The 72,089-nt window shown below is 40.2% G+C and overlaps 2 protein-coding genes across 2 annotated transcripts in view; both read right to left on the bottom strand.

The window, feature by feature from the left end:
* LOC139720037 (cleavage and polyadenylation specificity factor subunit 5-like) overlaps window positions 1–22,694 on the bottom strand; it is a 23,108-nt gene extending 414 nt beyond the window's left edge. Inside the window, 8 exon segments of the mRNA XM_071631411.1 lie at window positions 1–1,125; window positions 1,897–2,011; window positions 2,850–2,925; window positions 5,042–5,065; window positions 5,067–5,132; window positions 5,766–5,829; window positions 6,462–6,662; window positions 22,576–22,694. The exon segment at window positions 1–1,125 is cut by the window's left edge and continues 414 nt beyond it. Of these exon segments, the coding sequence (XP_071487512.1) occupies window positions 1,104–1,125; window positions 1,897–2,011; window positions 2,850–2,925; window positions 5,042–5,065; window positions 5,067–5,132; window positions 5,766–5,829; window positions 6,462–6,662; window positions 22,576–22,694 (687 nt within the window). The 3' untranslated portion in view covers window positions 1–1,103.
* Window positions 22,695–28,467: 5,773 nt separating this feature from the next.
* Window positions 28,468–66,805, bottom strand: LOC139720071 (uncharacterized). The gene is made up of 10 exons (XM_071631442.1): window positions 66,712–66,805; window positions 45,055–45,838; window positions 43,891–44,150; window positions 42,911–42,941; window positions 38,659–38,853; window positions 33,777–33,974; window positions 33,098–33,161; window positions 31,460–31,535; window positions 29,597–30,386; window positions 28,468–28,738 (listed from the first exon to the last, which is right to left on the bottom strand). The coding sequence occupies exons 1-10, from the start codon at window positions 66,803–66,805 to the stop codon at window positions 28,468–28,470; spliced, it is 2,763 nt and encodes a 920-aa protein (XP_071487543.1).
* Window positions 66,806–72,089: the final 5,284 nt, after the last annotated feature.

The following is a 72,089-nucleotide window of genomic DNA, read 5'->3' as shown; positions in this document are numbered from 1 at the left end:
CAGACAACATATAGTTATTGGATGCAGACAAACGTTTATAATGATGTCTGTATTGGTGATGGTAAAATGCAAAAAGCAAACAAATATCACACCCTCGATGCAAATACAGTTGTATACATTTGTTAAAAGTATGCACATGAATGATAATTTGTGATTTCTTCTGCACTGCATCAAACTCATGGAAAATAATTCCAGGGGATCTTTTGTGTATGACATTTCAGCTCAAGTTGCTTGTGCCCATTCCCATTTTAAACATTTCTCTTTTCTTCTTCTTTTACTCTTCAAATAGGGAAAGCCTTTCAACATTCAAATAGTTTTGATGGCAAAATATTTGTTACAATCAAATTGTCACTATCATAGTGCCTAATATTGTTACCTTCACTCTTTTGAGGCCCAAGCTGTGTAGATCAAAAATCGTTCTTCCCTTTCATCATCCCAACCAATGCATCACATTTGAAATTCATATCCACTCAGTTGTAACATGGCTGACTATGACAGAAAGTAACATAATATAACTAATCACATCTTCAATGTGAATAACATTAGTGACTAGGGATTGGTGCGCAAAGACTTGTGAACAGCCTGCTGGCTATTCAGGAATCTACAAATTATGTACAATATTTACAAGAAACTAATCATCAAAATATTAACTACAGAGTGTATTTACAAGTGGAAAAAAAAAAGCTATCCGCCACACAAATTTCCCCCTTTTTTACGCGCGAAAAAAAGTGCATCATCACAATTAGCTGAAGCATAGATGCCACCCATGACAATAAATTGGGATCCACCTCCTATGCACAAAAATGGTCGCTATGCACGACCAAATGTTGACTCTTGCAGGCAGATGAGTGTCAGTACCCACAGGAAGTGATGTCATCGATCTGCAGGGGTCACTCACATCGCTGTCATCGAGTTACGACAATCCCCCGCCCTGGCCGCAAGGTAGACAACTCCACATTTCCCGCAAAACTCTCACCACACTGACATCCATTCCTCCACTGGCTACAAATGACACAAGAGCAGCAAAGCATGCTGGGCAATGTTCTAGCAGTCCAGGCATTTGCCTTGCTCACATTCTCTCAGGACTCAGAATACACATCCTGTTATTGATAGATGAAGTTGAACCTGCAATAGAAGGCAAGCAAACATTTGCGCATAGTTAGTGTTGTGCATATACATGACTGTACAATGTATTTTCATAAGTTGGAAAACAACTACAAAGGTTCAGTAAAGTTATGAAAAAAGGTGTTCTATTAACACATCAACAGCATAGTAGCACTGCCTACAAAACAGGAATTTCATTGAGAAAAAGAAAGACTTTATATTCCCTTGATTCACAAGCATCGCAACAGATTTAAGGAGAAAGAGCTGAAAGTGGGACTCATTTGAGGAGCTCATATTGGGAACTGTTTGAAGAACTGATCAACCAAGCAATCAAGTCATCTGGTTATGATAACTGTGTCCACTTCAACATCAGTTATCTCCTCTTACAGTGGCTGATAATGATGAAAGAAGTTACAGTTAAAAATCAGCAAGTCATTTTGATAGAAAATTCATTTCAAATGGGCAGAACAAATCTCACTTAGTTGTAGCTACGGCTTGCATTGGAGCTCTGCATCACACATATCACCTGTGATTCAATACTAGGATATAATCATACTGCGGACTGATATATTATATGACCAGGCTTGTAGAAAACGCTATCCCTCTATATGCTGCATAACTAAATAGCCTGCCATGGTTGTCTAGAGTTTTTGAATTGTGTCAATGTGTTGATTCCACTAACCTGCACAGTAATCAATAGGTTCAGTAAGTACCATATTTTTACATGTTGAATGACTAAAAGGAAATAAAAAAAGGCAATCAAGGCATACAACTATCCTTTTTTAACTGTACCTGCTGAGAAGCTGTGGCAAACTGGATATTACAGGACCGTAGCCTGGTGCATTGTCGTACAGCTCAAAGAGGGGTGCAGCTACCAGCTTGTAATTCCTTGGTACTGCAAACAAGGCTGATGTGCAAGAAGACAGAGGAACACAAATTGTATCAAGCATTACAAGTCTTCAGAAAATGTTTGTTCGTTACCCAAACCTTTGTATAACATCATTTACAAAAGAGCAAGTTTACACATGACATAACATTGATATTGCTAAGTATAATTGATTAAAATGTAACCACAGTAAAAAGGGAGGCAAAGAACACTTAATCTCTGATGATTTTCCTCATTTTGACTTTTTAATTCCTCTACTAAGTATCGTTCTTTGAACCACATGCAATTTATCGTAAGAGGCAGCCCACTTTGCATATATAACAGATCCCCATACCAGCTTATATAATACAGGATATTATCAATTGCAGAGTTTTAAAATCTAAACATAAACATATGCACAAACACAAAATGTATGTCTTTGCTTTGGCTCTACTTTAATCATGCTGATTCACGCATTCCTGTACAGCAGTAACATTTTTCTCCTTATTGTCTTTTATTTTAGCATGTCTCCACAGCAAGTATATATGACAACTGCCTTGTGTGTATATATATATATTTTTTTTTTCATCTCCATTTTGACCCCACTATTCATCTTCTGAATTTAGTCAATGCTTCCATATTTGGTTTATTTCATCCCCACTTAACCTTTGTCATTCATTCATTCATTCACTCATATGGTCACTACATTTATTTCTTTGCATGAAATTCACTTGGGCAACACACATCCATTAAACATGTCATATACAGTATTTCACTGGCTTAGTCTATTCTTAAATTTTAACAGACAAAACAAAAGGATATACTATCATAATAATCAAACAAATCTAAGAAAATAGATATACTTTGTCTTCATTCTCACCTTTTTCTGCGAGCTGCACGAAATACAGTCGTTTATGTTCCTTGGGTTTTGTTATGTGAGCTGGAATGTATGGATACTGTCATTGAACATTCCCAAACAAGAGAAAAAGAGAGGGGGAAAATAGGTTAAGCCAGATCTACAATGGAAATTCTATTTACACAGGAAAGTCACATTAAAATTTTACAAGCCATTACTTTCTCTTCTAGAGTGATAAAATAAGACGGTTGTACACTCTTATCTCTTACATTTGGTAGCTACACGTACATACCTGTCAATGTATGACTGTGAAAATTACAGTGCTAAGAGCAGGGCTGCACAATAACCCATTTTTTTCTACTGGTCCGACCTGTCTGTCAGACCTGTCTGTCAGACCAGTAGGTACCCAGTTTTTCCATGTTTTACTGGTCCATTCCTGAAAAAGTTATTGGTCCAACAAACTTTAACAGGTCCTGGACCATTGGACCAGTGGCAGTGTGCAGCATTGCTAAAAGATACATGCCCTCTGGCAGAGTAACTCGTTTGGAATCATACGGTGCAAACAAGAGTCAGTCTCTCTGTTTGAGGCCTTTTATCATCAACTCTTTCACACGATTCACAGTAGATTTCATCCTAATCATTAAGTGAGAGCAATACTTGGGCATCTTGTTTTTTCTCATCATGTGAAGAATGGCAAAGTCATACCGCTGCTGTATAAGAACTATCAGTAGCGAAGTAAAATAGCAACACTCTAGGTACATTGTACGGTCAACATCTCAAACTGGAGTCCCCCCCTCCCCCCAATAAAAAAAGGAGATGATTCTACCTGGTTGGGTTTATCCAAGTTAGAAATGCTAATGGCCATTAGATGGAGAGTACCTGCTATATCCAATATCTATTATATCTGACATTCATCATACAATCTTTATCATAATTATATTCCTATATGGCTTTGGAGCAAATATTGCATTGCAATAAGGTAAACCAGATATATCAATCTGAATCTCTGTCTCTTCTACTGAGCTGTCGAGAATATATATTATCCACATAACACCAAAAACTTACACCATCGAACATTTACACTAATATGACTAGAAATGTCGCTATGGCGACTGGTATGCCTCCGCCATAATGCATGGTTCTCCGAACAGGTCTATAGCACAATGTCTTGACAATGTGTGATGACAGTTTCATATAACTGGCAAATATTAAAATGACAGGTTTGTCACAAATGGATTGAGTGTTTGCTTTCCTTGAACTAGGTTTATTTGGATGAATGGCTATACTGTCTAAGAGTGCAGGTATTGGGGATTTGAGGATTTGTACCCAACTTTTGACCCTTTTATAAGTTTAAAAAAGAAGTGACATTTAGCACTTTCACTTGACCTTTGACCTTTTGGCAAGAAACTTCCAAGAGAATCTGTATTGGATAATACATGCATACACTAAGTTTCAAGGAAAAAATCATGCAGGCATTGCATAGATAAGAGAGAAATAATGACATTTTGATGAGTTGACCTTGACCTTTGACCCATGACCTTTGACCCATGACCCCTAAATTCCCTACATGATCACTGCCAGTCAGTACATGCATATATACTAAGTTCCATGAAGATACCTTGAAATGCTTGCGAGATATGGAGAAAAAAGTGAAATTTTAACATTTTCACTTGACCTTTGACCTTATGACCCAAAGCTCTCTCTTGGGAATCTTTATTTGGTAGCTCATGTATACACCAAGTTTCAAGAAAATACCTCCAGGCATTGCATAGATATAGGGGAAATAGTGAAATTTTGAGCATTTGACCTTGACCTTTTGACCTTTGACCTTGAGCATGTACCCTCAAAAGTTGATAGGCACAACTTAATCCACTCATACATATACATGCCAAGTTTCGTTAGGATACCTGTAACAGTTTTTTAGATACGCTGTCCACAAAATCGATTACGGACGGACGGACAACCCGAAACATAATGCCTCCGGTGACACTTCGTGGCAGAGGCATAAAAATGACTAGAAAAGACAGACAAGGCACAACAGATGCCGGACAGAGAGTTATCAAAATAATTCAACTGGGCCTTTGGTAGCCCAGGTAAGCTGACAAAGCCCTTTCAGCCTGAGCATGTGTGACCTTTTCGGGGGGGGGGGGGGGGGGGGGGGGGGGGGGGGGGGGCAGATGGTCCCTACATCTCCATCACTATCACTGCCATCTCACCTGAGGGGGCTCAAAGTTTGGCCGGGTACCAGTTGGCGATCACATCTTCCACCATCCAGTCCTGCTGGACCCCATCTTGTCTGCCGAGGATCTGTTGGGACATTCCACAAGGAGATCAACTAGTCAAAAGAGTTCTTTGGGATTGGCAATATTGGTGACAGTGATCAGAAAATTCTGTTGAAATACAGTAGATGACTTTGTCTTGAAAACAGTACATCTGATTTGGGCTCAGGGAACCAGTTGAAAAGGCTATTTAAAACCTCCCCATTTCTTCCACTATCACATCAACACGAAGGTACCACAAAACATCCACACCCAGTTTTAACACAAATATGCGGCTGTTGCCAAAACTTGGCAAGAAAATTGACAACCTGAAAATGCACTCGCACCTGCTGTACAAGAACTGTTCCACATACTCCTACCTTGTATCTGAGTTGGTACTCAAGATGTTAGGTCCTACTAAACAAGGTTCGAAGCCTTTTTCTTTATCATTATCATGTGTCTATGCAACTTCATACTTTACTTTATCCAAACAGAGATTATCTTTTTGAACGAATCAATTATTCTGTACCCATGCTATTGCTGATTTGAATTTTGCATGACCAAGAGGCATGTACAGAAGGTACCAGTATTACAAAGGAAAACAATTTTTAATGAAATAACGACTCATCTGCCTGCTACGGATCACTTGTTTCACAACAATAATTACAACGATAAATCTCACCTCTGTCATCAACCTTTTCAGTCCCTCTATCTCATCCTCACCAGCTCCTAGCTCTCCTCCAGGTCTGCAGTGAAAGTAATTTATATAATCAAAAGGCAATAAAGGTGGGTCTGTAAAATGGTTGGAGGAAAGATATTCAGAGACAAATCATGCTAAAATTTTATTGATTAAAGGAACACTTTCAATGTATAATTCCCTCATGTGCCTTTCACAATTTTTTTTTGAACAGTGTTTATCACATACAGTAAGCCAATTCATCACCATAAAAAACAATAATCATAATCTTTTCACCCAAGTGAAAAGACACAGCCTCAAGCTTGTGATGACTATAAAATTTGTGAGCATCATTCAATCCACAATCCATGTGGTTTTGCTCTAACATCACAAGCATGTACTGAATGCCAAATGTCATCTTTTAGACAAACTTAGTAGACACTGGATGGTGATGCAAGAAAGAGACAGTTACTATCTACAATGGCTTTCTGATGCTGACAACCATAATTTCATGGCTGCATACAACAGTGTGGGCAAGAGAAAAAAACAAACTTCATCGGTTTTTGCAAGAAAAAATAGCATATATGGTACAGTACAAATGGCCATAGATGGAAACATTAACTCTTTCACATATGTGCTAAAAAGTGAACCTGGGTATGTGCACTCCGGAAAATGTGGAGAAGGAACCAGAAAGTCACTCACAGTTTGAAGAATGTTGTGCCAAGCTGCAGGAGAAGTACATGGGGAAGATCATGCTCGTGGACAATGAGGACGCCCTCTACCGACCGCCGAGTTCCAATCTTGTGGAATTCATCCCGCATTCGCTGAAACCTTGCTGGCACACTGGAGTCCTTTTCATACAGGGGCTCCTTAGTCCCAAATGTGTAGTTGGTCAAAGGGTACCTGGAGAAGAGTTGAGTCATTACAAGCTTAGGTAGAAGTTAACTCTTTTATCTTTTTTTATTTTTTTAAGAACAGAATGACAATAACAACACTAATTGTAACAATGGTAACAATAAAATGATGGTAAATCTTCTCTTTATCAGCTAGATGAATTACCCTTTGGACAACTTATCTATCACCTGTGTCACATACAAGTTGTAAGTGCTACATGTATGATTTGATGTACTATTATGCAGGACAAAATTATTTCGATTGTACATAAATCAAAGATTGGGATATACTGTAAAAGTGGATATTTTCGCGCAACTAATTTTTCGCGCTGGCCAGGTCAGAAGAGTTTCGCGCATTTTTAATCCTGCGGAATCAAGACATCACGCACAGGAACATGGGCACGCAAAAATATTCGCGTGCTTTTATTTTCGCGCTAGTTTCTGGTTGCGCGAAATGCGCGAAAATTTCAACACCGCGAAAAAATTTCCACTTTTACAGTAGTGTACTACAGTTGAATCTCTCGTATCCGGACAAGTCGGGACCGGGGCTCATCCGGATAAGGGATTTGGCCGGATACGGGAGACTCAATGCTTTATACATGTACATATACATACACATGTACTGATGTAGCCCATTGTAGTACCACATGTAGTAATGTGTATACTGCAACCTTTTCATTGTTACACTCAGTAACAGACCCCAAAATAGAGGTTCGTGTTTGCAAGAATGAAATCATTTTCTTTTATAAATTCTTGATATGAATTACCTAAATAATTATTAAGAAATGTATCAAGTAGATCTTGAAAATAAACAGTACGAGTCGACGAAACTACGCTTCAAAATTTTGAGTGTTCAATATCATTCGTTGCTCAGCCAATGACTCGAAACAATGCATGTCTATCTAGTCATATCGACGGCTGTGTATGGACCTATATGTGGCAATGCGATATGAGAGGACTCGAGCGTATAATCTGTCCATGTTCTTGCGATGATTTGGGGATGTTTGGGGATGTTAAAATGTCTGAAGGTAAGCAATTTGGAAGGAAATTTGATGTAATGTATGTTAATCATGTTGGAAGTAATATGTAATTCATGTGTGTTTGTGTAGGAGTTCTCAAGGAGTTGGGAATCCCCCTTTCCTCCTGTAATTATTTTTTAAAAAAATCACGGAAAGATTGCGTCCGTATAATAGAGAGATCCGGATAAAGGGAGGCCGGATAAGAGATGTTCAACTGTACTTTAAAATTCACCTTTCGAACTCTGAACTCTTGCAGAATAAAGGCGATTGAAAAGATTTCTTAAGTCGGTGCAAGCGGATGTCACGGTGAAAAAAAAAAACACAGGAAAGTATAAGGCTGCCGTCGCAGATTGAGAATGATGTGAAAATCACGGAAAACACATTCTGGATTTTGGAAAAAATATGTGGACAGTTGCTATGCATGTGCACTGCCTCAAAGTTTAAACTGATGTCACATGTCCCAGTCCAGGATGTGGACATTGAAATCAAAATGTCCCCAGTAGAACTGTGAAGCTACACAATCAGACCAAGGATCCAAAGAGAACATCGATATAAATTCCAACCCATTTGCATGATCAAAAGTGCAACTGCACTGTAAATATGCCAAGAAAATTAACCAATGGTAAACAAACAAACAAATCTTTGTCAATTCATTGTCAGAGCTCTTGATTGCAAGTAACCCACTGCCCAATTTCAGTTTCACACAACTCTACATTGCTACCACTGCACCAGTGCGTACAATGACTGCATATCTTTCGCAAAAGAGTTTCAATATTAAAGCATTACTATTATAATATTGTTAAGACTGCATGTCCACACCATGCATGTACACAAAGGTACCTTACAAATAATTTAATACAGTTAATTTGTCAATCTTATAGATATAGCAAAATGATGTACAGTGTACATAGAGTTTGGCAACTACCATTGAATCAATATGCATAAAGTGTATCAAAACACTCCAGCAGGGAAAACAATCCCCACTGGACTTATGAAATGAAAGATAGACCATTGGAAGATGTCAGGATTGAAAGAGATCTCGGAGTCACTATTGATGGAAAAGTTCCCTTTCAGAGACATAATGCAAAGTTCTGCAATACATACTATACCGTAGTTATGGGTAAACTCGGCCTAGTGGGTAAAGTCGGCCCCCAGCGCGCGCAGTACAATTACTGCTGTGCGCGCTGGGGGCCGACTTTACCCACTAGGCCGAGTTTACCCATAACCACAGTACAGCTATTTTAACCAGAAATGTTGGGTCTCGTCTAACGAACCTTCATTGATATCAATTCTGAATAGATGTTACACTTTTATCATTTAATTAATACAGCATACAGAACACTGGCACTGGTATGGCCATATTAGTCTAGCAGCCAGAAAGGGTCCCCGTGCACCCCCCCTAAAACAAAATTCTACGATATGTTCGAAGATCGTCAGAACCTGTATTTTCCGAATCCGGTTGTCGCCAGCGGAAAAAAAGGTTGCGCGCGCGTCTTATTTGCATATTTCTAAGATGGCCGCCGCCCGTTGCTAGGAGACGGATTATTTTTGAATAACTTTAGTTAGGAATAACAAATTACCATAAAAATGGTATCATTTTGAAGAGAATTAAATTTCCTACAAGCTGATACCCCATTTGATGGGATAAATAGTTGTTGTCATGAAATATTAAGGAAGGAATTATGTTTTTTAGCATTTTTCTAAAAAGATAGGGAATTTGGTTATAATGTTCTTTTCCATACATCTAATATGCATTTACAAATAACATTTGAAATTTCCTAAAATTATCCCCCAGTCATAGCTATTATCATGTGAAAACGGCTTTCCAATACACCAATTCCTTTAAAAGTTACACGACATTAAAGGGGATAAGGTTCAATAGGTTTTACAGCAATATTATTTTAAGGGTTATAATGTCTCCGCGCGCAATTGCGTAGGTTCTGTATCTGGGGTTTGTTGTAGATCACTGCTATCTATTGATCAAATCTCATCGAAATCGGCGAAGAAAGAAAGAAAAATTACACTTTCTATTCCTTATATGAAATAAAAATGTTTTTTTTTTCTATTCTGTGTTACCAAACTCAATCCATTCAGCTTCCCATATGAACAGTTTCTTGTCTTTTTGGATTCCCTCCAAAATCACAACTTATCTGATATTAAAAAGTTAAAGAAAAAAATTTGACGTGACAGTTTCCTCTTATTGGAAGATTAAAGTGAAAAAAAAAGAAGAATCTTATGCTAAAAGCCCTAAGAAATAAAGAACTTGTTAAATGGCCTTTCAGAGTTTAAAATGAAACATGGCTATCTTACTTTTTCATAACAAAATGAAGGGAAGTATCTGTGTAGTTCATGTCGGCCCATACTGGGTTACTATTCTTCAGAAATGATCCCCGTGCACCCCCCCCCCCCCCAAAAAAAAATCTACAATGTGTTCGAAGATCGTCAGAACCTGTATTTTGCGAATCTGCTTGTCGCCAGCGGAAAAAGGGTTGCGCGTGCGTCTAATTTGCATACTTCTAAGATGGCCGCCGCCCGTTGCTAGGATACGGATTATTTTTGAATAACTTTAGTTAAGAATATCAAATTACCATAAAAATGGTATCATATTAAAGAGAATTAGATTTCCTACAAGTTGATACCCCGTTTTATGTAATAAATAGTTGTTGTTATGAAATACTAAGGAAGGATTTTTTTTTTACATTTTTCCCAAGAAATACAGATTTCAGTAATGTTTTTCCCATACATTTAATTTCTGTTTACAAATAACATCGGAATTTTCCTTAAGTTAAACCCCATAAATAAGTATTATTATGTGAAAGCGGCTATTCAATACACCAATTCCTTTAAAAGTTACACGACATTAAAGGGAAAAGGTTCAATACGGTTATACAGAAATTTAAGGGTAATGTCGACGGCCGCACTTGCGTAACGCGTGTAATACTATAATAATCATTGCAAGTATGAGACCCTATCACTTCTTACATCCAAATTATTGATTAAATATCATTACATCTTGTGGAATATGAAAGCAAATTAAATCTTTTATTCGCTATCACCTTTGATCTACTCAGCTTCACTTTTAGTTTACGTCTTTTTTCATCAAATAGAATAAAGGCCTTACGAGAGGTGTAATTTCATGACGGCCGAAACGGGCTTACCTGGATAGGGGTTTCCAACATATCGATATTAATCAAACTTCTCTTCATCAACTCTCATTCTTCTGATCATCTTCACACACATACTCACACCTCCAATATCACACACAGGCATTCATGCACGGGAAATGAGCTCAGTCGTGAATTTCGTGAATTTATTCAATACGCCATTAATGCATTCATGGAACATCAAACTCGAATGCTTTATTTAGATGTCGAAATAAGAGTTACATGTATACCGCACAAGCGAAATATTTCTCACCATGCTCTAGCAGGAAATCAATTTATTTTTTTAAGATAAGATCGCACATACGTGTTCTCATTCTTTGGTGGTTCGCCTGATGGTTTTTAAACATATTGCTCACACGTTTATTATTGCCAAGAAACTAATAGATAGATTACAAATACCAAGGAATGGCATTGATAAAAACGAATAGTTGCAAGTCAAATCCAGTCGCTTTCAAATTCTGTTTTTTTTTATAAAAAATGATTTCATGCACTTAACTTTATTACATGGGTTGATTTAAATGCAATACAACGTAAACTTGGTTGTTGAATCCGTTAGGAGTGACTAATAATCAATATTATACAAAAATGAGAGAGAGAGAAAAAAAAATGTTATGGTTAAGTAGACCATGGATCTATAAAACATGAGGGAAATGTCTGAGGGAACATTAACCATGCATGCGTGTATGTATGTATGTGTGCATGTATATACTATAACTATGTATATATAATATATCTATATCTATATATAAATATATAAATATATATATATATATATATATACATATATATATATATATATATATCACATTTATATTTATGCAGGTTTGTATACTTTTGTGTTGTGTGTGTTTGTGTTCAAGGATGTTTGTGTATGACTAATGTGTTAAACATTAGACATATTCAGAGTGTAAATGTTTAACCACAACGAATACAATATTTTCATGTTTTCCACAGAAATTAGACATCTATTATAATTAGATAAATTTACTAAAATGATTTGAAGTGTATCTGCTATAGGCGCATCTGACGTGCAATCCACTTTATAGAGCGCATGTAAGTTCCGCTGGAATAACAACTCATGCATGAGTTAAATACACCATCCAATGTTTTCAGATATCCATGCCCTACTCGTCCGCCGGTCCTTTTTAGATAGAGTAACTATAAATGTGCATGATCGATACCCAAAAGATTATTGACATTGCACGTTAAACACTTTCACTAGGTTGCCATTGTCGCGAGTCTCGATATGCTAATACATGTATACTATCTACCACAAATCGATTCTTAGTCTACGAGTGACCGTGGTGATCTTATCATGGCTTATCACATCTTGAGGTCTATGGTGGTAATCGTGTTGATCGTAGAAGAATTATTGGACTGTTTGAAAAATTACTACGATCAACACAATGTCTTTGACTGACATCAAGATTTGATTATCTGATGATCAGCACGATTAGTCCGCGAGTAAGACCACGATTTCGGGCGAATCGAGAAAGTGGACCCAGCTTAGTGAATGCCACGAGAGTGGAAACGTACCATAAGGATAATCAACACGACAGTTTCAATACCGTACATATCAATATTTACATATCTTCCAAGATTACTTCACCTATGTAATCTAGATTCTTTTGTATGCCTCCGCCAAGAAGTGGTGCCGGAGGCATTATGTTTTCGGGTTGTCCGTCCTTCCGTCCGTCCTTCTCTCCGTCCGTAATGAATTTTGTGGACAGCGTAACAAAAAAAAAAAAAAAAAAAAAAAAAAAAAAAAACCCCTGAAATTTGGCATGTATGTGTATTGGGGGTGAAATTCTGCCTATCAACTTTTGGGTGCACATGCTCAAGGTCAAAAGTCAAAAGGTCGAGGTCAAATGCTTAAAATTTCACTATTTCCCTCATATCTCTGCAATGCCTAAAGATATTTTCTTGAAACTTAGTGTATACAGGTATTACCCAATTAAAATTCACTGGTAAAAGTTTGGGGTCATAAGGTTAAGGTCAAATGTGAAAAGGTCAAGTGAAAATGTTAAAATTTTACTTTTTTTCTCTGTATCTTGGATATTGTTCAAGGTATCTTCATGTCAGGTCAGGATGATCTGCTACTGGTACCCTGTAGCCCAGTACAACCTGTTTCAGGGTCGGATTGTCGGCGACTAAACCGGCAAACCCACCAGTCTCCAACTGGAGAATGGTGAGGAGGGTGGCTGGACACCCTGGTGGAACTAAAAACAAGATCTATCTTAAGGGCATCGACTCTGGAGAGTCAACGATGGCCATCCAGCAATGCAGAAGGACCCGGCCACCCACTGCATTTTCTTGGCCACGATAGTTCTTATGAGAGTTCGTAAACATTGTGGAAAACCGGCATCTGATGGTGGGACCCGCAGGCCAGATGATGCGTCAATGGCTACTGGGGAAGAGGAGCGTGTTGCACCGACTAGGCACAGCTGTAAGGACGCAGAATATACTGCCGATAATCCTGTGCATGAAAGGAGCAGCACAAACCTGAGAAAACCTAGAATTATAGGGACATGGAATGTTCAAGGAATGAATGCTGACAAGATGGAGATCATCATAACCCGAATGGGAGAACAAAATATCAGTGTGCTTGGTATTTCAGAGACTTGGTGGCTCAACCAAGGTCGTTTCACTACCGAAGATGGCTACACAGTTGTGTATTCAGGCAAAGACGGCGGAAAGAGGGAACACGGAGTAGGCTTCATCCTGGACAAAAACTCGGCTAAGTCTTTCTTGGGTTTCAACCCAATAAGCAAAAGAATTATTACTCTCAGACTGGAAGGTCACCCATTTAACATCTCCGTCATCCAGGTCTATGCGCCAACATCTACTGCATCTGATGAAGCCATGGAAGACTTATGATCAGCTCCAAGATACTCTTGACAAGATTCCGAACAAAGATGTTCTTGTGATAATGGGAGACTGGAATGCAAAAATTGGCAAATCAGTGACCAAGTCTAAGATCGTCGGAAAATATGGATTGGGAGAAAGAAATGAACGTGGAGATAGTTTGGAAGATTTCTGCCAAGCTAATGACCTGATTGTTGGAAACACTTTCTTCCAGCAGCACCCCCGAAGACTATGGACATGGAAGAGCCCCGGGGACAATGTAAGAAACCGGATTGACTATATTCTCGTTAAAAGAAGATGGCGCTCTTCACTGCTCAGTGTTCGGACAAGACCAGGTGCAGACTGTGGGAGTGACCACCAGCTTCTGGTTGCACAGCTGAAACTAAAGCTCAAAGTAAAGAAGAAAGAGACACCACCATTAAGGTTTGATGTAGACAACATACCGGAACAGTACACTGTTAGTGTGAGCAATAGATTTCAGGCACTTCTTCAGATTGATGATGAAGAGCTGTCTCCCAATGAACTGTGGGAAGGAATGAAAGAAGCAGTGTTAAGCACAGTTAAGGAGGTCATCCCAAAGAAGAAGAAGAAGAAGCAACCATGGTTATCCAGAACAACATTAGAACTGACTTGCTGACAAGAGACAGGATGCGAGGAAGAGAGGGGATATGGCTGAGTGGCGAAGACAACACAAAGAAGTGTCAAAAGCAGTTAGAGCTGATCAACGTGCCTTCGTTGAGAGAAAATGTGAGGAGATAGAAAGAGCAGGGAGTGATTCTAAGAGGGTGTATGCTCTGGTCAAAGAAAATGACTCAAAAACCATCAGCAAGGTCAGATGTCATCAATGACAGAAATGGTACCACCTTAACAGAGAGCACAGACATAAAGAACAGATGGGCCTAGTACTGCAAGGAGCTCTACGAGCAGAAGACCCAGGCAGACTCTGCCAACAGCAACCTAGAGGAACAAGAGTTAGAACCACCCCCGTTATTGGAGGAAGTGCGCCAAGCAATGAGAGAAATTAGGAACGGGAAATCACCAGGCTGGGATGATATCCCAGGCGAGTTATGGAAAGCCTCTGGTGAGGAAGGCATAAACATCACGTGGAAACTATGTGACAGAATCTGGAGGAATGTAGAATGGCCCGAGGACTGGGGAAGAGCGGTCTTTATCCCGATACCTAAAAAAGGAAATGTAAAGGAGTGCTCAAACCATCGCACCATTAGTTTGATAAGCCATGCCAGCAAAATACTACTCAAGATCATCAACAACAGAATGAAACGGCAGATGGAAAATAAGATATCTGAAGAGCAGGCTGGTTTTAGAGCAGGAAGAGGCACGAGAGACCATATCATCAACATCAGAAACATCATTGAGAATTGCCGAGGACACTCTGTACCACTCTACCTGTGCTTTATAGATTACAGCAAAGCCTTTGATTGTGTCTGTCATGCAAAATTATGGAACACTATGAGAGAAATGGGTTTTCCTAGCCATATAGTGAAGCTCATTAGCAAGCTATATAAAGATCAAGAGTCTACAGTACGAACAAGCAGAGGTGACACAGAATGGTTCAAGATTGGTAGAGGTGTCAGACAGGGATGCATACTATCGCCCCAGCTTTTCAACATCTATGCTGAACGGATTATGAGAGATGCCCTGGGAGATTTCCTTGGTGGAGTGACAATAGGTGGCCAACGGGTAACAAATCTCAGGTATGCGGATGACACCACCCTGGTTTGTAACAACAGAAGAGAATTGATGGATCTACTCAGAGCAGTAAAAATAGCAAGTGAAGAGAGGGGGCTAATGCTGCATACTAGAAAGACTAAGATCATGGTTGTAGATGGAGAACGGAGTTTTGCAGATGGTGTCTTTTCTCTAGATGGTGATGCCATTGAAGAGGTGGAAAGCTTCGAGTTCCTGGGTTCCATCATAAACACCAAAGGGGACTGCTCACAGGAGATTAAACGAAGACTAGCAATGGCCCGGAATATGGTACAAAGTATGACAAAGCTCTGGAAAAGTAAACTCCCTTCCTCCCTCAAGGTCCGGCTACTAAGATCTACAGCCTTTGCCGTGGCATCATATGGCTCAGAATCCTGGACAATGAAGTCAGCAGACAAGAAGAGACTGGATTCGTTTGAGATGTGGTGCTATCGTAGGATACTGAGGATACCATGGAAAGAAAGAAGAACAAATACATGGGTGCTAGAGGAGCTTGGAGTGGAAAAGAAACTACGGGCTGATATTGTGGCCAGAAAATTGACATATTTTGGCCATGCTACCAGACATCACTGCCTGCAGAAAACAATCATCCAGGGAATGGTTGAGGGAAAACGTAAAAGAGGAAGACCCGCAGCAAGCTGGCTTGATGACATCAAACAGGTGACTGGAGCAAGCATTACAGAGGCTACCAGAGCTGCCGCTGACCGCAGACAATGGCGTTCTCTCATCCGAACCACACCTGCATATTTGTATGCTACGTGACTAGAGAGAGAGATCTTCATGGAACATAGTATATATTATGCATGTACTGACTGGAAGTGATTATCTAGGGAATTTGGGGTTCATGGGGTCAAAGGTCAAGGGCAACACTTCAAAATTTTACTATTTCCCTCATATTTATGCAATGCCAGCAGGACTTAAACTTGGTGTATGCATGTATAACCCAAAATAGAGATTCTCTGGCAATTTCTTTTTTTTTTTGCCAAAAAGGTCAAAGATCAAGGATCAAGAGAAAGTGCTGAACTTGCTTCTTCCTCCATGTCTCGGAAGTGGCTCATGGTATCTTGAAACTTAGTACATATTTATGCATGTTCTGCCTGACAGTGATTCTCTTATGAATTTTAGGGTCAAAGGCCAGATGAAAATGGTAACAATTTTCTACTCAATACAAAAATTGCACTTTTTCTCCATACCTTGAAAATTACTTAATGCATAAACTTATGAAAGGGCCAAAGTCAAGTTAAAGTCCTAAAATTCCCAAATACATGCTCTCCTATTCATCCAATTAGACCTAGGTCAAGGAAGGTGACCATTTTGAATTTTGAATGGAAACAATGTCATTATCGTTTTCAAATTCCCAGTAACAGGGCATTTAATCTTGTTGCTTTCGCGTGGCCTTTCTTTCTATGATATACAAGAAGTAAATTTGTTATTGCTTTCAGCAATAACAAATTGGGGCCCGTTTATCTATATCATGACGAACCTCCGGAATAACGAACCTTTGGGGGAAAAAATGAACCTTCGGAATAATAAACTATAACTACTATTGTTATATTGTACAAGCTTTAACGCCGACATCTATTAACCTACTATATTACTACTTTCACTCTTTGAAAGGAAACACGCCAACAACCAACGACACAACAGGAATGGAAACAATGGCATTATCGTTTTCAAATTCCCAGTAACAGGGCATTTAATCTTGTTGCTTTCGCGTGGCCTTTCTTTCTATAATATACAAGAAGTAAATGTGTTATTGCTTTCAGCAATAACTAATTTGGGCCCGTTTATCTATATCATGACGAATCTCCGGAATAATGAACCTTTGGGGGAAAAAATGAACCTTCGGAATAATAAACTGTGACCAATATTGTTATATTGTACAAGCTTTAACGCCGACATCTATTAACCTACTACTACTTTCACTCTTTGAAAGGAAACACGCCAACAACCAACGACACAACAGGAATGGAAACAATGTCATTATTGTTTTCAAATTCCCAGTAACAGAGCATTAATCTTGTTACTTTCGCGTGGCCATTCTTTCTATAATATACAATAAGTAAATTTGTTATTGCTTTCAGCCGGCAGCATAGCTTTCGATGGTTTGTGATATCATTAGAATTAAAACATTGAGCTCTCCATAGCTGACAATTGTAAAGTAGTAGCCCGCCAAAGTTGGATTACCTTTTTTTGATACGCACTGTATAACCTGAAAAAAAACCCAGATTGATTGGGTTTTTATCAATTGTACATTATAGCCACTCAAATAATGATGTATTGTTTGAGTTAGTCTTCGTACACCACTTAATTACCAACTGCTAATAGTAGTCGTAATCTTCGTTGTAATATTAAACTAGAAATGTCGCTATGACGACTGGTATGCCTCCGCCATAATGCATGATTCTCCTAATAGGTCTATAGTACATGTGGACAATGTGTGATTACATTTTCACAAAATTGGCAAAATATTATAATGGCATGTTTGTCACAAATGTGTTGAATGGTCACCTTCCTTGACCTAGGTTTAATTGGATGAATAGGAGAGCATGTATTTCACTTGATCTTTGACCTTTGACCTATCGTAGATTTTTTTTTGGGGGGGGGGATGCACGGGGACCATTTCTGAAGAATTTATGATGTAACCCAGTATGGGCCGACATGAACTACACAGATACTTCCCTTCATTTTGTTATAAAAAAATAAGATAGCCATGTTTCATTTTAAACTCTGAAAGGTCATTTAACAAGTTCTTTATTTCTTAGCGCTTTTAGCATAAGATTCTTCTTTTTTTTCACTTTAATCTTACAATAAGAGGAAACTGTCACGTAATTTTTTTTCTTTAACTTTTTAATATCAGATAAGTTGTGATTAATTTCACGTTCTTGGAGGGAATCCAAAAAGACAAGAAACTGTTCATATGGGAAGCTGAATGGATTGAGTTTGGTAACACAGAATAGAAAAAAAAAACATTTTTATTTCATATAAGGAATAGAAAGTGTAATTTTTCTTTCTTTCTTCGCCGATTTCGATGAGATTTGATCAATAGATAGCAGTGATCTACAACAAACCCCACATACAGAACCTACGCAATTGCGCGCGGAGACATTGTAACCCTTCAATATTGCTGTAAAACCTATTGAACCATATCCCCTTTAATGTCGTGTAACTTTTAAAGGAATTGATGTATTGGAAAGCCGTTTTCACATGATAATAGCTATGTTTTGGGGATAATTATAGGAAAATTCAAATGTTATTTGTAAATGCATATTAAATGTATGGAAAAGAACATTATAACCAAATTCCCCATCTTTTTAGAAAAATGCTAAAAAACATAATTCCTTCCTTAATATTTCATGACAACATCTATCTATCCCATCAAATGGGGTATCAGCTTGTAGGAAATTTAATTCTCTTCAAAATGATACCATTTTTATGGTAATTTGTTATTCCTAACTAAAGTTATTCAAAAATAATCCGTCTCCTAGCAACGGGCGGCGCCCATCTTAGAAATATGCAAATTAGACGCGCGCGCAACCTTTTTTTCCGCTGGCGACAACCGGATTCGGAAAATACAGGTTCTGACGATCTCCGAACATATCGTAGAATTTTGTTTTAAGGGGGGTGCACGGGGACCCTTTCTGGCTGCTAGACTATATGGGACTATGCCATTATTTTGTTGAGTAGGGCTCCTACTTCTATGCTCTACAGCAATGTGTTACTGTTATCTATAGATAGAGAGTCCCAGATTTGTAACTCAAGTGATCAATGACCCTAACTACATGTATTAACATTAGGGATGTTATGGATGGTATGAGTTCATTTTGTTGTTCAGACAGGTCAGCAAGTGAATTCTCTCTCAATTGTTATTTCAGTCTGAACTATCTTTGTGAGGGGGTGACATGATTCAACAAGTGTCTTATAAAATCTTGTTACATGGCATGGACAGAGTAGAAACCCTTGAGGGCTTGAGCATTCTTCCAAGAAAACAGACTATCTAGCAGCATACAGTACACATTGTCCTTCTAACGTTACACATGTATGATGAACAGTGGCGTATCTAGGGAAAACGGCGCCCGGGGCAAGCGCGAAAATTGCGCCCCTAATTTCTGAAAAAGTGTTCCACCCCAACCCCATCCCAGTAGGGACTTTAAACACAGTCCACATGATGTACTTTTTCAAGCACTTAAAAGGAGTCTTTTTGAAGGTGATTTAAATGTAATGAATTTTGATAAATTTTGGCGAGCGAGCGCAGCGAGCGAGCCGAAAATTTTTGTATTTCAGCTAACAAAACATGGAATTCTTGTCATTTTTTGCTTATTAAATCTTACAATTCTAATCAAGATATAGTGACGACGATAACAATTTATACCAACAAACTGAGGACTTTAAAAAATACTCTAGATTAGTAAGCGCGAGTGAGCCGAAATTTGTATATTTCCGCGGCATCATCACGATTTGTTCTTAACTCTTTTTTTACAAATTTTGGCGAGCGAGCGCAGCGAGCGAGCCGAAAAATGTGTATTTCAGCTAACAAAACATGGAATTCTTGTCATTTTTTGCTTATCAAATTTTACAATTCTAATAAAAATATAGTGACGGCCTTATAGATAACGATTAATACCAACAAACTGAGGACTTAGAAAAACTACTCTAAATTAGTACGCGCGAGTGAGCCGAAATGTGTATATTTCCGCGGCATCATCACGATTTGTTCTTATCTCTTTTTTAAATAAATTTTGGCGAGCGAGCGCAGCGAGCGAGCAGAAAATTTTTGTATTTCAGCTAACAAAACATGGAATTCTTGTCATTTTTTGCTTATTAAATCTTACAATTCTAATCAAGATATAGTGACGACGATAACGATTTATACCAACAAACTGAGGACTTTAAAAAATACTCTAAATTAGTAAGCGCGAGTGAGTCGAAATTTGTATGTTTCTGCGTCATCATGACGTTTTGTTCTTATCTCTTTTGGGGGGATAAATTTTGGCGAGCGAGCGCAGCGAGCGAGCCGAAAAAATTTGTATTTCAGCTTACAAAACATGAAATTCTTGTCATTTTTTGCTTATTAAATCTTGCAATTCTTACAAGATATAGTGACGACCTTATAGATAACTATTTATACCAACAAACTGAGGACTTTAAAAAATACTCTAAATTAGTACGAGCGAGTGAGCCGAAATTTGTATATATCCGCGTCATCATTACGTTTTGTTCTTATCTTGTTTGATTTGGGTTGGGTTTTTTTGCGCCCCCACCCCCCCCCTCGTATGTTCGAAACCGTTGGCGCCTTCTTTTGATCCAATTGGCGATTGCTTCAGAACGAAAGAAATGGCAGCCGCTGCTCCGTGAAACATTTTGCCTGCTAAATATAAAGTGACATGTGTGAACACAATAGACATTGTCATTTTGTCTATGTCATCATCACGTTTTGTTCTTACCTTCTTTTTTATATAAATTTTGGCGAGCGAGCGCATCGAGCGAGCCGAAAATTTTTGTACTCCAGCTTACTTACAGAACATGGAATTCTTGTGTGAACACAATAAACATTGTCATTTTGTCGGCGGCATCATGTTTTTATTTTTGTCTTGTTTGATTTGGTTTTCTGCCCCCCCCCCCTTTTCCGGGCGAGTTTTTTCTGCTTCTTCTTCTTCTTCTTCTCTTTTTTTTTTTCTACTTCTTCGTTTTTTTTCCTTGTTTTTTTTCTTCTTCTTCGTTTTTTTTCCCTTTTTTTTTCTTCTTCTTCGTTTTTTTTTCGTTTTTTTGCGCCCCCGGGGAGTGGCGCCCGGGGCACGTGCCCCCCTTGCCCCCCCCTAGATACGCCACTGATGATGAAGCTCTTCTTCACTCACCAGTGCACTCACTGCACGCTACACAGTACACTTTTGACTTTGTAAATGAAAATCTCTATTCTCAGACATTTAATAATCGGTAAATTTACCATACATGAGCATGGATTTTAATCTACCACTACCAGAGGCAGAGCTTTGAGTTTTAATAGTCACGCACTGCTTCCACTTTGGTCTGGACAATCTACTAGTACTCTCCTTGCTTGGCCTTGGCCATCTTGCGCCATCTGTGGGATCATTTCGAAACCGTCTAACGGTTGATCACAGTGGCTAGTTATTTTCGTCAAATTTTCTATGTGCTTGTAAATATCTGTAAATAAATTGTATTATAATGTAAATAGCACCAGTCTGCAAGAATCTTCAGTCTATTGAAGGAGGCAGACTTACTCAGAAGAAGAAGAAGAAGAACAGAAGTGGGAATACTGATTACTGGGATGTCCATTGTGACATTGCAATGGGCACACAAAGTGACAAACATGAAATTTTTTAATGTTAGCATTAATCATTTCACTAGACATGTCTAAGTTTATATGAATATGATGAACGAAGAAAATGTTTTGGAATGCGTTCCAAAACGTTCGAACATCAGAATCGAACAAAAAACGTTAACTTGTCGTTAGACCTACCAATATCACGAATATGTGTAACATTAATGTAGATTTTCTGCACATTTATTGCGACCACGGCACTGACACTGAAAAGCCCATATGAATGCTAGACCAAATAACATGGATGGCGTTATGCGTTATCGGATGGGGCTCTTTAACTTTATTATACGAGACCATGGTAAGCGCGACCGAATTTCCCTTTCGCCAAATGTTCCATTCATAATAGGCACACACGTACGCTCCCGGGAAGCGTGTTTTTTTTAGACGGCACAGTTTGGGGAAACTAAAAATCTATCGGGGACCCTATCCCTAAACCTAACCCTAATCCTAATCCTAACCCTAACCATCAAACCCTAACCCTAACCCTAACCCTAACCCTAACCCCAACCCTAACCCTAACCCTAACCATAACCATAACCAAAAACCCTAACCCAACGTTTTTCCCATAGGTTTAACACGCGCCATGCCCCAATCTGTGCCGTCTTAAAAAAAAACGCTCCCGGGAAACGGCAGCACGTACATGTGAAATCCCTGTGCGAGAGGAGCGGGCTCTCTCTCTCTCTCTGTACGACTGCACTCCCCATCCCGGGCTCGAGCTCCGAGATTTGAACAGTAAGAACGCTACTATTATACAGGTTTTTAAGGATGATCTATTTTGCTCTCAGTAATCATAAGTAGGGCACTTACAAAATCGCAGTACGATCACGAGGAACAGCACCAGCATTCAGCTTTTGGTTGCTGGAATCTGAGACCGATCTGCCTCTGGGCCAGCCAGCAGAATTTCGCTCACGCGTAGAGGTAGCCATTTTCTTTTGTTGATATTGCTACAACTACCTAAAGAGGGCGCTGATGTAGATGTTGCAAAGAGATTTTCCCCAGGGAGAAAAATCTCTTTGAGATGTTGTAATTGCTCACTTTATCATGGTGCGACTGTAATGAAAACAATATCGAAAAATAGGATGAATAGATTAATAAATAACTGAATAAAATGTGATAACAGAAAAGGGTTTTTGTGTACACATCTATTCAGATGCAGACTAACTCGAGAGAGAGAAGCTCAGTACACGTCTTGCTCCGTTCAGGTCTGAGAGGCAATCTCTACTGCAGCCAGTATGGCTGATTAAATAACATCAGGGGGGTGTTTCATAAAGCTGTTCGTAAAGTTACGAACAACTTACGAGCGACTGGTGATCAGTTCTGATGTGCTATACTTATAAGAATTTCCATAATTCAGCACAAGAACTGATCACCAGTCGCTCGTAAGTCGTTCGTAACTTTACGAACAGCTTTATGAAACACCCCCCTGGAGTATAGTGCAGTATTGTATTTACAGTCATAGGATGAAGAGGGCGGTGACAGAGGAAATGAGACGAACAGGTGGTGGTGTTTATGTGTGAGTTAATGAGGTATGATGGTGGCTGGAGAAAGGAGTGTCAGGTTGACCGTGAGAAAGACAGGATAGAGTGATCAAAGCAGTGATGGTGAGATGAGAACATGTGATGGTACAATTGTTGCATATACATCAAGTTATCTATACAGACACAATATCCCTCCCCTTTGAAAGAAAAAGAAAAGTCAGGAAGGAAAGTCTCGCGGGAGTGAGAGCGTGAAGGCAGGAAAGTCAAAAGATCATGACTTGAAATCTGGGAGGCTCTTTACACAACAATATTAAGGCAGAACATGATAAAGACAATATGCAGATAACGGTGACAGAGTTCAATGTTCACTTGACAATGTCCAACTAAGTTTTTTTTTTTTTTTTTCAAAGTTCAAGTCCATCTTGGTCAGTCCTTTGTTTTCTCCTATGATCTGAATTTATGTTATACACAATGAACTTACAGTTTTCACATTCTCAATCATAGTCGGGGGCAGTCCATGTCCATTCACTAAAGTTCTGATTCTTCCTAATTGTCATTTACTTGGTCGTCGTGGTCGCGATTTGGGAACCCGAGATGAGAACATGTGATGGCGGTACAATATTGTTGCATACACATTTATCTACAGACATAATAAGGGCCTTGATGCTTGTATTGCGTCATCTTAAGTTGTATGCATGCTAAAACGACAACATCTCCCTTCAGTAAAACATACCGATAAACAAACAAACAAACAATCCTGAATTTATAAGACCTGACTCATCTGGGTCTTTAATGAGGCCAGCGGAGTTCTTTGGCCATTTTGCTCGATTTCAACACTCAAAGAATGAAAGAGGAAAATATCGACATGATTACAGGCTAGGGTGGATTTGTAACATTCAAGTTTCAATACATAGACTTTCAATGAAGAAAAAAAAAAGAATGTACCTTCCTCATAATTACGCAACGGAAGCTTTTCGTTTATCCCTATAGCCACTTCCAGTGAGATTTCTAAATTTTAACACAGAAAAAATTGGAATAATTACCTCAAAACTGATGCTAATAAACATGAGATTTATGATCTGCTTATTCTGTCATATGATTTGAGTATGACAATTGAAATTGAAGGGAAACTAGAACAAGTCATCAAAAATAGGTGGTAATTAGTCATTAATGTGAGTGTAATATATAACAGACATGATATGATTTGTGGAAGATGGTATTCAAATATATTAGGTATTTATAATAATTTTTGTTTGGTCAAGAGAAGTAACCCTTTTCTAAATTGTAACGGCAGGATTGAACCGTCTGCACTGTAAAGACACAATAATCCTGCCCTTGTTACTGTCCTACAATACAATACATGTTGCAGGAAAAAAAAAACACATTTAGCTATATTGCAAAATCTTTAGAGGAGTTGAACGAAAGAAAAAAATACTTCTTTTCAAACAGATCGTATAAGAAACATTCAGCAAAATCATAATCGTATTAAGAGAATGAAGGACACGCAAAGGCACACGCTCATACGCATACACACACACACACACACACACACACACACACACTCCTTTCCACAATTCATCCAGGTTAAAATCATTTGCGGATAGGACATGTTTGATTCCAGAGATGTTTGGCAAATGTTTAACGAATAGAGAACATGAAATTAAAGTGCTTGTATCAGTCATCTCATGTTCATTTTTTGTTGTCGTTGTCGAAGGGTTGTTGTACCTTTTCTTCTCTCAAAGATATAATGGGACATAACTTTATTGAATAATTGAATCTATATATATATATATATACATATATATATATATATATATATATATATGAAGAGTTTGTTCGCAAAAACCGATAAGTCCACATTTGCCAAATGCAGATATTTGCGATTAAAGGTCAAGAAAAATAGAGAATAATAAGAAAATGTATGCTTCATTTGACCATAACTTCAAAAACGTATCTTTATATGCAGTGACCAATATATCATTTAAAAGGTATTATTTTGTACTTTATGACAGAGACCATACTTAAAAATCTTCAAAAGTGGACTTATCGGTTTTTGCGAACAAACTCTTCATATATATATATATATATATATATATATATATATATACATATATACTGTATATATAAAGAGAGAGATATAGATATTATAGATATTTATAAATATTTATAAATATTCAAATTCTATGTAATTTTTCTCAAGTCTGTTTTGCTGTGGCTCTACTACTGAGTACATTAGAGTCATGGTTTTCATTTTGTGTTTCGTTTGTTCCATTTTGTCTTTGTCTTTGTTTCGTCCGATGTCAATCTTTCGACATCAAAAACATACCCACGTCGAAGACTATATAAATAAATAAATTAAAAAAAAAACTATATATATATATATATATATATATATATATATATAATATATATATATACATATAAATATATATATATATGTTATATATATATATATATATATATATATATATATATATATAAAATATGTATACACACACACACATATATATATATATAGTTGAGACAACGTAGATAACAGAAGATGTCGCATGAAACCGGCAGAGTTGTGAAGCTTTCGACCGTGGTCTTCCTCAGCTTTAATATCTGCTGAGCACACGTTTGAGTTGCCTGGATGTCTTGTGGCTGTCTTGTGGCGGGATGTCTTGTGGCGGGACATCCCGCCACAAGACAGCCACAAGACATCCAGGCAACTCAAACGTCTGCTCAGCAGATATTAAAGCTGAGGAAGACCACGGTCGAAAGCTTCACAACTCTGCCGGTTTCATGCGACATCTTCTGTTATCTACGTTGTCTCAACTATAATTTCACTTAAGATGACAGAGGCGTGCGGTAGGAATATCAGCATCATTACACTATATATATATATATATATATATATATATATATATATATATATATATCTATATATATATATATATATATATATATATATATAGCGAGAGATAGTTCCCTTCCCAAACTCTAACTTTAGACTCACAGTAGAACACCCGTAGCAGAACACTCAGCCATGACCAGACAGGACGTAATATAGCCCAACACAGAAGATGAGCACACGGTGCTGTGATGCAGGACATCACGTCAAATGATACACGTCTCACGCAGATCCTGAGGAAGGCCTGATGACTGCCCGAAAGCTTGACTCAAGATCGAGAGCAACTTCCGCCTCAGTCTAATTTCTTTCAGTATATATATATATATATATATATATATATATATATATATATATATATATATATATATATATATACATGTATATATATATATATACATGAGATATGAGAAAGGGAGGAGAAATCGGTGCGTAGCTTTGACATCGTTATTCCTCTTACTGTTCCTCCTTTTTGGAAAAGCACAAGAGTTGAAAAATTGGTCTCCGCCGGGAATCGAACCCGGGTCTTTGGCATGGAATGCCAACACCTTAACCGCTCGGCCACGGAGACGTCATAGCGATTCAGGCAGACCCAAGCTCGAATACCCGACGGACCAACCCTTCAACTCTTTAGCATACGTTCCTTTTTGGGGCAGAGAGTTATGAATAACGACCAGCCGCGTGTCTCAGCTGGATCTGCAATGAGATTCACGTAGCGGTGAATTGGGGTAATGTTTTTGCGAAAGAGATCACCGCTACAACAGCTGTTGTAGCGGTGATCTCTTTCACAAATATATATATATGTATATATATAACGAAGAATCAAGAAATAAACTAGTAATGCATTTTTTTTTTTTGCCAATAAAGAATGAGTTTATTGGACTTGAATATTCGGTGGCCTCCACCTTCTTCAGGAGTCTTGACACGCATAGATGTACGAGACACTAACTCCATGTAAACATGACCATGACTCCAGGTATACATAAAATATACAGTTGCATTTTCGATTTTTGATTAATCGATCATGAGACATAAATAGTATCTACAGAAATATTTACAAAAGAAGCTCGCTATTATTTATATGTTGCAAGAATAGGCTCTCACAACGGAAAGTAATTCACATGTAGGAACGTCAATGGATATTCATGGAAATGGTTTTTAAAGTTTTGACAAATTGACAAGATTTGAAACAATATTTGACAGAGCGATAAGGCGACAATTCATATAAAATAGTTTTGTTTTGCTTGGATGTTCTTATTGCCGAACTCACTAAAAGTATGTATTATCTGTGCTTTACAATACAAAAATTGTGTACTTGCATTCCTTCTGGTCCATTGAAGAGCATTGATTACCCTTTTTTTGTTAAGTGTTTTGAATTGCATGCCCTTAAATGGATGAAAAGCTGCATGAAGATTTTAGCATTTCTCAAATGAGATCTCAGTACTTTTCTATGAACTCATAATTATTACCTGAATTGTTATGCCCACTCCTTCATGTACGCACATATGCAAAGACTTGACTTTTTCTTTGTTTTTTTCTTTTGTCAAGGAAGTTTCCTCCGTATCTATATCCCCCATATTCCTTAATATCGAGAACTATTTAGACTCAGAGTGAATTCATGATGATTACCTATGCAAATCACGTGTATTTTATGTGTTTGTAGGTGCAGCTGCACATGTACTATACGTTTGTATCATTGTTTGAATTTGTATCAGTGGTATACGACACTTCACCCACTTGTACAAATTGATTATCCTACTTTGCAATTGTTTTATATTATTTGGATATGGAAACAATAAATGAAATGCAATAAAATGAAGTTATTTGACAGCCTTAAAAGTCCATATCAACCTGAAGTCATTGTTTTGCATAGACATTCAGCGAGATTCGCCTCAGATTTTCCCTGATGCGGTAACCCAAAAATCAATGCTTTCAAAAGAAACATGTGAGCAACTTTAATTTCTTAAAGAAATCTAAAATTATCATTTAGCAAACCTTACATGATGGTTCAAAATGCACTTTGAAAAAGATAACCACAGGCTGGTATAACCTTGCTCAACTTTGTATATAAAGTACACAATTACCTGCTGAAAATTTGTCCAAGGAGATCGTACTATAAACAAAAATGTGTTTTGACAGTTATGTTATGCTCCAACCAAGCTCTGAAATCATGCTAATGTACAATGACTGGATCTTTGTTTATAATTTGAGATGTGGTAGTCAGATAGTTTTTGTTTGTGCGTGTGGGTGTGTGTGTGTGTGTGTGTTTGATTGATTGAGAGAATTTTGAAACAGCAAAGAAATATTGTATTATTGATCAGTTGGCACACATTAGGTTGCCCAGAAGCATGCCGACTCTACATGCTTGTACAGATAACTTTTCAGCACGAAAGCCTTGTTGCATTTCTGGCAGACGTACGGCTTGACAGTCGAGTGTGTTTGAATGTGTGCTCGCAGGTTGGACCTGTCGGCGAAGGCCTTGTCGCACTTGGGACAGGCGAAAGGACGCTCGCCCGAGTGCGTCCGGATGTGGCCCTGAAGCAACCATGGACGGCTGAAAGACTTCCCGCATATGTGACACTCGCAGCCAAGCTTGTGGGTCCTGAAAAAAAAAATGAAAAGAAGATAAAATAAAAACATTAAAGATTAATTTTGTTACTAAGCATATCAGCAAAGCATTTTGTTGATTTTGCATTCCACAGACTCTGTAGTATGTTCTGAAGTATGAAATTGAAACTGTAAAATCGAGTGACCTTTTTTTAATCTACATTTTCTATGATGTTTCTGTTCCATGGATATTCGTCATCCTGCCGGTTCTCTAGGAGCTTCATTTGCAATTTACTCAAGTTTGCGCTTGCAAGACGTATGATCTAGGGCGTTAATGAAAACGAATTTATTTCCTGAAAATGATACATCATTATACAAAATACTGCGTTATACAAACTAAACCACACCTGACGTTCGTTCACAAATCACCGGATATTTATGGCGAAACAGTTTCATATCTACGAATAGACTTTGGTTTCACTTATCTTCAGCAGAGTCCCCATCTCCCCTCGTCCATAAAAACCCACCGTACTCCATAAACTCTGAATTAGATGTAGCTTTGAATTTCTTTGTAATATATTTGAGATTGAAACTGTCTTCCAGTTAGTCCATGAAAAGTACAGTAACAAAATTAAGAACCGTCCTGTTGCTTGTCTGCCACAAATTGCTACCTTTTTGAGATTGTAAAGCTAAAATTCTGGAGTGTATTTTACGTTTACGAATAAGTCATATTTTCTTCAGTTTCAGTGACTAATATGTCTAGAAAATAACCCAAAATTCACTACGATGAGAAATTGGCCCTAAACTTCCCCATGACGCTTGGACAATATAAAGATTTACTTGATAGCTATTCCAAGGTAATGTTGTTGTTGTTGTGCTTTGATCTTTTACCACTCTTACAAGAGACAAGTACCTGATGTGCATGCTCAGGGCAGGCATCGAGACGTAGACTTTGTCACAGTGGGGGCACTTCCGGGCCTTTTGGTCGGTCACACTCCGGTGGGTCTGCCTATGCCTCGCCAGGTTGCTCGAGGAGCTGTAGCTCTTGCCACACTCTGGGCAGGAGTGGCCTGGCATCATGGTGGCCCCCATCACCGCTGATGTCGCCTTGGCTTTGGACTCTGCCGACATCGGACTCACAGGCTGGCTGTCGATCTGAGTGGCAACGACCACACTCGAGGGAGATGTGGCATTGATGGGGCTGGATGGTGTGGTGGCGCGGTCATCTCTGGATGGGACCGAGCCTTCGGCAGGCTGTACGTTGCTGCCCTGGGCAGTCAGCGACACCGCACCGAAGTTCAGCATGACATTTGGCTGTTGCACGGACGATTGGCTGGTTAGTCCACTGATGTCGCTGGGACAGAAGAGTCCATGTGCTTGGTCAAGGTATTGGCTCTCAGAGTTGTTCATTTTCTCTGCGAGACTGGAGAGGAGAAAGAGTCCGCTTTTCGCCGAGTCCACTGTCTTGAGCAGACCCTCTGGTGATGGGATGTTGAGGGTCGTTATCGCAGTGGAGTGGGCCCTCTTTTTGCCGAAAGCAGAGGCATCATTCCTAGGGCGCCCTCTACGTTGTCTTGGTTTGGTTGTCTGAGTAGGGACTGCGGCAGTGGCATGGAAGAGGAAAGGTCGGCTCCGCGGCGATGGCACGGACATGATGGGAGTGGCAGACGGTATTTGAATGACATTGGAGTAACCACAGTAACCTGGAAATAGAAAAGAATCGAAATGGGAGATGGTTTATAGTCAGAAACATTGATTGCTCTCCATTGCAATAACAGGTTAAACCTGCAACACATGCCGATATGCTGGTGACTTGTTTACATAAAGTTGGACTCCCGGGGTCTGCTTAAAATACCTTCAAAATATATCTGCCGCCGACACTCACAACTTCAGCTGTTATGATAAGCCGAGGCGTATGTGTCCATGTCAGGAAAATCTGGTCCTAGAACAACGCCTTTGAACCGAAAACTGAGGCACAAGACTATTAGCCAGTTTTAAACATAGGTTGTGATATAGTGACATTGTCACCCATATGTAACCAGGTTGAGTAACGCTGCGTGCCTATGATAAACCTGTACGATTTTAAGATTTGACATAATGCTGAGTGGAAATACAAAGAAAAGCATGATCGGGTGAACCTAAAGGGATGTTTTGGGCAAAGTGAAGAGTAACCTAAGTAGTAGCTTTACTGTTTTATTTTTTTAAATTGCCCTTTGATAAACTCGTAGTTAGCTTGTTGCTGTAATTTGACAATTGAGATTATAAACCTGTGTAGGTAAATGACGGCGTCAGAATAGGATATACCAATAATGGTTTCGTACCAGAGCAGAGCGGGCTCTGAAAAATTCGAACGAGCCGTTAGTTTGACTCGACGCAGTACCGCGACAATCAAAATACACGTATTGTACGAAACCATTATTGCATGATTACTAAGACATGAGAGCACTTAGGGGCAAGTAAGTCTCACAGTGTTAGTTATATGGAAGGTACTTTAACCTGAAACACAAACTAAGACAAGGAAACTCAGGGAAACTTTTGAGGTACCAAAACTTTATATAATCTTTAACCTTTATCATGAATTCATTCTCTAATATGGTCACTACATTTGTTTCTTTCCATGAAATTCACTTGGACAACGTACATCCGTTAAACATGTCATAGTATATATTCACCGACTTGGCCTATTCTGAAGATTGTAATAGACAAACAAAAGGATATACTGTCATAATAATCAAACAAGTTTACGAAAGTAGATATATTTTGTCTACTTTCTCACCTTTTTCTGCTAGCTGCACGAAATACAGCCGTTTATGTTCCTTGGGTTTTGTTATGTGAGCTGGAATGTATGGATACTGTCATTGAAGATTCCAAAACATGAGAAAAAGAGGGGGAAAAAAAAGGTTAAGCCAGATCCACAATGGTAATTCTATTCACACAGGAAAGTCACATTAAGATTTCATAAGCCATTACTTTCTTCCCTAGAGTGATAAAATAAGACTGTTGTACACTTTTCTCTCTGAAAATTGGGAATTACATGCTTGTCAATGTATGATTGAAAATTACAGTGCTGAAAGCAGGGCTGCACACTAACCCATTTTTTCTACTGGTCCGACCTGTCTGCCAGACCAGCAGGTACCCAGTTTTTCCATGTTTTACTGGTCCATTCCTGAAAAAGTTACTGGTCCAACAGTGACTTTTACTGGTCCTGAGCCGTCGGACCAGTACCAGTGTGCAGCACAGCTAAAAGATACACGCCATCTGGCAGCCTAACTTGTTTGGAATCATACAGTGCAAACACGAGTCAGTTTCTCTGCTTGAGGCCTTTTATCAGCAACTCTTTCACAGAATGCATAGTAAATTTCACCTGAATAATTGAGTGAGAGAAATAATTGGGCATCTTGTTTTTTTCTCATCACATGAACAATGGCAAAGTCATACTGCTGCTGTACAAGAACTATCAGTAGCGTAGCAAAATACATAGCAACACTGTAGATACATTGTACGGTCAAAATCTCAAACTGGAGCCCCCCCCCCCCCCCTAAAAAGGAGATGATTCTACCTGGTTGGGTTTTTCCAAGTGAAAAACGGTAACATAATGTCAACAACCACAACTGCTATCAAAATCACAAAATCACTACACCAGACAGACAAGGCACAACAGATGCTGGACAGAGCCCTTTTACCCTGGGCATGTGTGGCCTCTTTTTTTTTTCTTTTTTTTTTTTGGCGGGGGGGGGGGGGGCAGAAGGTTCCCATGTCTCCATCACTATCAATGCCATCTCACCTGAGGGAGGCTCAAAGTTTTTAAATTAGTCAAAATAGGTCTTTGGGATTGGCAATATTGGTGACAGTGATACACTGTGAAAATTCAGTTGAAATAAGGTAGATGACTTTGTCTTGAAAACAGTCAATTTGATTTTGGCTCCGGAACCAGCTGAAATTCCACACAAACTATTCAAAACCTTCCATTTTCTTCCACTATCACATCAACATGAAGGTACTGCACAGCACCCACACCCAGTTTCAATACAAATATGTGCCTGTTTCCACAAATTGATAAGAAAACTGACAACTTGAAAATGCACTCGCACCTGCTGTACAAGAACTGTTCCACACACTCCTACTTTGTATCTGAGTTGGTACTCAAGATGTTAGGTCCTTCTAAACATGGTTCGAAGCCTTTTTCTTTATCATAGATGCAACTTCATACTATTTTATCCAAACAGAGATCATCTTTTTGAACAAATCAATTATTCTGTTCCCATGCTATTGCTGATTTGAATTTTGCATGACAGGAGACATGTACAGAAGGTACCAGTATTACATAGGAAAACAATTTTAAATGAAATAACGACTCATCTGCCTGACTACGAATCACTTGTTTCACAACAATAATTACAACGATAAATCTCACCTCTGCCATCAACCTTTTCAGTCCCTCTACCTCACCCTCACCAGCTCCTAGCTCTCCTCCAGGTCTGCAGTGAAAGTAATTTATATAATCGAAAGGTAATAAAGGTGGGTCCGTAAAATGGTTGGAGGAAAGATATTCAGCAACAAATCACGCTAAAATGTGACTGATCAAAGGAACACTTTCAATGTAGAATTACCTCATGTGTCTTTCACAACTTTTTTTTTTTAACAGAAAGTTAATCACATACGTCAATTCATCACCATAAAAAACAACAATCATAATCTTTTCGTCCAAAAGTAAAAAGACAAAGAATCAAACTTGTGATGACCATAAAATTTAGGAACATCATTCCATCCACAATCCATGTGGTTTTGCTCTAACATCACAAGCACGTACTGAATTCCAAATGTCATCTTTAGAATAACTTAGCAGACATTGGATGGTGATGCGAGAGACAGTTACTATCTACAATGGCTTTCTGATGCTGACAACCATAATTTCATGGCTACGTACAACAGCGCAGGCAAGAGAAAAATATAAACAAACTTCATCAGTTTTAGCAAGAAAAAATAGCATGTACAGTACAAATGGTCATGGATGGAAACATCTATGTGCTAAAATATGAACCTGGGTATGTGCACTTCAGAAAATGTGAAGAGGGAACCAGAAAGTCACTCACAGTTTGAAGAATGTTGTGCCAAGCTGCAGAAGTACATGGGGAAGATCATGCTCGTGGACAATGAGGACGCCCTCTACCGACCGCCGAGTGCCAATCTTTTGGAATTCATCCCGCATTCGCTGAAACCCTGCTGGCACACTGGAGTCCTTTTCATACAGGGGCCCCTTAGTCCCAAATGTGTAGTTGGGTAAAGGGTACCTGGAAAATAGTTGGGTCATTACAAGCATAGGAAGAAGTTAACATTTTTTTAAAGAGCAGAATGACAATAACAATAATAATCATAACAATGGTAACAATAAAATAATGGTAAAACTTCTCTAATTATCAGCTAGATAAATTACCCTTTGAACAACTTATCTATCACCTGTGTCACATACAAGTTGTAAGTGCTACATGTATGATTTGATGTATTATTCTGCAGAACATTAATTATTTCAATTGTACATAAATTAAAAATTGGGATATAACGTACTTCTTTAAAATTCAACTTTCAAATGCTGAACTCTTGCAGAATAAGGGTGATTGAAATGATTTCTTAAGTCGGTGAAAGCAGATGTCATGGTGAAACTAGAAATGTCGCTAAGGCGACTGGTGTGCCTCCGCCATAATGCATGATTCTCCTAATAGGGCAGTACAGGTACCCCCAGTGCATCCATCACCCAAGTTTGATTGCCATTGTAGCAACATGTGTCAAGTTACGTGTGATAAGAGTCTTGCAAGTAAACTTTAACGTATGACCTCAAATGCCCTTTGACCTTATCCTGTGACGTCCAACGGCACCATAACATGATGGTACCCCCAGTGCATCTATGACCCAAGTTAGGTTGTAATCCAAGCAACTTATGTGAAGTTATTTGTCAAAAGAAAGTCTTGCAGGTAAACTTTAACATAGAAAAGAGAGTCTTGCACACATACTCTTTAACGTATGACCTCAAATGACCTTTGACATCATCACATGACCTCCGACAACACCATATGAAGATACCCCTAGTGCTTGTAACACCTAATTGTGGCTGCCATTGCTGTAACAGTTGCCAAGTTATGCATCATAAGAGAGTCTTGCAGGTAAACTTTAACATTTGCGACGGACGACGGACAACAGACGGACGCCATTTGGACCCCTTAGTCTCGCCTTCACCTTCGGTGGGCGAGACAAAAAAGTACATAATTGCTAGATTAAATATACATGATACGTTATGTGATATATGTGTCTACAGGAAGTGACAGTGCATGTTGTTTACTTTGTATCTTTTTCGATGAATTTGACAGCATGCACAATGTGATGTGACCTGAAAGAGTACCAGTATTTATAGCTACTGCTTTAGTGATGTATGTTGACTTTCCATCCAGTGCATGCTCATCAAAGAATTACTTTTTTAACAGTGTTGCACACAGAGATGTGATTTCCTAGATCTTTGTTGAAAGTACAGATTTTCGCTTTCCAAAACCATGCAGTTGATGTAATGAATGTGGGTGAAGTTTCTGTTTTGTTTGTTTTTTGTTTTTGTTTTTAATTCAGCGACCAAAGCAATGAAAGGTGATGGTGTTCAGTATGTAGAGGTGCTAGTAAAATTGTGGGGTACCCAGTGTTGAACAAAAGTTGCTTCTAGCAAGCTACTACCACACAAACAATCACAGAATCAATGGGTTCCATTGACATATTCATGATATTTGCAGCATAGTCAACTGTTCAGAAGTTGTTGAGATGTACATGTATGTACAATGTATATACATTGCAGCAACAAACAAATAATTTGGACTAGGTATACTCGTAACTTGGTATTGTATGCCAGATGAAATTATATTGCACTTATCTATTAATAAACGAATTAATCGAAATGACAGCTACCAGTATTTTCTGCTTTGCTGTAAATTTTCTGCAGTCTCAATTTGATAGTGATACTGGTACCTTCTACTTCTACTTCTACGAAGATACTCAGCAGGATTCATAAGTCAAGATGTAGTGCTAAGGAATTGAACTTAGGTGCTCATTTGCAGTGTATGCTTATTGGTGCATTAAAAATATATGGTGCGAGTAAAAAAGTCCAGTTCCTCGGTCTAGATGCCGAGTGGAAGAGCTCCCTTGAAGGCCTCCAGTGAAGTGGCTTCAAGGGCGTTTTTAGGAAGCCCATTCCAAGTAGTTATTGTGCACGGAAAAAAATGAGTTCCGATAGAGTTGGGTCCAGGTAGGAATCGCCAGCAACTTGTTTGGATGGTACTGTCGTGTGTTGCTAACAATCATGGGTGATGTGTAGTGCTGTGCATTGATGGCTGCCATGTTGCGCTGAATTTTGTACCTACATGTAATCACTTACGATGACAATGATAACAGCATGGCAATAATGACGTTACGATTTCAAAGTAGATTTAAATGTATATAATGTACTGTGTTTTCATGTGTCACTGGTCAAAGAAATGATAGAAGCAGTAAGAATACAAAACACACCCCCCCCCCCCCCCCATGATTCATTGTACCGGTACGGTATATAATGACATTAATGTATCAAGGGCTAGCATAAGAATACATTTACATTACACTTGCATACAGAGTTGTGCAGTCTTGTATAGTAACACGTGCAATCCAGTCTTTTTTAATTGGTGGAAGTTTAATTGATTGTAAGCTTGTGACAGCAGTAGCACAATACTGGCTGTATACAGGAAGCAAGTAGTCAAAGAAGCAAGTAGTTAACGACATAACAGATTCTGTTTCATCCCCAATACGACTGTTTGCCGATGATTGTTTAATGTATCGGGTAATAAACAATGATGAGGACTGCAGAGCTCTCCAGAAAGATCTTGATATGCTGGACTCTTGGTCAGCTAAATGGCAGATGAAATTTAATACAGATAAGTGCCATGTAATGCAGATCTCTCACCGACGCAACAATGTTGGCTTTGACTACCATCTTGGTGTGGATCAACTCTCATCTGTGACCGAATATCCGTACTTGGGTCTAACCTTCATCTCAAAGCTCACATGGAAAACTCATATAAATAACATCACTTTGAAAGTAAATCGGATGCTAGGTCTCATCAAAAGAAATCTCAAACGATGTCACCCACACTTAAAGGTGCATGGTCCCGGTGTTTTAGTCAAATGCGTACACGGGCGCACGGCGCAAGTTTCCTATACAGACCTATGCTATCGACTCCTCTTTAGCGCTTACGCTTTGGCCCACTTCCCCGAGTCCGAAGAAGTCCGATCCACTGTAGTCAGTGGTCCGATCACAGTTCGGCTCATGATTCGGCTGAGGGGGATGACAGCTTTAGCAAACCTCTTTTGTGATGTCATAATAACAAGCACATATGCACGCACCCTGGCATTACTACAGACTGCGCGATGCGCAGAGAAGACAACGAAGGCAACGTTACTTAGCAACACCTACGCACTTTACTCTTGACGACAGCTCAACTTCGGTAATCTTCGTATCAATGCAAACGGTGATCGGCAGTATCATCAACAGCGCCCTCTACACTGCCGGGACTATGCCCCTTTAAAAGAACAGGCTTACGTCACTCTAGTACAACCACAGCTGGAGTACTGCTAAACTGTATGGAACCATACCATCAGACCTCCATCAACCAGATCGAAGCCATAGAGAGAAGAGCTGCCAGATTTGTGAAGAACATATACCAACGTACTGAGAGTGTAACTGCAATACTTGACTCACTACAATGGGCTCTGCTCCAATCCAGAAGAGAAAACGCCATCAAAATCATGCTCTATGTATAAGATATCACACAACCTCATTGCAATCAATAAAGACTAGATCTACTAGTACTGTTACTATCTCTCACTAATGTCCAACACAAGATTGAGAAGTTATCGTCCAGCTGGATGTCAGCTTCTAACAACATACTCCACCAAAAAACACAAAGATGTGTTTAAATACTCTTTCATGCCTACAGCTGTGAGGCTGTGGAATGATTTGCCGGTAGACGTCATCACAGCTCTATCCGTGGACGTCTAGTCTTCAGCACAGGGCACACATCTCATCCAACTACAAGTAGCTCCAAGGGATGGTTTTTTACTTGCACTTGTAGTTGTAGGGTTGGGGGTACCACCTATCGTCACCCTATGAAGGATCTGTAGCTTGTTTATTCTAAAAATATAACACAAATCCGCCTAATTCTTACCTCAAATATGCCATAAATACTGCAGTTTTGAATGTCGTGACCGTCTCGTTGATTATGAATCTCCGTTTTAAAATAGCGCAATTTTAGTGTGTGCATTCCGTTTTCTTCGCGCAGCTAAAGAAAAAGGGTACCTTGCGATCGGCACCCCCTCCCCTCCATCATAGGTAATACACGTGAATTTCACAGCATAAATACATGTGAATTTCACAGCCATGCATCGTTACTGAGTGGATGTGTAATTTTTAGCTTGGTCTGTTTGAGTTTGATTTTCGTTTCTTTGTTTTTATTGTCTTTATAGCTAATGACACTTAATCCCGCGCATACCTTTTCGTTCTATATGCAAACAGCCATGATACGCAGGGTGCCGATGGGAAGGTGCCCTGCCGATAGGTGGTGCCCCAAGGCCAACCATACATATTATGCACCACCGGCTTCACACGCACTCAAGTTACACCTTGGCGTAATATATACAGTCTTGGACGTTGCTGAGTATCCACGTAGAAGTAGAAGTAGAAGTGGGATGAATATTGGCACACTCCTTTGATCCTCCTCCCTCTAGTCTGCCCGCCCGCGCCCCGGGCCGCCCCCGCCCCGTCGCGCTCCGCAGCCCCGCTCCCGCACAACGACTGCACTCCCCATCCGCATCCCGGGCTCGAGTCCGAGATTTGAAGTGTGAACGCTACCATAATACAGTTTTTTTAAGGATATCTGTTTTGCTCTCAGTATTCATAACTAGGGCACTTACAAGATCGCAGTACGATCACGAGGAACAGCACCAGCATTCAGCTTTTGGTTACCGGAATCTGAGATCGACCTGCCGCTGGACCAACCAGCAGAACTTCGCTCACGCGGAGTAGTAGCCATTTTTCTTTTGTTGATATCGCTACAACTACCTAAAGAGGGCGCTGATGCAGATGCTGTGACGCTCACTTTGACGCGACTGTAATGACAACAATAATTTTATGTATAGGATGAACAGATGAATAAATGACTGAATAAAATATAATAAGAGAAAAGAGCCTTGATGCTTGCATTGAATTATCTCTAGTTGTATTCATGCTAAAACGACAACATTTCCCAGCGGTAAAACATACCGATAAACAAACAAACAAACAAACAATCCTGAATCTAAAGACCACTGAATCTGGTCTTTAATGAGGCCAGCGGAGTTCTTTAGCCCTTTTGCTCGATTTCAACACTCAAAGAATGAAAGAGGAAAATATCGACATGATTACAGGCTAGGGTGGATTTGTAAGGTTCAAGTTTCAATACATAGACTTTCAATGAAGAAAAAAAATGTACCTTCCTTATAATCACGCAACGGAAGCTTTTCGTTTATCCCTATGGGCATTTCCATTGAGATCTCTAAATCTAAACACAAAATACAAACAAATAAACAAACAAACATTGTTGGAAAGATACCTCGAGACTGATGCCAATAAACATGATATTCATTATCTGTTTATTCTTTCATATGATTTGAGTATGACAATTGAAAACTGAAAGAATGATAGAACAAGTCATAAAAAATAGGTGGTAATTAGTCATTGAGGTAATTGTAATACTTTGTATATAACAGATATAATATGATTTGTGGAAAAAAGTATTCAAATACATAAGGTACTCTAAGACAATTTTTGTTTGGTCACTAGAAGTAACCCTTTTCTAAATTGTAAAGGCAGGATTGAACTGCCTACACTGTAAACACACAATAATCCTGCCCTTGTTACTATCCTATCACAATACAATACATGTTGCAGACAAAAGAAAGATTACTAGTAAAACAAACAAACAAACAAACAAACAAACAAACAAACAAACAAACATTTAGCTATACACCTGTATTGCTAAAATTTTGAGTTGAGTCGAACGAAAGAAAAAAATACTACTTTCAAACGGATCGCATAAGAAACATTCAGTAATATCATAGTCGTATTTAGGCGCACGCACACACACACACACACACACACACACACACACACACACACACACACACACACACACACACACACACACACACACACGGCACACACACACACACACGACACACACACACTCACACACACACACACACACACACACACACACACACACACACACACACACACACACATCCACAATATCAAGGTGAAAATCATTTGCGGATAGGACATGTATGATTCCAGAGATGTTTAGCAAATGTTTCACGAATAGAGAATAAGAACTAAAATATTTTAGTGCATGTATCAGTCATCATATCGTCGCTTGCCCGGAAGAAGGGAACGAGCGCGCGAATACGCGTAAAAATAGATTTCGAGAAAAGACCTGCATGAGGTAAGATCATAAGCAATATCATAAGATTTGTAGATTATTCATTATAGCCACTTTAGCTAGTACCAAATTGGAATATTATCTGTTCACTTGTGAATTTTCAGCAGTATTGATATTCAAATATCAAAGATATAGTCAATTGAAACTTTAAATTGCGATTTTCTCGAAATCTATTTTTTACGCGTATTCGCGCGCTCGTTCCCTTCTTCCGGGCAAGCGACGATATGCTCATTTTTGTTGTTGTTGTCGAAGATTTGTAGTGCCTTTTTTTCTCTCAAAGATACCCATGCAGACATAACTTTATTGAATATATTCAAATTCTCTGTAATTTCTCACAAATCTGTTTTTCTGTGACTCGACTACTGAGTAGAGTTATGGTTCTCATTTTGTGTTTTTTTGTCTTTTTCTTTGTTTTTCTCTCTTTACCTCTTGACAAGTCTTGACATCAGACACATCCCCATGTCGAACACTTTATTTTTTTTTCTCTCTCTCTCTTTGGCGAAAAATTCACCTTCATTACCGTCATTTCTGCAATCTGTTTGGTTCTCTGCTGTTTTTTTTACCCTCGCCAGCCCACTGACCTTTTTTTTTTTAAAAACTTAAGACGCTTGTATCAATATTTATTCCATTTGCTATATGATATTGCATGCTATGGAATGTTATACAATATTCATTTGTGTTACAGGCACACTCGTCCCAAGTTTTTCTTACTTACAGAGATATGCCCCAAGCATTCTTTTTTTTTTCAAATTGATCTCATGTTATTTGTACTTATTTATGTTTATATTTGCTGTAGCAAAAAATACTGCTGAAAACGGCTTATCCAATAGCGGCGAGCCAATGGAGTAGAATGGAGTCAAAAGGGGCCTGAGCTTTCGATCTTAGCAGAATATTCGTCAGAGGAAAAAATTACCTACTAGTATTTTTGCCTCTGACGAAGATTCTGCTATAATAGGATCGAAAGCTCAGGCCTCTTTTGACTCCATTTATAGTTGCTGAAAATAAATGTCATTGAACCTGAACCTGAACCTGAATACTAAGTATTGAAATCAAACCTTGCTGGCTGGAGAAGAACAAAACTGATAAAACAATATCAAAATTAAAACATCAGCAACAACAATAATTCATGTGCCATGTCAATCTACAGTGTATCTCAAAGTAACGTCGTTCATCCATAATCTCTCCTCTGATATATTCGAGGTATTTATCAAAGTTCTAACTCCACTATCTGTCTGTAGGCCATTTAATTGTCCTCATCTCTCCTCCCTCACTCTTTCCCTCCCTCTCTCTCTCCCTCCCTCTTTCCCTCCCACTCTCTCCCTCTCCCCCTCTCTCTCTTTCTCTCTCTCTGTCTTTCTCCTACACCAACACATAGTCAAATACCATGCATGGGATCGAAGTTTACTGGTAGACATTTCTTTTATTCCACACAATGTAGAAAAAGGCACTGAACGTAATCATATTAAAGCTGATTGTTCAAGAAATACAATGATATAAATACACATACGTACTCATCAATCCAATAAAATCTAGAAAGGCACTTGACGTACAAAGAAGGCAAGTACAAGACAACTTTTGAGGCTGCAGTAGCTGTAGTACTATAGAACATGGTACGACCATAATATTGATCTTATTTTTTTTTTCATCGAAAGACGGAAATAGTATCCGTTGTCCTTTGTGAGGGTTTGCATGATTTACTACTTGCTTTACATTCCTGCATTGTGAAATTAAAGAAGAGTGGTATAAGTACAATGTAAGTGACTTTGATAATTTATTCGAAAGAACACGCGCACATGCACACACACACACAGCAGCAGCACACACCGTCACGCACAAACCGCGATGATGTAAAAATGACTATGATAAGTAACGTTTGAATACATTCAATTGTCCGTGGTCATCGGTACAATCTACCTAAGACCATCAACATTTTCCCCTGTTTCAAAACACCATTATTTTCTATGTCTACCTTGCTCGTTGCATAGTACGTGTTGAATTACATTACCATACTGCGACAAATTCACTCGCAATCTATTCTACATTTTCTTACTGTAACTATAGTTCTGTACATATAAGGCACTCTTGCCGGCAAGATGTTGTGGCAATTGCTATTTTCCAGATCATTTATCTCAAAAAAGAAGACATAATATTCAAGTTTTAAAAACAAAAGATCTAGAATCACAATCCACACAAACAACAATCGCGTTCACGACACGCATAGATGTATATGAGACACTAACTCCATGTAAACATGACTATGACTCCAGGTATACATAAAATATACAGTTGCATTTTCGATTTTTGATTAATCGATCATGACACATAAATAGTATCTACAGAAATATTTACAAAAGAAGCTCGCTATTATTTATATGTTGCAAGAATAGGCTCTCGCAACGGAAAGTAATTCATATGTAGGAACGTCAATGGATATTCATGGAAATGGTTTTTAAAGTTTTGACAAATTGACAAGATTTGAAACAATATTTGACAGAGCGATACAGCAACAGTTTATGTAAAAGAGTTTTGCTTTGCTTGGATGTTCTTATTGTCATAATTAGCGAATAAACAAGCACCTCAAAACTGTATTCAAATTTAGATGTTATCAAGATCCCCAAACTACCAATCTTAAACGATATTTTCCTCAGCTCAAACTATATATATACGTATATAAAGTAGCAACTCACTTGAAAAGTTTAGCTCTTAAAGCTATGATCACTGGTGTGAGAGATACAATTGATTATAACTATGTTTGAAAAAAAAAGAGGAATAGTTTAAGTATGATTTAAATCTATGAATGCAACGACGACGAAATCAATTAAAATAATTTATGCCTTTCAACAGGCGTGTGTTTGCATTTCTTCTGGTCCAAAATATGTCCACTGAAGAGCATAGATTAAGAAGTTTTGTTGTTGTTGTTGTTGTTGTCTTTCAAATCGCATGCCCTTAAACAGGTGAGTGTATATTCGCTATAGTGTGCATGTTTACCGTGGTGAAAGCTCATATTGATTTTACTCTGATCTACATAATACTGAAGAAGCATGCCTGTAGAAAATGCTGCATGAAGCTTGCATAATTTCTCAGACGAAACATCAGTATTTCCATATGAATTCAGCGTATTGATGGCCTTAAATGAACATAATAACTTATCAACCTGAAGTCACTGTTTTGCATAGACCGTTTAGACTTCCATCGGGATTTGCCACGGATTTATCCTGATGCCATAACTGAACAACGGTAATTTCGCCAAGGAATCTAAAATTTCCAGGTAACAAACTTTACCGGATGGTTCAAAAGGCACTTTGAAATAGATAAAACTGGTATAACCTTGCTCAACTTTGTGCATAAAGTACACAATTCCCTGCCAAAGATTGTCCGAGGAGATCGTATTATAGACACACATGTGTTTTGACAGTTATGTTGTGCTCGAACGAAGCTCTGAAAATCATGCTAATTTACAATGACTGGATCTTTGTTTATAATTTGAGATGTGATGGTCAGATAGATGTGTGTGTGTGTGCGTGTGTGTGTGTGTGTGTGTGTGTGTGTGTGTGTGTGTGTGTGTCTGTGTGTGTGTCTGTGTGTGGGTTTGATTGAGAGAATTTTGAAACAGCAAAGAAACATTGTATCATTTATTATGCATCAGTTGGCACACATTAAGTTGTGCGGTAGCATGCCGACTCTACATGCTTGTACAGGTAACTTTTCAGCGCGAAAGCCTTGTTGCACTTCTGGCAGACGTACGGCTTGACAGTCGAGTGTGTTTGAATGTGCGCTCGCAGGTTGGACTTGTCGGCGAAGGCCTTGCCGCACTTGGGACACGCGAAAGGACGCTCGCCCGTGTGCGTCCGGATGTGGCCCTGCAGCAACCACGGACGGCTGAAACACTTCCCGCATATGTGACACTTGCAGCCAAGCTTGTGGGTCCTGAAAAAAAGGGAAAAGGAGATAAAAACATTAAAGATTAACTTTGTTGCTTAGCATATTATCAGCAAAGCGGTGTGTTGATTTTGTGTTCCACAGACTCTGTAGTATGTCCTGAAGTATGAAATCGAAACCGTAAAATCGAGTGAATGTTTTGTCAACATTTTCTTTGACGCCTCTGTTCCATGGATATTCGTCACCCTGTCGGTTCTCCAGGAGCTTCATTTGCAATTTACTCAAGTTTGCGCTTGCAAGACGTATGATTTAGGGCGTTAATGAGAATGAATTAATTTCCTGAAAATAATGCATCATTATACGAAATATTGGGTTATACAAACTAAACCACACCTGACGTTCGTTCACAAATCACAGGGTATTTATGGCGAGACAGTTTCGTATATATGAATAAACTAGTTTCACTTATCTTCGCAGTTTCCATCTTCCCTCGCCCATAAAAACCCGCCGTACTCCATTAACTCTGTATTAGAAGTAGCTTTAAATTTGTTTGTAATATATTTGAGATTGAAACTGTCTTCCAGTCAGCCAATGAAATGTCCAACAACAAAATTGAGGACTGTCCTGTTGATTGTCTGCCACGAATTACTACCTTTTTTAATTGAAAAGCTAAAATTCTGGAGTGAATTTTATGCTTACAAATATTATGTCATATCTTCTTCACTTTCATTGACTAATATGTCTACAACATAACCGAAGATCCAGTACGATGAGGAAATGCCGGTTCGAGACCCTCCTGTTGGCCCTAGACTTCCCCATGACGCTTGCACAATTTAAAGATTTTCCTGATAGCTATCCCCGTAGGTGCAATGTGATTTTATTCCAAGGTAATGTTGTTGTTGTTGTTGTTCTTGTACTTTGATCTTTTACCACTCTGACAAGAGACAAGTACCTGATGTGCATGCTCAGGGCAGGCATCGACACGTAGACTTTGTCACAGTGGGGGCACTTCCGGGCCTTTTGGTCGGTCACGCTCCGGTGGGTCTGCCTATGCCTCGCCAGGTTGCTGGAGGTGCTGTAGCTCTTGCCACACTCTGGGCAGGAGTGGCCTGGCATCATGGTGGCCCCCATCACCGGCGATGTCGCCTTCGCTTTGGACTCTGCCGACATCGGACTCACAGGCTGGCTGTCGATCTGAGTGGCAACGATCATACTCGAGGGAGATGTGGCCTTGATGGGGCTGGATGGGGTGGTAGCGCGGTCGTCTCTCGATGGGACCGAGCCTTCGGCAGGCTGAATGTTGCTGCCCTGGGCAGTCAGCGACACCGCGCCGAAGTTCAGCGTGACATTTGGCTGTCGCACGGACGATTGGCTGGTTAGTCCGCTGATGTCGCTGGGATAGAAGAGTCCATGTGCTTGGTCAAGGTATCGGCTCTCAGAGTTGTTCATTTTCTCTGCGAGACTGGAGAGAATAAAGAGTCCGCTTTGTGCCGAGTCCACTGTCTTGAGCAGACCCTCTGGTGATGGGATGTTGAGGGTCGTTATCGCAGTGGAGTGGGCCCGCTTTTTGCCGACAGCATCATTCCTAGGGCGCCCTCTACGTTGCCTCGGTTTGGTTGTCTGAGTTGGGACTGCGGCGGTGGCGTGGAAGAGGAAAGGTCGGCTCCGCGGCGACGGTACGGACATGATGGGAGTGGCAGACGGTATTTGAATGACATTGGAGTAACCATAGTAACCTAGAAATAGAAAAGAATCGAAATGGGAGACGGTTAATAGTCAGAAACATTGATTGCTCTCGATTGCAATAACAGGTTAAACCTGCAACACATGCCGATATGCTAGTGACTTTCCCTTGTTTATATAAAGTTGGACTCCCAGGGTCTGCTTCAAATACGAAGTCGTAACCTTCAAAATATATCTGCCGCCGACACTCATAACTTCAGCTGTTATGATTAGCCGAGGCGTATGTGTCCATGCCAGGAAAATCTCATCCTAGAACAATGCCTTTGAACCGAAAACTGAGGCACAAGACTATTAACCAGTTTTAAAAACAGGTTGTGATATAGTGACATCGTCACCCATATGTAACCAGGTTGAGTAACGCTGCCTGCTTGTGATAAACCTGTGCGATTTTAAGACAACACACAATGCTGAGTGGAAATACAAAGAAAAGCATGATCAGATGAACCTAAAGGGGTGTTTTGGGCAAAGTGAATAGTAACTTCCTAGTAGCTTTACTGTTTTTTTAATTGCCCTTTGATATACTCGAAGTTAGCTTTTTGCTGTAATTTGACAATTGAGATTATAAACCTGTGTAGGTAAATGACGGCGTCAGAGTAGGATAAATTCCATTGAATGAAGCTTGTAACTTATGTTAATCATGGTCAATCTGGATATTGATAACACTTTTCTGGCTAACATATCCGCAAAACCGGCGTGTAAGTGAATCGAGTTGTACTGTTTATAAGCCAATAGTTTTTCGTCTTGCATTGAGATAAATAGAGAGAGAGAAACGGGAATGTGCATTCTATCATGCTCAAATGTCACGACGAGGTTTCTGATCAGACGAGCGAAAACAAGCCATGACAACCACGAAAGTTTCTGTTTTGCCCGTATAATTCTCGCTGCTCCGTGGGCGGTTCTTCGATTGATGACGGGAGAGAGTCGGCGGAGTTGTAGCAGCGGGACCGCGCGGGTGTTAATCAAGCTCGCGTGCCAGCTGTCAGGAGCGTGGCGCTGCGCATCAATCAAATACACCGCACCCAGAAAACAAACTCCCCGGCTCGCGAACTAGGGGTCAAAGTGGGAGCCCTGGCAACGACGGATCGAAAAAAAAAAAGACAGAGAAAAAAAAAATGGATGGAGAAGAATAAGAATAAACCGAAATACTCGACATTCCATCGTTAGCAATAAACAAGGCGTATGATCCCTGCGCAGTGATTGGTTGAGGGGAGATAACGGTGATATGGGGGCACGCGAGTGGAACACGTCAGTCCAGAGTTAAGGGACGTCCCCTGCCGTATCTTACGGGGTCGCCCTGGGCAAAAGGGCCGTAAACTCTTCCCACTGTCCAGGTGACAAGGCGGCTTTCTCCTTTCTGTGTGACAGCATCAATGAACGAGTGTCGATAACATATCAACTCATCCGTCCAATGAAGGCAAAGGGGGAAGAGGGAGAGACTTATTGAAAGAGAGGGAGAGAGAGAAATGGGGGGGGGGTGGGACAGAAGAGTAATAAAATAGTGAAGCGGCGAGTTCATGCGACTTTTTTTTTTCCAATATACATGCTGCATATTAAAAACTTTACCAGAACTTTAACATCCAGCGACAATGGACGAAACGTTTCAGGAAGGTTGTTTATTTCTACGTCAAACTGATGAAGGTGATCATACAGCCAGAGCGCTATGAGGACTCAAAATTTTGTCCGTTCTGTTTACAGAGATGAGAAGAACAAAATTTAATTTGGGCTTACTGAATTAAATATTGGAGTACACCTGTATCTATCTCGAATCCGTCAGGGTAAAGAACAAAAATCCATTATTTCTGAAATGCTTTGAATAAGCGTCAGAGAAAGTAGAGCTGGAGCAAATGTTGGCGACGTTATTTTGCTTTGTAGAATGGTTCAGAATGCCTCCGACGAATACTGTCATTCCATTGCATTCATGTTTTGTTTGCCCCTTCCCTTTATAGTTAAACGCCAGAAATGGTCTGTTAGAGTTCAATGCTCTTGTAAGGTACGTATGTTTCTGTGATTTCATACTCAAAAATGCTCAGCACGCTGTATACATTTTCTTGATATGTTCTTCCTCATTGAGTTAATCGTTTACTCCTGTCATTTATGTATACATTGTGTATCCATCTTTGTTCATCTATCACACACACAAAGTTATATCATGGAGCTAATCTCTTCTAGCTCCGTGGCTATATTCTACACGTGATTATGGATCGTTATGTCCCAAGGAGATTGTAAAACAATGACGGACCACAGCCGATCGATTACTACGACTATAATTGCGATTGCATTAAGACATGTGACGTTGCAGTGGTGTACCTACGTCACAATGCCGCCGGCAACCCTGTGTCTGATGTCGACGTCGATTATTCCCCCCCCCCCCCACATCCTCAAGCAAATCTGGTAAGTAAAAGCGACTATGACGTAAGCATCGACAGAGGGAGCTGTGTCGAAGGAGTGAGAGTCGGACACACGTTCAATCATTAGCTACCCACTACCCATTGCCATCTCGTTAAGACGACGAGTTCTCTGTCGCTCGTTAGGAGTTTGCCCTTCTCTCCTTTCTGCTCGGTCCTCCCGTTATTGTTGTTGTTGTTCTTTTTAGTGCTCTATAGCTCTCTTTCTATCATTGAACTGCATGCTGATACTCGACGATGCCTGGTTTACGTCACCGAAGGAATCAACTGCGCAAGCTCCCGTGACTTTCGAGTGGGAAGATTCAATACGAGTCGCACAGCTGTTGGAAAGGTTGATTGCCGAACCGAGGGGACCCAGCAAGGGGAGGCCGAAATAGAAAGACAGGAGATAAACATCCATCATCATCTCAGAAAAGATACATGGCTTCAGATGGTCTACTTAGTCTTAGAGTCCACATCGGCGACCATCTCGCCATCTTTAGTAACGACCGGTTTTTGAACAACTGTTTCTCATTAACACGCAACCCACTTGTCTCAGTTTTAACGAGTCAAGGAAGAAAAAAACATATCTCCTATTTAATATCATGATAAGGTTCTCAAATCATAACAATCATGCGTTTGGCCGTAAGCGACGGCACGCGACTAAAAAGCCGAGACTATTGTTCTCTGTATCTATCCCAGTTGGCCCCAGCGCCCACCATCGCTATCATCGCGGTCCACCGTGGCAGACACCAGGCTGATGGACCTCGTGCCGTGGCATTCCAACCAACTGATGCTGCAAGCTCGTTGGTTGTCGCCACTTGTTAGGTCTTGCTTGTAGAATAATATCAAATCGTTTATTGCAGTGCCTGCTCCTTGTATATTACATATAGGAATATGTACATGACACGATAGCGTGAAGATAAAACAAACTAGACCCGTCTTGGGATGTAACACTATGTTTTAACAACAAGGTATTGGAAAAGACCATCCGGTAAGTTGGACGCCAGAAATGCAGACGTGATCTAGCCGATTCTTTCTCTCTCAAGTAAAACGCTTCCGTTTTTGGCCTGTTTTCTCTTCATGCGCGATTCTGCTGAAAAATGATATTACAGATGACTGGCAGTCGCAGATGGAACATTAGACCTTCCGCGATGCGTTGCTTTGGTATTTCCTGTGTTGCTCTTACATCCTAGAATCATTCACATTAACTGCTATCAAATCTCATAATCCATAACTTTATGAATGCTCGATTTCCATTAGAATTTGAGAATATTGCAAAGTAAATTGTGATTCAAGTGTCCGTGATTGAAGGTTATCATAAGCAAGCAAACGAGAGTCATCGCAGCTGCTTGCATCTGTAGTAGTTAAATCCTCTTGTACACTACCGAAAAGATGATGACTCACCAAACAAAATTAACAAAGAACAATTCATGAAAGAAAAAGGATAGCCCGCTTGTCCTAAAGATGATAGCTCCGTAAACGTATTGGCATAGACAAAAAGAAAATTTTCAGCCGGAATTTGTTAAATGTATCCATTTTGAATGCTGCCTGTTTCATACACGTCCGTTTTTAAAGTGCATTTCATCCTTAATAGATTAAACAGACAGGGGACTGATTAAAAGGGTTGTACTTCATTTGCATGAGGGTGAAAAGGCTCGTAATGGTGATGTTTGAACATTGCTTGAACTGTACGTACGTCAAAGCTGTTTTACGCATAAAGAGGCATGATTTGCGGCTGGATGGCCAATTCATTTGAAAAATTACTTGTTTTGATTTTACTTCTGCCTCAGTCCCCCGGCACTCACCATTCCGTAACTTATTTGGCGGGCAAGGTCGCGCGAAGTACAAGAGACAATATTGTCCCACAGAATACATGCAAGTTACATCAGGGTTCCAGCGGTGGCGCAAAAAAGCGTGTCAAAATGATTATCGAGCGCGGTTCGGCTGCACGTAGATGTCATTAGGTCCAAAATGTCTGATTGGAATTAATTTAATGAAACGTTTCCGATTGGAACCGGGCCGACCTCGTAAAAATGCCAACAAAGACACAAGTTGTTACAGTTACGAGAAGGGGAGGCACGTGGACAGAGAGAGACAAAGTTATGGGATAGCTGCTTGTAATTATCATCTAGACATTTTCCATCGGCGAGACTGTCTTGATCTTAACGGGGGAACGAGAGTAAAAATTACAATGAGCCGATGTTTCTTTGGAAGGAGAAGACACAATTTAGGGTAAGACGAGAAGGAGACGACGTCATCATGACCACCACGTCGCCAACAGTTCAAACGGGGATGATGGCAGAGACGTTAAAAGACCCGATTTAGGAGGATGCCGGAAAATATGTTGCGCAGACAACGCGGCCGTCGGATCAAGGACTTAACTTGAAGCTCTGGTTTTCAGCCACCACTGGCGCGCGCCGGTTGTACCCAAATATGGTCATGCTTCTTCACAGCCACGTGCCATGAAAACATAACCACACGCACATATACACACACTCACTTTCCATCTCTCTTCCTCTGGCTCTCTCCTCCTCTCTCACCTTCTCACTCTATCTCCCCTTCTCTTTCGCCGTTAACTTGTGTTCTCCTTAACGTAAGCAATCTCTCCCCAGCGAGGGGGGGGGGGGGGATGGTAAAAAGTGACTGAAGCCATGACAGCGATTCTTCTTGCTTCTTTTTTTTTCCATAACTCCTAATACGAAATTGAAAGCATGGATTGGGAAACACAGACTCGTTGATTGTCTGACAGGCGCACATATACATTTCACGTCACATTTAACTCGCAGATATCATCTTAACATAGCGACGGAAAGCGGCTCTTTGGTTTCACATTTCGCTCATCTTCCCTTCCCATTTGTGTCTCCCTTCATGCCCCAGCCCCTCATACTCCGAACTCTCTTTTAAGGTTGAGTGAGACAGGGGGTGGCGATTTTGCGGGTGCCGTTATTTTGAATGTCAGCAAAGGTTAGCGCGAAACACAAGAAGAGCGAAATCTCCCTCCTCCTTGAACTAAAAATACGTGGTGATATTTATTTGATCTGATTGATAACATTTCTCTGCCGGTCTTGGCAGGGGCTTTGGATGCATATGTGACCATTAATTAAAACATGGAGAAAGCTGGCCCCTCGAGAACTGATGAGATAAGCGCCCTTGGTGACAGATGAAAAAGTTTTCGGCGGCCAGGGAGTGGCACAGGCGAACGATACAGAGAGCAGTAAGCAAGGGCAACTGGAAACGCTTTTTTTTTTTGGTACGCCGTCAACATTTGCACGGTTTGGTAATCAATTCTTTAGACTGATTAATGTTTTAAAACCAGCTTACAATTGGAAATATCTCAATAAGAAAAACACTTTTTCTGTCACAAATAAAGTGAAACTAAAGTCTTTTTGTAATTTCTGTCACAAATAAAGTGAAACTAAAGTCTATTTGCAATACATGTTTAATATTCCGTAGATGTCAAAAAAAAAAATGATAGCTGACGATTGCTGACCGAGTAAACATTCTGGAACTAGTTTCCGTGCATGCAGCAAGTTTCTCAATGTAAGCCCAATATGATTGCACATTCCATTATCATCTTCAGCGGCAATTCATACTTGGTAATCGCTTACACTGAACGGCAAGTTTCTGTGTCGTGTGTGTTCGATGATCATCGTCGCTTAAAGTAGAATATCTTTGACTGCTTTTTTTCTTCTTCCTCTTTTCCAAAATCATTCATGAGTGAAGGACAAGGCTTCTACTGGAAGTAAAGCGTATCATCAACCCAGCTCCTTGAACTGAGACTACCAGAGTCTGTCCCTTGGCTTCACCAGTGCTCACTCGTGTCGTGCAAGTCATCGGCTTTATCACTCAAAATTCCATCTGACACCAAATACCGCTTTCTCTCTTTTTGCTCCATTACCATCGCAGAAAACAATCCATCTTGAGATTATTGACCGTATTGCGTTACGCCTGTCCTCACTTGACTTTGGAAAGAATCGTTTGGGGGATAACTGGTTTCGGGCACAAGTCTTCCACTTCGTTTTTCCTTCTCTCTTTTCTTCTTCTTTTCAACCGATGAAGAAGGGCTGAATTATTTTTCTGGACTTTTCTTTTAATCGTACTGTATTTCACTGGTTTTTCTTTCACTCTTGATATGGTTACTACTTGGTCAATTGATCGAGTGTTTGGTTGCCTATAGCAGCAACAAATACTAGTACTACTACTTCTACTTATATACTACCCACTGCCACACATATTCTCTATTGTAGTACCGGCGTGCAATTTTGTCTATGCACCATTCTACTTATCATATAATATTATATCCATTTTACAACCTATCACTATGACAAAAAAAAACTTTAATAAGGTTTATGACATCATATATCTCTTTTATTTCTCTGATTTTTCCTGTATAACTTACAGTCAGTTGTTTTCTTCCTTTATGCCACTTTATCCATTCCTCCCTTCTCTTCTTCTTCCCTCTCTTCTCACCGCTCTTCCTCGGCGAAAACCGACCGATGCAATAGTAAATACAGTCCCCTCGCCTGCCGTCCTTTCTAAACATCACTCCTCAATTTGTTCCTGACTTGTCCATGATTAGCTTGACATGCCTGACCCCGTGACCTCTGAATTTAGCTTCACTCTCTCGCGCGGGGGTCACGTCGGACTTTCAGTTTGGGTTTTCATTCATAATTTTTCCTCGGTTGTCGCTGTTTTCTTTGCCACTCCTACCCCCTCCCTCCCTACCTCACGCTAATTCGTTCGCCTCACAGGTGGTATGCAGGCCCTTAGGTTACAGAAGAAAGACGCTATAGGAATCTACATACCGCATAGCGTACGTCTGTGCGACTTCAGGCGTCTTGATATCCTCATAAACACGTTATAATCGTGCTTTTATTTGTTTCTTTGATTGTAGTTGTGTGTGTGTGTGTGTTTATAATTAAGGTCAATGTAATTGCCCAAGTCATATTTGATTCATGTCCATTGACTATTTTTTGTTGTTTGTTAAATAAACGTTTGTTGAAATAAGGATTCCTGCACTATATAGTTCTGTGCCAACAATATAAAAAGATAACTTTGTGAGATTACTAAAAGCCTTGCGATATGATTTGTGCGTCGTATGAAAAGAGACACCTAGTATTCATTCAAAGAAAACTGACTTTGGATGAACTCACATGATAGGAGTGACCAGTGACAGAGATTGTCGTTCATATGAATATGTCCAAGATAAACACCATATTGACAGTTTACTCGTATCATCATAATCTTAGCATTTGATCTGATTTTGAAAACCCGCGTAACCAACGCTCGCGCGCGTGCCTGCCATGGGTCGAATCAAACGACATGCGACTGTCGCGTGTCGCATTTCCCGCCCTCCCTCTCCCACACGTACTCAACCTAGCAACGCTCGCTCGCACAGGCGGAACAAAATTGGCCTATCGCCTGCTCGGAAGGACAGACATCGGTTTTGAAGGAGTTGATGGTTGAGGGCACCTAACTCCGTTTGATCATAGTAGCTCCATGGTTTGGTTTAGGTTTGTGCTGCTGATCAAAGGGCGTTATTTGCTACGGTTCACTCTTTATGATAAATTTTAAGTGCTGACAGTTTGTAGCATGCATTCAATTACGCTTCAATGGTTTCTTATCACTAGCGAAGTTTACTTACGTTTTATTTTAGTCACCGTAATTGACGTTGTTGGATTCACTACGGTCTTTTTAACTGTACTTTAACCATGGTGTAAAAGATGCTATCTAAAAAGATGACATTGGAGCTTCTTTATAGACCTTAATTTCTTGCTTTTATCCTTATTCTAGTACGGTGAAGATTTCCCGAAATAGCGACAATCACTGACAAACACAGAGATATGGCTACACGCAAAATATACATCAAATTTCACCATGTTCAGCATGGAAAATCAATTCATCACCACAATAGTTATCATTGCCTGAACTCAGAGAGCCAGAAATCGCAGTGGGGAGGGGGGGGGGGGGGGGGAGGGAGGGGAGTTGCTCTGTTGAACTTGCGTGACAAACTCATAATCAGTGAAAGATGGGCTTGATTTTGAGTTTCCCTACGGGGTTTCTTCAAAAAGCTCGCAGCACTGGCACTGCCCAACACCTGTCGTACTCAGTGACGTCTGGCGAAGGGGCCCGCGAATCACCCAATCTCTGCTCGCACGAATCCCAACACGTTACCGGTAGTACAGTGGTAGAGCAATCCTATACACCTTTCAGCGATGCATGTCTTTCCCACCTTATACCAGGCTTCATATTATGTAGAATCCGATACATCATGAGGAAAGACACACTAATGATCGCGATTAAATTTGCTACTCAAGTCGTATATTTACAAGCAAGATGACCAGGGGGCACCTACGTTGACCATTACTGAACAAGTCTTGACAAAGACTACTTATCTGATTCTAACGTAATTACCGGACCCACGCGACAGACCATATGTATCTGTGGTCCCATCTCTGCTATCCAAATTCAATTTATATTTGTCCATACCTCCACCCCCACCCGAACCTTCACCACCGGTTGGTTCTTGTTTTTCTAACCCTCCATGCTACTCAATAAAAAAGAAAGTGTGCGGCCCGTCTCACGGCGTGATGTGCGCGTTGACAGCCATCGAGATGAGAAGCACGGGATAGCGACCGGAAGTCATGTGACGTGATTGACAGCGGACGCGTGCGCTCTTGTCAAAGCGTGGAAGGACGCTCATCAAGTTCAGCCGGCAGGTCCCGATTTTTCTTTCCCGCTCAGCACAAAGTTGATAGTTAACGCTGCACACCTAATGACAAATTCCTCCAACTAAGTTATAAACATTATCGACGAGAAATCGGACAGGTATACATCGCCACTGTGAACAATTTTCTTCGCTTGTCTATTCTACGTGAGTTCAAAATATTTTCGTTAAAACAAGAAAACTGTCGATTTTGCACTGAATTGTCTGGTTGGGTAGTCAAAACAAGTGCGTTATTCAAACGACTTTATGCCGACATGATGCTATATAGGGGGAGGTCACTGACTCTCGGACGTGACTTGAAACCATCGCACATTGCATGGTGCGGAGAGTGAGCTGCAAAAGGGCAGAAGAGTTTGATTCCATGCCTTGAATCAACAGCGCGGTCTGGTGAAGCTCGAACTTTTGTCGAGGTGATGACGAAGTTGCGCTCCCCAAAGGGGTCGCTGGGCGAATCGATACTCTTCCCCCTTTTGTCTCAAGACTTCGACCTCAATTTTGTCCACCTATTTCAAGCGTCTTTGTATATAATCGGTTTGTGTGGAATCAAGGAGGGGAAGAGGAACAGCAAAAAAAGGAAAAAAGAGGTGAAATGGGTGATTTCGAAATACAAATGTCTTCGTTCTCGGAATAATGCGCTGCGGAAGAGCTCGGATAGGGGCCATGACAGATTTACTGGTTTGGTATTTAGGAAGGAGGATTTCTGATCGTTGCTCTGGGACTGGAGGAAGTAGAGCGATTCAACAGCTAGGTACATTGTATTTGCTAACTCTGAAAATAAAGCAAACCCTCTAAAAATGCACACAGAGCAGACCCGCCGAAACATTGGCTGTATGATGAAACACGGAGGCGAACGGCGGTATGCATCTACCCTATGATGTATAAGAGTAATGGATTGGAAGGAGGGGGGGGGGGGGGTTCAGGCGGGATGGAAGAGTTATATACCAACACCTTCACCAAAGTGCTAGCTACAGTTTGTTTTCGAGAGGGAGGATTCGATTTGCTTCCTGGCTTAGCCCAGTTCTGGTGCTGCCTGAAACCGACACCTGGAACCAAATTCTCCTTCGAACTGATAGTTACATACTAACCAATAATTATTTTGTCAGGAGAGTGCCATTTCAGGCTCATCTACGCTCAAAGCTAGTCGTCTTTAAATGTGAAGAGAAATAGGGCAAACATGAAAGTTTTTGTGACGTTTCAACAGGTTATATTTGAAGGGACTACTATGCTGTACAGATAATTTGTGCGTCTTTACGAGACTTTGAATGAAGCCGAGTAACGTGTACATGATAAAGATTCTGGCCATACCATTATTATAGTAATTTTCAATTTCATTTTTTACAATAATAATAATAGATTTATGAACATACAAATAAATAAACAAACAAACACCGCAACAAACATAAATGGGAGATGTGTGAGCAGAGGGAGATGAGTGACGACAATCTGTCGGGCGGTCCATCCTCCCCCACCAGCCACCACCCGTCGGCGGCCTGCTCCCCTCCATCAAAACGGCAACGAGGAGATGAGATGAGCGCATCAGTCGCTCGGTGCAGTGGCTGTGTGTTTCTCCCCCTTCAGCAGACAACTTGCCACGCGACCAAATGACCAAATATGGTCACAAGCGCGGCCACCCGTCCTGAGAGTAGAGTGCGTTGGAATCTAACAGGCCGTTTTTTTGCCGCGCCGCCGCAGACGATTCGATTGAGCGAGTGAAAAGCCTTCTAGATTTCTTGTTGTTTTGTGGTTGCTTTTACTTTCGTAAATGTCCTGTCCTTTTCAAAAGGGAAAAAAAGTGTGATGGGTGGAAAAACATGGGCTGAGAATAGAAGAGTAGAGAAAAGAAGGGAGAGGACCCTAATGTCTGTCAAATCCAAGATCTCATCAGGGAAGGGATTTGGGAGGAATTTTAGACTAAATTTATGGAGCCGTTCTGACGACTTCTTCACTCTCCTCGTTCGGTTACCTCGCAGTCACGAATTCCATCACCCAACCCACACGACGGTAGCTTTCGCTTACCATACCCAGGACGAATAAAAAAAAAAAAAAATGATTCATTTGCGGACAGAATGGTTAATGCAAGTCTTTTCATAGGATATAAATATTTCAACATGCCTTTTCGCTTCTCTGGCCCAAACGGCGTATTCGTTATGTGTTGGTAAGCTTATAGTGAGATCATCTTTCGGCTCAAACAGGATTTTCTTTTTAGCCACTGAGTGCAAGTGTCGGCTCTGTTTGGACTTAGTATATTGTACGTGCAAATATTGTTTTTCCCCCAAATAAACTTCATGCACCTTGTAATGATTTTCAAAGATGCGAAGGGGGCAAAGAGGTAGTGGATGAGTCCCCCCCCCCCCCCCCCCCCCTGTTCCCTGAATCAGTAAGTCAGGATCAGTACAGCACTGGAAAGATATTACTCCATTAAAGTAACTTGGATAGACAAAATATAGTACAAGAAATACGCAGGACCTCCCTTAAAATTATGCATTGAACCACACAACCCCCCTCCAAAAAAACAAAACAAAAAACAAACAAACACGAACAAACATGAAGTGACTTATGCACTATCATCCCACAGGAATGATCAAAGAAAAGTCACTGATATTGCTAATGTTTTCACGAACACGTGACACCGCAGAGCCAATCAAGCATCCCATCGATAAGATTTTCACATCCCCATCAGATATTGTACACTGCTCACCAGCGTCGCCAAGGAAATGACTTAACTTATGAAATGTATGATCATATAAAAAGTTCTCATGGCATTTCGCTCCGTGTCTATTTCCCTGTGGCAGCATGACAGTAAGGGGAAGACATGGCATGAAAACTGGCCCCATCTTTTTTTTTTTCATGTGTTTATGAACTGAAAATAATTAGAGCAACATCTTCCTTTTCGGAATCCCACTTGATACATCATCATCATGTCAGAGAAGATGCGGTTGCCAGTGGCAACGTTAACGTCAGTCTGAGAGAGCGAGTCAGCATCATCATCTTGGCCCAATGCCACGGGAGCACCACCGCCTTTCAACCTGCAACCGCTCCTCCTGGTGTCATCTTCCTGTAATCTCCTCCGCATCTATTTAAAGTTCTTCCAAGAAAGCTTTGGTTGATGAAAGGCTTGGATGACGACACCGCAGTCGTATCAAGGGTTTTAGAGTTTACTCCTTTCTTCTTCTTTTTTGCTACCTTTGTTATCTCTTTATTTATGTCAACGAAGTCCAATGTCGAATGCCGATAATGTTGAATGAATTACTCTCGGTATAGCTCCTGGTCTAGACCACGTGATTTAGCAATGATTCTGAGGCAAAAAAAAATGTTTTTATAAAATGATGATAAATTAACTCAAAGGCCTTTTCATCCAGGTTAGTCTCTTCAACGTCCCCACATCTCTGTCGCAATGCCCAAATTATCATTATTCCCTGTAGGTTTGTGTCACCCATGACTTTCTGTATACTTTCCTCTTGGACAATAAGAGCATCTCCTCAACGCCTTAAAATCCACAAACTAATTCAGAATTTGAATGCTACCGCCCGAACGTGAGTGGAACACTGAGCTATAGGCCTACATTTCAACAGTTTCATTTCAACCATGAGCGCCCATTTCTTTGGAACCCAAGCCCTGCCGTTACCCCCTTGGTGACTCATGATAAAGGGTTAACTAATCGTAGAGTCTCCTCTTACATCTTATACAGCGATGAACACCAGTGGTATTAGGTTACAGAGATGAAAACAGATACAGTGAGCTAATCTGCAGAGATACGAAGAAGACTGCCCAGTCATATACCACTGAGGAGAGTTGATTAAATGTATCATTCGTCATTAATTGGTAAATCTTTCCTTATTTCTGTAAAATATCATCTGAAGACAGAATAAAGTATCGGCAGTGATCGGGGAGAGTCACAAATCAAAATTGAGACCAAACTTTATCCCAACTTCACAACAAAGTTCAGCAAGCCAGTCTTCAAAATATATGCCTCTACTGTGAGCTCCTGATAATATGCCATACATTCCACCTGCCGTTAAAATCTTGAACATCATAACATATATTATGATGTCTCTGACACAGTGTTTTCATTCTCTGTAGTAATTCGAGCCTGCATATAGTTGAATTCTTTTCAGGATGACACATTTCGAATAAATTCTGCTTCTGTATATCAACATGATAAAAGAAAAGACCCGATTTACACTGCGAATGACTGCCAAGGAACAAGGCTTTTTTGTAACGTCAACATGGTCAACAAGGGTATACGGAGAACAGGTATAGATGCATTGCATTTCATGTACAAGCGGAAGAGGAATTCAAAATGCGACATCGAGGTCAAGCGATAAAGGCGATTCATAGTCATTTCGAAAGGTTCACTATATTGAAGTGTCATTCCAGAACTTTGTCTGTCTCCGCTCGTTGTTCCGTTATTTCAATGTGAACTGCTTTGGTTTAATATGAACGCTTGTAATTGGGCGTATTTCTCTTAAAATGGCAACCATAAAGAAGAGCAGGATGATGTAAACGAACTTCTATTTGCATACAATCACGGGCAAAGAGGCTCTTGGATGGTGTTAGACATAGAGGCCAGCCTTTGTCTTCTTGAACGAGGGGAACTTACTGTTGGGACTGTCATTAAGGGAGGACACTCGCCAATTAAGACCCCTGCACAGTCATTAGTCTTAACAGATGGCTGAAATATGTTGTCTGATTGCCAAGCCGAAAGATGCATGTGGTAGAATCTTGCTCTCTCTTTTTACTCTCGCAAAATGCAGTTAGATGCAACTCACAAGCTGTTTGTTAAGAAGGGTCACGTGTGCCTTTTTAAAACCTTCGAGACGTCTTAGAATAAAAGTGCGCACAGAGACTAAAAAAAAAACCCGACTCTAAAAGGATAGAGTACAACTTCGCTGTAACAATCATATCGAATGAAATGGCCGTTGGAAGCTTTGTGATCACATTGGTAAACTCATCACACATCGAGATCAGTATTACATCGTATCTTTTGCTTCATATTTGCACTTATTTCTGTGCAACATATTCACTCGGTACTATGTGTTCCTATACGAATAGGAAGTATTTTCTCAATCTTTATTTTTTTTAGGATTTATTTTTTTTTATAGAAAGAAGACAATGTTTTCACTTTGATATCATGCAGTTTCACTGCAAATATCACGAGTTGTTATGATAACTGATGTCTAAACCCACAACAATTTATATCACAATCCATGCAGTATAATAAATATAACCTGACTCACTCTATGCGGAGATACTAAAGAGTTAATTGTCATATTATGAGCAATACATGGCTACCAACTAGAGCTCGGAACGAGCAGAAAAACGAGTGTCTTTAATACCATGCCTCTGTAACGTCAAAAGTATATCAAGTAACCACTTGTAAGTAAAGAGTTATAAACTGAACGTTAAGCTTGAATGTTTCCCTGTAGGCCCCTACCCACTGAATTCAGGCAGCCATGTCAATAATGTTTCGTTGACAGTTACTCGACATACTAAAAAAATCACAAATACCACAACAAATGGATCCTCTTTGTTGCGCGTAGGCCTATCAACGAAAACACGGGGGGGGGGGGGGGGGGAGAGGACCAGAGACGCGGACATCGGCCGCGCATTCTCACCTATACCATGCCCACATCAACCAGGAGCTATCGGTCATCAACCAACTGCGCTGTTCAAAATAGTGCTTGTAATATAATATGCTCCCATGATTCATAGGTTCTGACCCAATGCTCAATTTTATCCCAATGTTGGATAGCAGTGAGACATTGTTGAAGAGCTTTTCTCATGAGTAATCAGTGCATTTGGGATGATTAACTATTCAGGCATTCACGAGCTGAATGACGATCGTTAAGAGAGATAATGTCTGCTTTCTGGGAACGATTACACATGCGTTAGTTATAATATTACAAATGTCTTCGTTATTTTGGCGGGGGGGGGGGGGGTGGTCGGGATGGCATCAGCGCGCCTGATGGTGGTTACGACAGGTGCGCATGCGCATTTATTGTGCCATTCATTGTTTTCTCCTTCAACAGCACTTGGTGGCTATAAAGCAACTCCCCTTGGTTATTTCATGGTCATTGGAGCATCGTGAAGAATCGCTGTATTTACGAGGTTGTTGAACTGAGAGAGGTCATTATTAACACTGATTCCAACTTGCTGTCGTTGTTTAACGTTTGATATGTCGGGTGAATCTTTAAATTTGTCTATGTAAACCTTGCCCTAATCATAGTTGGTCGTACACTATATAGGCCTATAACGTATTTAAAATATGGACATGAATTATGCAGACAGCTCATGTGCTGAACACATCGTGATAATAATATAAGACTAAAAACAAAAGCAATGGATGACATTTGAACACAAATAGGTAAACAGCATAGTATTTACTGGCAGTTTTAAGTGTGGAGAGCGCTTGTGGCATTAGACGAAATACCTTATACCTTTGTTTAATAAAACGCCGAATATTTGCTTTGGACTCGTTCTCCTTTTTTTTTTCTTTATTCCTTTCAGTCTTCCTAGCCACCCGTCGAGAGAGTAAATAAGACAAAGTAATTTCCCCCAAAGTAAGACGCTCTCCAATAAACAAGAAACGCCTTGAGAGGAAGCCAAAAGCAAGCCCAGAGAGAGGGACGTGCCGATCGTAATGTTAAACTCAACGGCGCGATGCTTTCAAGCCCGATTCTTTCTGGGTTAAGCATTTTCGACCCGGAGTAATCAAGGTTTGGAGACGAAGTTAGGCCGGCGATCACGTCCATTTGACACACACGATTTGCCGAGATAAATCTTTTAAAGCGCCGCTCCTCAAATTGATTTTGATAAATAATAATACTAAAATAGTTAAATCAAATAAGCACCATGGCAGAGGTTTTAGAAGACTCGCACCTAAAACTTAGAAAGTTATGGAATCTTTAACTTCCCAAGTTTTCACGAAACAGTTATCAGAGTTACAATAACATATACTCAAATTAGATGAGCTGATTACGTCACGGCCCCACTAGTCTCTCATTTACATAAGATGATAACATCTCTTATTTTGACATGGAATAAACGACAACAACTATACAACTTGTTCCTGTACATCACGGTTTGTTGTGTTGCGATAACCGATGGCAGTTATATGGCTTACATGGGGAAAGGCTGTTTTTGTTGCTAAACTTGTTGACTTGAAAGCAAATCTTTTCAAATGATATTTTGTGCACATGCTAATGAGAGAGTTGATGTGAGCTGAAGTGGTATCATTATCTCTCCTGAATTACATTTGATTTTATTGTTGCAGGTAATAATCACTATTCAGGGGGAAACATGTTAATTAATTATATAAGCCCAAACTTCAATGTCCAAATTTGACGAATCTCCTACAATTCTGTTCTGTTCCTTTTACTCCATCACTGCCTTAGCCAACGGAACCATGGGGGTATGTGAAACTGCGCTTTAACCTCTCTCCTCCCTCCCCTGGACAAGCTCGATAGTGGTACTTTATGTGTCCCCTGCATCGGACGCTCTCAGTCCACTCCACTCTACTCCCCCCCCCCCCCCCCCCCCCCCCCCCACCACTCCCTTAGGACCATGTGTCCCCTCAGCTCGGGTCAAATACACTTGTCATGAACCTGTAAGGACGCTGGGAGGGAGGGGCTTCCGTGTCTGTCCTTTGACTCAGGTGCCCCGAGACATGTCACGAAGGGGGCTCGCCCAGAGACGCTTGAGTAAGAAATAACATAGGACGCGAGTGAAACTAATACATTCCTTTCCACCTGTTTTGTATTCAGGCGCCGCGTGCTAGATCTGACGCCCGTGCACCAAACGGGGGGAGGTTAAGTGCTAAAATACTCCTTTCGCACTTCTCGCTCCACTTTCTCTGACGAGGAATCAATCAATTGAGAGTTAATTCATTCTGACAGGTCAAAGGGAATAAATAGGGTGTCGAGACTTCGCTCTCAACTCCAATAGGATAGTTCTTTCTTCAAAAATTTTATCAAATAGTAGGCCTACTGCGAAGACACTTCACGACTATATGCGTTCACACTGTCAAACAATGAGAAATAAATCTCCTTTATGATATTCCATCAAAAGTAAATACTTTAAACCTTTTTTTTGAAGTTTTCATCCATTCTTTGAATTCTTTCATTTTGCTCTTCTTACAGCACTCCGTGAAATAGTAATTAGAGAAGTTTTGATCGTAAGACTGTCATTAAAGACGCATCCCCAAGCGCTGTTTAACAAGCATTTCGTGCATATTCCGGCTCTGACATTACTGCATAGCTATAGATGACTATACAGTGAACAAAGCAACTGCTTTTACATTGTATGTTGGAGTGTTTGTCATCCCTTGCAGACATGGTGTCTGTGGAGTTCTTAATTTGTTATATCTGTATTCATAAACAGCAAATCATTATTGATATATTGACGTTTTTCAAGGAAAAGAGTTTAGCACATTACCATGGGCGGATGATTATCGATTTACGTTGAGAAACAATGACGAGTTTAGAGACAGAGGCAAGTTGAAAAATTTACCAATGGAGAACACAGTCATTTGATTGGAATCTATGATTTGCAAAATGAAATAACTACTGCAAGTAAACAACTATACGGTCAAGAATGACTGGTGTAAATGTGCATGACCACCTAGCTGGGTGGAGTAATCGAGTTACGTTGAGCGCCACCGGTTGGCTATTGTAAGTGATTGGTGAAAAACTGTCGCAGTTGTATGATGACAACAAAATACAGTAAGGAGAAACGAGATTATGACGCAAATGTGTTGGAATGTCTCGCTTTCTTTCCTTTTTTTTTCTTTTCCTTTTTGCCCAAGGTGTAATCGCTCATTACACGAGAAGTTTTCTCACTTTTCAAAGCACTCATTAGGTCCGTCAAGGTGCACCCGTTCGGGCTCGCCCCAAAACGAACCGGCTCCCGGTGAGACCGCTAACAAGACGTAATCGAGAAACTCTCGTTCGAAGGTGGTTCTGGTAATCGGCGAGACAAGAAAAAAAGCCAAAACGTCGCGGGATACGGTGGGAAAAAATGCCGTCAAAACTTGTGCTTTCCAAGTGGTTAACGACATAACGACGCTTAATTTCCTCATTACGAACGCAGAGGTGAATTTCTAGAACCGTGAGATGCCAAATGACTCTCGCTACCCGAGTAAATAATCATAGAGGCCCATAACAAAAGAGACTGAATGTAAACTGTGGTATAGCCCTCATTACTCTACACAACCTCCCAATTTTTACAAAAATTTATATCAACAAAGCGTTCTTGAAAAAAAACCACTCAAACAAAGAAAAGTTAAGATCTTGATTTGGAAGAGTGAAAAAAGAAGAAGTTCCTCTTCATTTTTCTCGAGTACATACAAAATTCTCCAGCAATGTAGAAGAAAGACTATTTTATATCTTTCGACATTGATAAAAAAACAACAACCAGGATATATTGAAGAAGGTCGTTGTTAATAGAAATGATATTGGGAAATGGGGTAAAATGAAGTGAAGTTGCATCACAAGTCTGAAGATTGACTGATTTAAAGGGAAATGTACAGACATAGAGTGAGAAAAGTAAACAAAAGATAAAGGTGTGGGGAGAATAGAAAGAAATAGACAGAGAGAAGATAGGGAAAGAGAAGAGAGAGAGATGGAGAGAGAGAGGGGGGGGGGGGAGATGAGTATCGGAGAGGGGGTGATAGGGTGCGGCGGTTGTAAAACAATTGTTGAAATTGTGACATCAGGGCTGTAGTTCTAGAAAAGACAAGAAGCGGTCCCTGCCCTCGGGTCACAGTGATTACCCGCGGCATCAAAGTGGTTGGAAACCCGACCCACCCCGTGACTTGCGGCTGCTGAAATGGTTTGCAAGAGCTAGAAAGAGTATAGAGAGCCAAATCTGGTTCTACAAAGTCCAACGAGCCGACGTGTGACATTCAGGCCAGGGTGCTACTAGCAAGCTATATATTTGTAACGTGCACGCTGAAAAGCATTTGCCGAAAAGAGATATATTACAATCGTATACCAAATTCACGGTTCAAGTTTCTTCCTTCAGCATTTCTTCCTGAAGCACTTTCTCCGACATGTGAGCATATAGTAAGGCATTTGTTATCATTTTTTAGTCCCTTTGTATAAATAAAGTTAGTCCAGTCTATACCTTTCAATATTTTTCTCTGTCTAACTCCGATTTCTATCTCTTGTGTAGGGGAACCGTTTTATTATGCTATCTAAACTTAACTTTTCAACAACATCGTAATCACTGAAATTGGACATGCATTTGAAAATGTATAAAGCCAAAATAAAAGCGCAAACCCCCAAAACGTTATATTCATGTCTATGATTAACTTTAAACACACACACACACACACACACAAAATAGACAAACATACTAATACTGAATGATTTTTTTTTAAGAAAGAGTAGTAAGTTCTATTTAATTGCACAGACCCTTCAGTTATTCCTTTACATGTTCTTGATACTGCATGTATCCACTGGTTGTAGGCCTATGTTTTATTTACTTACCCCAAAACTGCTTTATTATGTATTGCAACTGTACTGTTATGGTCATCATAATAAGTGCTGTAATCATTATCATCATTGTTACTACATTGCATTACACATAATTATCCTTATCACTATAACTGTATCACAATGATAAAAAAAAGACAAGCATATCTACTGTGAATGGGTGTTTTGCTGTGACAGGGATGTAAAAGAGATTACACGAGATCAGTCTATATACCAATGAAATGCGACCAAGCCCAGTCCCCCACCTCTCCCCTACCCTTCTCTTTTTTTCCCCTTTCTCTCTTGTGTTCATCAGAAATCGGGCGAGTTATGCGGGCGCGTGGCCGAATGTCTCGGGTCGAAATTGTGAAGGCCACGGGCTAGCCATCGTGTTACCTCTGACCGTCTGGACCTTTGTTCTGGATGAGTGGACTTGGGTAACAGTGACCATGGCTGCCTGCCGTGTCGGTGGCTCGTCGCGCGTCCCGTGGGGCGAACTCTCCCCGCCTACTTTCTCTCTAGTGCGACCCGATCTCTGGTCAAATCAAGCAAAAGTCGATCTTTCGGAACTCGCCCAACTACTATATCAATTCTGAAAGAACTTTTGAGGAAAAAAATAAAAGGGAACGTGATCTTTGTTTGTCGATTACCTTTTGTTTTCCCTCATTGTGGCAAAATGAGTTTCGAGAAAAGAAGTTAATTAGCAGAGTAAGTGGGTTTTCACTTCGGAGAGACGGAGCGAGAAGCGATTTCGGATCAAATTTGGAAAGGTACACCATCTGGGAGGTGAAACTTTGAATTTTAGACGATAATTGAGCGAAAAGTTGAAGTTTTCCTTTCGGAAACGCAGCCATTTGATCTCAGAGTTCATTCTAAATTTAGAACGAGTTTTTCTTTATAAGTTCTGCCTTCTTTCACTATTGTTGTGCGGTTGCATACTGAGACGGTATTCAATACTTTCATTATTACACTTTCTTGGTGTGCTGTTACGCCAGGCTCATTCGAGACTAAGAACCATTTTTTAACCTGTTTAAGTTTGGTGTAAAATGAAGACTTTCATGCCTTGCTATTTCCAAGCCTAGGAGTGACGAGAGTGCCCTGGAAAAAATGCCAACTTCGTACGAAAGATCTCATAAACAGAACTACCTGTCAAAACTCATTTCCAGAATTTGGCATCGCAACCCCTTGTCGGATTTACAACCATGGAAGAAGAGGGGTGGGGTAATACGTGTATAGTGTTGGAAGAACATCTGAATTGTAGAGGAATTAAAAACACTTACTCTGAATGGCTGTCTCCGCCGCAAAACAATCCCACATTGCTGTTTTTTCCTTTGCGGGTCGGGATACTCTGCGAACGAGGAATGAGCGCGGCATGATGAGAGTGGGATGCGGGGTGGATGATGGAAGTAATGTGGTGGTTGGTATCCAAACTCCTCAGTGGAAATGTGATGAAATCAAATGCAAAGTTCAAACTCTCGCAGCTGACTTATACCAAAACGACTGGTTAACACCACATTAAAGGAACGAGAAACACCTTCGCAGTCTAAATGAAGATTTTTGTTGCAATCTGGATGAATGTTTGTTTTTGATGGAATGAGATGTGGAATATAGACTGAAGACGTGAAGGGATCCAACGTTGCGTGGCGACGCCCTAGAAGATGATGTCGTTGAGATGCTGCTGCCGAGTCACTTGTGGAGCAGATCTGACTCATCGGAGATGATTGGAAGGATGAGTCGGCGCAATCATCATCACAAGGGTGAAACTAAGGTTGGGTCACCTTGCGGAAGATGACCAGGAACAGGCGTTTGGTGGTGGGGATGGATGATAGTCAAGTAAGTCTGAACTCGCGACTGGCCAGCAAGATCCTTTATATATGAAGAGCGCATCCACCATATGAACGTACATGGGTGGTTTCATATGAGCAACAAGTGTTATTATCCCTTTGAACTGTCAGGCGTAGGGGCCGATCCAGTAACGTCTTCCAGCGTGGGGAGGGATGGGCCATCACCCCGTTGGTAAAGTGGTATCACCATCACTTGGAGTCCCCCCGATGGGCGCCGTAAACTCTCTATGCCTCACGCGTCGACCAATCAGATTCGCGCATGCTCCCCTTGCCTGCTCCATCGACCAATGGAGCGGCTGCTACGGGGACGAATGGCCCGTGGCCACTCGTTCGCCTGCCTCGATTGGCTCTCGATAGCTGTCACGAACTTTTGACGGGCAGCGAACTGACGGAGTAATTGGTTATTCTGCTCGACCAGTTAGCCACGCCACGGGTCGTGCATGAAGACACAGCTACTTGTACTTTAAAATTATAAGTACGTGTTCTATCTTTAATTCTACACTACAAATCGCTTCTCCATGGAGAAGAATTATTCTATGGCCAAAGTGTTCTTCTTTTATAAAAAAGCTTGATGATACTTCATAGTAAATTACATGGACTTACTGTTTGTATGAAACATAATGCTCAATTTTGAGTACTCACATCATAATAATAATAACAGGGTCTGTATCGCCAGTCTAATATCAAAGGTCTATCATCATTAGGGGGATAGACCGAGAAGCAACGCTAGCGTACTTGCCCATGTCGGAAAACACGATTGAAACAATGTTAGGACCTTTATGATTTATACCAGCTGCGAACAGGGCAGGTATCCACTTAACATACCAATGCATCAACAAATATCAGTGTGCCCGGTGGCATGGACGGAGTAAAATAATTATGTAAAGAACAAAAGATATATTCCCTCCCAGAATGAGAGGAAACAAAGGGGGTCAGGTTGGCTTGGTTCAGGTTGCTACGCGCTGTGTTTGTGGAATGAATAAGAGGAAAAGACGTAGGTACGAAAGGAGAGAGAAACTTTGACAGGAAGAGAAGAAAAACACTCAGAGAGAGGGAGAGAGAGAGACAGAGACAGTAAGAAAGTAAGAGAGAGGGAAGAGGAGAGAAGAGGGAGGGAGCGAGAAGCGGAAAACAAAATGTAAGATGACGACATCATGGAGATGGAGAGGGAGACAATGAAACGAAAGAATAAGAGGGAATCATGGGGACAAGAAAGACCTAAAAATTCGGCACATTAATGACCTACGTGATTGTAATATTCTGAAGTAAAATTTTAAGCCAAACAAAAAATATGTTAATTCTCCCCCTTTATTTTTCGCTATTTATCACCCTGACTCCATCACTGCCATCGATTTTCTCTCATGTCTCCTTTATTAGTCAAAATATGTCACGCTGGTGGGAAAAAAAGCATGAAACATGTAATAATAAGCACATATCATCCAACCGCAGAAAACCTTTTAATGCTATCATTATTATAGATTTTACAGATTAAATAACTTGTTCTAGGTATTTACTTCATCACGGAGCTTAGAAAGTCTGAATCATTCTTGTCATCTTCATCATCATCATCACCATCATCATCATTATCATCAGCGCATTCATCATCTCTGACTCAATATCACCAGGCCGGTGACATGACATTTGCTTCTGCGACAATATTGCTCCGGTCTTATTTCCTATACGAGCACTTAAGGTTATGGTTGGGGTTGTGATAGGGTTTTTAGTTTGGTGTGAGGATTAGGATTAGGAGTAGGGTTGTGTTTGTGGGTAGAATTTATGTTTGGCTTAGCGAGCATATATTTCATGGGAGCAATTGTCGCAGGAGTAAATGTCATGGGACCCACAGACCTGGGCCTATCGGAATATCGTAATAATTACCATGATCGCCACCCTCACTGTCTTCGTATTCGCCATCATCGTCATTTTGTTTATTAATATTTCATAGTCACTGGAGTCATAGTGAGATTTCTTTTTTGTGAATATATTGTAACTATCTGGAAAGAATGCTGATGAGTGGTTGGTTTATTTGATTGTGCTAAATGTATTAATTCATTTCGTTTCCTTTGTAAGCAGTCGCGATCATGTAGCAATAGTCATAGTCAATCTGAGCATGATTACCATTATAACCAATGTCGTCGCCATCACCATCATTAGCGAGCTTTAGATCTGCCACACGAACGCTATCAAAGACGACACTAATTCGGACCAAAATGTTGTTCTGCACATGAGCGAGACAGCCGTTTCCATTGTTCAACCTAGGAGGCTGCGTCGTCGTAGCGTTCGCGTCGCACATCTGAAGCTCGCTATTATCATCATAAGTCATAAGTTATGTGTTACCGATTTCTTCTTTACCTCCGCTGCAGCTGTGTCATGAATTTTCTGTTTGTCTTCAGAATTTTGAGTCGCCATTAGTAAAGTTAGCAAACACGGTATAGGGTGGTTTTGTTTGAAACAAAATCACCATCTTTGTATACAGCTTGAGTCGGCCTATGTCCCAACTCATGGAGACTGGATGCTAAATTCTGCATTTACATCAGACAGAAATCCAATTGGAAGTCCTTCGGAACATCTCAATGAAAATGCATTTCATAAAGTATTTCCGTTTCTCTCAGGAGTAGACTGTAGTTTGCTTAATGTTTAATACCATCATTTCTGCCCTTGGAACCACGTATACATTTGAAATTTTATTAAGATTCAAGGAGCTTGCAATGTGTAACAGTAACTACTTTGGCATTTTTCGTCTATTTTTCGTCTATTTTCGTCTTGTTTAATCATAGCCGTTAATAATCATATTTTCGATGTTATGGGCTTCATAAGGTAAGACTGATGTAGAGGTTCCTACATAACATTCCTTGAGTATGTACATCATTCCAGTTTCCACGTACTTGGTTGCGGCCAATCAAAGTCCTGGTGTCGAATTGTTGAGGGCGAATGCCTGATTTTATTTCCTTGGGGAACATGCATTGCTCTGTGGAATATCCGTTGCTTTCGACGGCTTCACGCCTGCACACTCAGAGCGCAGTATACTAAGTAGGCCTACTTTGAATGTTGGCTACCTTTGATAAAACACACGGATACTAAACCAGCTGGCAGAAAACAGAACAAAACAAAAACCTCACTCCCGACAGCAGCAGCAGCAGCAGCAACAACAACAACAACAACAACAACAACAACAACAACAACAAACGACAACATCAACCTATGGCAAAATACAGAAACAAAGACGAAGTAGCCCCCCCCCCATCTCCCCCCCCCAAAAAAAAACAACAAAAACAACAATCCAAACGATATAAGGAGATCCATAAGTATTTAGAGAAAACAAGTGATCATGGTGATTGTGTATAAAAGAACAGATATCAAATCATGCCTTCCCATAATGTGAACAACGTAGGCCTATATCTCAGTAGATGTGCCTTTGTTCATTTGTGGCGAAAGACTGAACAATTTGATTTTTTTTTCTCTTGGACGAAAATGGAAGCTTGTAGGAACGGCACGTCTCCTCGACATTGAGAAGAAGAAAGTCATCTTTCTGTACTATTGGCAAAAAGCGTGAACTTTATCTACCTTTATTTCAGTTCTCTTTGTCTCTCGAGTCACATTTTCTGGAATCACACAAAGAGGAAAAGAAAGAAAACCAGAACAAGATTCTGTTTATATTCTTCAGGGGGGGGGGGGGGGGAAGGTTGTACTCTGTCTCCTTCTTTCTTGTAGAGATGTCGTGTCTCAAAAACTTCTTTCAATTTCGATTTCAGAGACGGACGTGTCTCTGTGTGTGTGTCTGTGTGTGCGTGTGTGTGCGTTTGCGTAGCGCGTAAGTGTCTATTGTGTGATTGTAGAAAGTGCTCTCAAGAATGCAGTGATGTCAATACATTTGCTAAGAAAACATTGGTGCAAGCACACAGAAACACATAAATCTCACATTCACGAAAACACAAGCACACGTACACACACAATTCATGGTTGTCTTTCTATACTTTCTTTCATTAGGTGTTAGGGTCCACTTGCCATTTTGTGTATATATAAGATGGATACTTTACTCGTCTGGTAGGTATTGTCTGTTTGTTTGTTTGATAATAATAGCATGAGTCCAGAGTAATGATGGCGATGATGTTGCTTATACGATGATGATGACTATAATGATAATCACCTGATGATACTAACACCACTATCATCATAGTACTGTCTCCTGTCCCTCGATGACAAGGATGACGTCGTCACTCAGTTTCAGTTTGGTATAGTTGGTGTCGATAAGTCTATTACTACTATACTGCTAATAATAAGGATTAATGTAACAATAAAGATGATAACAATAAATTGTATACCAACAATAATGATGATGGCGATGTTGTCATCACTGTCATCATTGTTATTATATATCATTATTCAAATGTTATCAGCACCATTATTATCATCATCATATCTACTATATTGTCATCTGTACTATTATCATTATACCGTCTTCCCATTACGAGTATGCAGAAATCACCTAAAATCTTTAAAATATTTGTCAAGCCAATACTAGATTCCTGCTGCTTTTTCGATTATTTGTGCTTACCAACAGCTTGCTTCACTGCGGGCATATGTGACTTTTAAATGAATGTCACAAAACTCCAAATTTCGTTAGAAAAAAAAAGTTAAACTATTACGGAAATTGAAGCCCAATAAAGACCTATCATTTCCATAATGATGTGTCTCTAAGTGGACGCTGCGCTCACTTCTACTCCCTATCTGCAGCAGATCACGTCCAACATCTTGTCTGACAGAATAGTCATGTTCTCGAAGCGTTTTACCAGCCAGTGCAATGCACAGGAATG

This window comes from Diadema antillarum, unplaced genomic scaffold (genome assembly GCF_040938485.1).
Source record: "Diadema antillarum isolate AM-2024a unplaced genomic scaffold, OU_Dant_1.0 scf00000120, whole genome shotgun sequence".
NCBI classification, from domain to species: Eukaryota; Metazoa; Echinodermata; class Echinoidea; order Diadematoida; family Diadematidae; genus Diadema; species Diadema antillarum.
This window is presented reverse-complemented; position numbering and strand designations above follow the sequence as displayed.

What these genes read in the sequence shown, in the direction of transcription:
- LOC139720071 (XM_071631442.1), bottom strand. Translation starts at nt 66,805, where the DNA reads ATGCCGCGCTCATTCCTCGTTCGCAGAGTATCCCGACCCGCAAAGGAA. An exon ending in GGCGGAGACAGCCATTCAGA is followed by an intron (nt 45,839 to 66,711) that starts GTAAGTGTTTTT and finishes TTCTATTTCTAG; the next exon opens with GTTACTATGGTTACTCCAAT. An exon ending in GGCACAACATTCTTCAAACT is followed by an intron (nt 33,162 to 33,776) that starts GTGAGTGACTTT and finishes CTTTCACTGCAG; the next exon opens with ACCTGGAGGAGAGCTAGGAG.